The sequence below is a fragment of the Cyclopterus lumpus genome, chromosome 3 (assembly GCF_009769545.1).
Source record: "Cyclopterus lumpus isolate fCycLum1 chromosome 3, fCycLum1.pri, whole genome shotgun sequence".
Lineage (NCBI taxonomy): Eukaryota > Metazoa > Chordata > Actinopteri > Perciformes > Cyclopteridae > Cyclopterus > Cyclopterus lumpus.
The window spans coordinates 23,959,324-24,024,333 of NC_046968.1; the positions used below are offsets into that span (position 1 = coordinate 23,959,324).

Consider the following 65,010-nt stretch of genomic DNA (forward strand, 5'->3'; position numbering starts at 1 on the left):
CTGTCTCTGTGTCTCTGTGTCTCCCTGTCTCTCCGTCTCCCTGTCTCTGTGTCTCCCTGTCTCTCTGTCTCCCTGTCTCTCTGTCTCCCTCTCCCTGTGTCTCTGTCTCTCTTTGTCTCCCTCTGTCTCTCTGCCTCTGTGTCTCTTTGTCTCCCTCCGTCTCTCTGTCTCTGTGTCTCTGTGTCTCTTTGTCTCTCTGTCTCCCTCCGTCTCTCTGTATCTGTGTCTCTTTGTCTCCCTGTCTCTCTGCCTCTGTGTCTCTTTGTCTCTCTTTGTCTCCCTCTGTCTCTGTGTCTCTGTGTCTCTCCCTGTCTCTCCACTGTTTCTTCTCTCTACCTCCCTGTCTCCCTGTCCCTGTGTCTCTCTGTCTCTGTGTCTCTCTGTCTCCCCCTGTCTCTCTCCCACTGTCTATCTGTCTCTCTCTCTACCTCCCTGTCTCCCTGTCCCTGTGTCTCTCTGTCTCTCTGTCTCTCTGTCTCTCTGTCGCTCTGTCTTTCTGCCTCTCTCTTTCCAGCTCTGTCATTAGAACCACAAAAAGCGAGCAGGCTAAGAAACCAGAATTAGTGAGGTGTTCTCTCTATCCGTTCCGCTCCAGTATACCAACCACGTCTTAAGTGGGAGTGGGTGAAGGTGACCAATATCTTTTGGCTCATATAAAGTAGACGTCTTTTATTGATTCATTAAACTATTGAGTCAGACTCCAGAAGTGACCCGGGCCGAGGCCTCCCTGGCCTCCCTCCACAGAATTTCCCACTGCTTCACTGTCGCTCTGTTAATTACGTCATCTTGTTGCGCCTTCCTTCCTCTGCAATGGTTTAATGGCACCTGAATGGAGGATGAGCATCTTCAGCAGTTTGCCTCCATGAACACACTGGATGGAGAAGCTCATTCATTCATTCTCATTTTCTTTTACCAATTATATGGAAATTCTGTTCTAATTTACTCCACATTTGTATGAAAACCGGGCTCATGAATTCACACGGAGGAATTATACATTTAAAAAGATAACATGTTGAAGATACCCACTTGACATGTGGGACTCAGATGGCTGAAGCCTCCAATTAGCTTCAGCTGAACTTTGGAGGTCGTTTTTACACAGAAAAATGAAATGTTGTCCCCATTACTCGCATTGAAATCAGCAGATTCATTTATGACCCGTATCGACAGGAGGAAGTTTAAAAAAAAAAAAAAAACAGTATCAATGTAAATATGAGCATGTGAGTCTTGTTTCAAGACAGACTCGGCACAAAATAAATGTGCACCAATTCTTTTAAAAATAGGGTCAAAATAAAAAATAATAATAAGCGTCTACCTGTAAACTGAACTAATTCGTGAGGGTGTTGTGTGTGTGTGTGTGTGTGTGTGTTTGTCTGCATGTTCTCACTGATGGACTCGTTCCTCCCCAGAAGCTCACGACGCCCTTCACCATTTCTCCTGCAAGATGCTCACTCCTCGTCAGTGTACCGGAGCCTGCACCTTCAAACCGCCGCTGCTGCCTCCCTAGCGCCCGGCCACGACCCTGCACCTGACCCCAGCACAGCCAAAAAAAAAACCTCATACTTATACAACAACACAACCCCCCCCCCCCCCCCCCCCCCCCCCCACCCCCCCCCCCCACCCCCACCACCTGTAAGGATTACCAACCTGCTGTAGATACACCACTGATTTTAGCACTTGAGTGAAGACTCTGAGACTGTTTTGATAGCAACCCCCCCCCCACACACACACACACACACACACACACAAAACCTGAACTTTTGAGTTAAGAGATCTTATAATTTTGTGTTGGATTGTTGATCTGAAGCTACGAAGCTCAAACCAAGGAGTCTCTCCGAATCAAAGCCGTCTGCTGAAAAGAAAAAAAACAATACTATATACTTATACATATATATATATAAATATATATATATATATATATATCACGTGACGATGTGCAATGGCTCGTATAAATGTGATATTAGGTTCAAAATGTATCTCATTATTTAGCTTTTGTTGCTTGTTTGAATGAGTTTTTACATATATTTGTTATTTATCTTGTCTTTGGTTTCATTTATGGTTTAGATTATTCGTAAACACTGTATATGCTGTTCGCACTTTAAATGGGCAACCTTTTTGAATTTGACCATGCCGTCCGATACCAAATTCGAAATAGAGTTAATTATTATGAGCACTTACTTCCACAGGTTTGACATCGAACAATGAAAGATTTTCTGTCACACAAACTTTGAAGAGATAATAAAAAAAAAATAAAAAAAACATTTGAGCCATTTATAGATATTATGTACAGTTCAGACTGAGTATTTTAACACAATTTGATCCCATGACTTTCTCTGTTTCAGGGTTCTTTCTATCATTACATGCATCTGTCACAACAGACAAAACCAAAACCTTTTCCCATCATCGGATGGTGTTTTTATAAGAAAAAGACACTGTTTGTATGAAGTGTGTGTAATCTGCCACTCACACAAGCTGCATTTGATTTTTTTTCTTATTTGTTGTTTTCTAACACTGATCGACCACCCATAACTTTCCCATTTATGTATGTACTCATGTCAATATTAATAAAATGTGAAAGCCACTTTCTGCTTTATACCCGGACTGTTTTGTGTTTCTTCGGCTGGTGTGAGCCTGACACCTGCTGGCCTCCACACAGAAGAGCTCCTCGTGAGACGGATCATATTTCCTCTTATTGTATTTGAGTTCAACATGATCTCTTTCATTAGGCGGCTACATCGGTGCATGACATGTCCAGTCAACTTATGATGTTTGACGTGGAGTCGGGGGAGCAGGCTGATCTAATAGTGAAATCTAATTCTTCTGATGGGAGGACTAATAGATATTGATTACACGGCCCTCGTCCCTGGATGCTTCATACGGAGACAGATACTCTCATAATGTCACTGACACACAATGAATGTTAATTTCCTGTGCACGTAATTGCCCTCCGTGGCAAAGTCGGTTCCCTCTGAATACTAACAAGGCCTGCGAAGATGAACAGAACTGAGCCGCCGTGGGAATGATTGGCTGCTGGAATTTATTTTTATTTAGCCGTTCATAATTAAGAAAGAAATCTGATTAAAGGTGATGATGAGGTGACAAGCATAGATGGATTATGTGACAATGGGACTCGTAAAAGACCCCCCTTTTTAGTTGTTTGGCATCTTTTTGTGGTGGCTGTGCTACACCCCTTTTATCATTTTGCTTCTCTCTGTGGTTGTTTGTGTCTCTTTCAGTTGTGGACCTCTTTTGAGTTGTCGTATGTCTCTTTGCGGTCGTTTCGTGTCTCTTTGTGGTCATTTTGTGTCTCTTTGTGGCTGTTTTGTGTCTCTTTGTGGCTGTTTTGTGTCTCTTTCAGTTGTCCACCTCTTTTGAGTTGTCGTATGTCTCTTTGTGGTCGTTTCGTGTCTCTTTGTGGGTGGTTTTACTCTCTTTTTAGTTGTTTCTCTTTGGGGTCCTTTTACATCTTTGTGTGACCGTTTGGCTTCTATTTGAGGTTGAAGATGTTTGTGGTCATGTTGTGTCCCTTCTTGAATGTTTTGTATTGATTTGTGGTTATTCCGTGTCTCTTTAGTCATTTTGCGCCTCTTTATATTCATTATATGTCTCTTTGTGGCTCTTTGGTGTCTCTTTTTAGCACCTCTTTCTAGCATTATTTTGTGGTCATGTTGCATCTTTTTGGTTGTTTTGCGTCTTGTGAGTTCATTTTGCGCCTCTTTTGAATCATTTTGCTGCACTTTGTAGTCGTTTAGCATTTTTCTGCGGTCACTTTGTATCTCCTCATGACTGTTTAACATCTATTTGTTGTTGTTGCGCACCTCTTTTGAGTCGTTCTGTATCTCTTTTGAGTTGTTTTGTGTCTCTTTGGGGGCTCAGTAGCCCCTGATCCCCGGTAGGCCCGTTCAGTAATCTCCTTAGCAAGGTGATTTCAGGCTTTTATAAAGTTGAAATGTAACTGAGGATAGAAAGCCTGAAAGCTACTGACTACTGGCATAATACATTATTTAATGATAATTTCATAATTATGCATTTTTTTAATTTTAAGTAGGACTTAAGGCGCTCATTCAAAGTGTGCCCCATGTTCCCACATTGCTCCATGGTGCATGTATAGGAGGCATTGGCAATAAACTAAACCAATTAAAATACACAGTTTACACTTTATGACACTTTATGACATCATGTTATTTGTTTACTTGTTGAATACGAGGGTTTAATCCACACATATAAGAAAAAATCTATAATTGTCAAAATAAATAAGTAATAAAAAAAGTAACAACCATACAAAAAACTTTATTTGTCGTACATTTAACTGTCTAAAGTACTCTAAAGTAGGGGTAACATTCAAGCATTCAAAATTGTATTAAAAGGAGAGAAGTATCGACAACAAAATGTACTTAAAGTATCACAAGTAAAAGTACTTTTTATGTAGAATGGGGGGAGGTTCATCATTATTGATGCATAAACCACATCATCAGCATATTCATTTTAAAAGCTCTAAAAACATTGTACATTGTTTGCGTTGTTCAGTCGTTAACAACGTATTTTATAATCTGCTCATGCGTTTTGAATGAAGAAACATAATCTAAAAAGTAACTAGTAACTTTAGCTGTGAAATAAATGTACTGGAGTACAATTGTTAAGGTAGAAGAAAATAGAAATATGCAAGTAAAAAAACCTAAAATGAATACTTAAGAACAGATACTCTTCATTTCTTCACTGGGATTGGCCACTTCATTATCAATAAGGTATATCCATAAGCATTTTCTCAGATGATTGCTATAGACAGTCTATAGATATACCACAATAGAATTATACAGGACTGTAATAGAGGGTTTTTATCCATATTGTGTTGTTTTAAATGTTTTTAAAGTAATCAGCTGTTGTTTTTTTCCTGCAGCTCCACATTAAGCGTATTTACACATGAAATCAAACATTTCTAAAGAAGAATTCTGTTTTATCTTGCAGGCATATTGTCTCTCACAGTATTTGCGGTCCGTATCGCTGACATTTGCTTTGTATAAACATGTGTGGCCAGCGGACACCTGTCTCCTCACTGGCCATGAACAATACAACAGATGGCAGCGATACATAATGATATGATAAAACCTCTGCGATTCTCTCTTGTGCGAAAACAGCAGCAGAACTTTGTCAATCGATTCTTTGTGTGAAAGAGCATTTTTTCTCATAATGGATTTGGAGATGAAGCCTAATGTGTTTGGAGTGATATTTAATTTGGGTTCAGTGTAAAAACCACTAAGCAAAGATGTCATTGCTTGGGAATAAATAGGCTGTACGGGCTGTGACACAGTGAGGGGGAACTGGGAATGAGAGTTCACTTCATGTTATGTGGATTCATCTTCATTTGAAATGATAGGGCGCCACCTGCTGGCGTTCTCGGTGCATAATATTTTCTCTGGCTTTGAGTTTCTCATGCTACAATGTGGACTGTGTACATCTTTGTATGATGTCTGGTTTCTCTGAAAGCTCATTATATAGAGAAGGCAGTGGCATCTAATTCAGTCCCCAAGAAACCAGTGTCTTCAATTTCTTTCAGAGTTTTAGAGCGAGAATTCTACAAATCCAAGTTCCCCTTCAACAAATCTCACTATTACTTTACCCTCCAGCAACAGAAAAGCCGTAGCAATTTCAGATGTGTATGTATTCAGCTAAATTGGTTCTTATAATACCCCCCCAAGTTAGTTTGCAAATTGTAAAAAGGTACTGCAAGGCACCATATAAAGACACGGCCTTAGTGCCTGTCCTGGTTTTGTTCCGTTTTCTGCACTTTTGTGGGGTCTCAAAAAAAGTGATGATGAAGTCAATATTAAAAGTATTAATGTTCAAGTCCTGATCAAAGGGCACATCACCAAAGCACAGTACTTGATTGTATTACTGGTTTGTATTTATACTTCCAGTTTAAGGTGCACTCCATTCATTTATTATTTACCTTCCACGTGTTGCTAATAAGGACAAGACTCCAGAATTCAGAATTTCGGACGTGTGAATGTGTATTTTATTTTACTGCTTGACATCCTATATGATAATAATGGGGTGGGGTCTTTCTCTTTGTATTTATGAGGACAATCGTGGTTGAGTTGCTCAAATGATGAATGCTGTTTGTGTCATTTTGAAAATCCCAACGGTTAAAAAAACATTTATTAAAATCATCCTTTTTAGTCGCTAGATCACACACCAGGAACTCTGGATGCTACACATAAGAAGAAAGAAAAAACAATAAAAATGCACTCACAATAGCACAATACTTTTAGGGGTCATGGACTTTTCCAATGGGCAGCACAGCAGACAGTTCAGCTCCCCATAAATATTTATGAAATAATTTATTTGTATATAATCATCTTGGTTATTTTGGAACTTTCCTTTGCAGCTTTCTCTGCTTTTCTGCCGATTCATCTTGGAATAAAATCTATGTAAATATATGGAAATGTTGTTTTTGAAAGAGTCATCATTACAGCAATGCGTATGATTGGCTGATCTACTCCCCTAGTTTTTCTTTTGGGAATATTTTAATGATTAATATACACAATCCAAGTTAATAATACAGTGGAGTCAGCTGTTACACAGAAATATGATCAGTGCTCAAATCATGCTGATACTGTACGTGTGATACACTGGTTGCCGTTTCTTGGACATTCTTCTCTGATCTTTCGGAGGGTCAAAGGTCAGGGTCGCTTGAGCAGGTCTACTAACACCTGACTTTGGAGTTTGAAGCTTGTTCTTTCCATAAATACCAGATTAATCACTCTGCATGTCATTATTCTCCCAAACTCATATTGCATTTGTCAGAAAATAGCTTTAATGTGAGATGACAGGCGAATTCATTATACCCTGCATACCTCTGACAAGACCAGATGGGCATGCAGGGATGGTTATGCATTTTGGAGATTCACATGAATCTAACATGCAGTATTTGATGTGATACCAATGAATCCATACTATGACAGAACAATGTATTTCAGTTTGTTGAAATGTGCTCAAAATCTAAATATAGCCTCTAGATGTGCCTTTGATATATTGAGTTTCCAAACATGTTTACGGTTCCAAGGGAAAGTTTTTATAAATACAAAAGATTAAGTGTGATAATTGAAAGAAAATAATTACTTAAACAAAATGAAAATACACAAGGCAACGGTTCCGCACTCAGAGCCACCAATTGTGTGAATACCCAGGTCTCTCCACTGTAAGAATCCATTATCACGCTTTGATTGTAGGAATGACGGATTCAAATCTATGAGGAACAAGACAGAGAGCGAACTAATGAGTCCATTTTTAATACAAGCCGAAGACAAATGCATTATTTATGTGCATTATTTATATAGTCTTTTTTTCCATTAGAACAAAGGGAAGAAGAGTGGATCTACTGCAATTTGTCAGACTTATTCTAATCATCCAGACGGTGATAACTGATTGCCAGTAGTTGCATAGGCTGGATGGAAGAATAGATTTAAATTGTTGTTGGTGAAGAATGATTCAACCCACATGCAGACTGATCTGGGCCAGATTTGTGTCCAACTTGGCACTGCAGGCCTTTAGTCAGCACTGGAATATAGAATATGAGCCGGGGCTGTTGAGGTGTGGCGCTGATAGCACCGTTTTTTAAAGATGGCAAACAAGATAAAGGTATTTTATTGATACAGACTGTTTGGCCCAGAGAGATGTCAGAGAGGATTTTTTATTGTCATTGTAAAAAAATACATCGAAATACTGCTTGTAGTTTATTTTTCACAGTGCTTTTGATATAATCATTTCTTAATGGAGAGTTTCAAAATAATGTAATGGCTGCTTTTGTAATAGATGCTGACAAAAAGGTGATGGAAACTGAGTTTTAGAGATAAGTTATGAGGAAAAGAAAATTGCATGAACATTAATAAAAAATGTAACCAACATTTGGTTATGGTCAAATGTTGACCATAACCAAATAAGTTAGGACTCAAGAAACCAAATGTGAGTACATTGCATCAATAACATCATTAATATCATTATTAACATTGTGAATTTATTTTCCTCCCTTTATTTGTGTTCCTGAACGCCTCCCTGTGGCTGTGTGCACGTTCACGAAGCAGCTCTGCGCGTCCCAGTCATGTGACAGCACCTCACCACGCATGCGCAAAAAAAAGAATACAAGATGGCGGAGAGTGCGGAACTGAAGGTAAGGCGCAGCCTGAAATCATTATAATTTTACTTGCCTACCGAGCGTCTGATTGTCAAGTCACACGGCGCCGCCGTGATTTTAAGCCCCGGGAGGCTGAGACGTTGTCAGAATTTAACGTTTATCCTTCAAACGCAACGGCAACTTAATTGAATCCGCGAGCGCCAAAGCTCGCGCGAGCATGTTTATGTTGATATTGAGACGCGCTGCTTTGGCTGAACGGGACCGTTTCCACGGCGGCAGCTGGCGGGGCGGCTTTCACTTTAAAAAAAAAAAAAAGAAAAACGTCCTCTGTGTGGTGTTTCACCGCGGAAGACAGCGGCTCATCGCTGTCTCACTCCGGTGTGTTTTGATTTATACTTTCAGGAGAGAAATACCGTCTTGCTCTCCCGGAGAGAGCACTTTGTCGCGCGGACAGCGGTCCGGACTGTCTTTTGAATGTGACAGCGGGCGGCTTGGCGTTTGAACAAAACTAGCACACATGCACGGTATTATTCCTCCTGTTGATGAATGAGTGTGAAGTTGATGCCGCCTGACCCGGAGGCCGAGTCGGTGTGCGGCTGGAGTGACGCTACCTGTTCGTTAATACCTGTGTGACGCACTTTACCTGTTGATAGGTGGCGTAATAAACGCGTAACGGTGCGCCGGCTAACCGTTATGTCAGCCAGGTGGCCAGGTGGTCTCGCTCTCAGAGGGTCGCAGTGCTGGAGGATCAGATCCTTTACTCAATATAAGTAATACAACCACACATGTACACGTCCTGTATTAAAACAACTTCATTTATTAGAAGATTATATTAGTTGTTGTTTTGGGCTAATTTGATCTTGGCCTACTTTATTATTATTACCCTCATATTGTTGGGCAGTCTAATCTACAGCGATGCATCATATTCTACAAAATCATCATAAGTCGATCGCTTTTTCATCTCTAAAAAGTCAATTTATCATGAGCTCAGGAAGCCCTGTTTTCAGCTTTGAGAGGAGGCATTCTCCAGCTCATCCAAGAGGTTTTTTTTTCTAAGAGTTTATTCAGATTAAGAAGTGGGAGAATGTTCTCGACACATAAAAAGGAACATGTCATCCGGAGATGCATGGTTTTCACAGGAAGGCAAGGGTATTAAAAAAAAAAAAGTGGAGTGGAGTAAAAGGTCATTTATTTCCCGCTGAGGTGCATAAAATGTAAATTCTAAGTACAAGTATAGCTCAAATTTGAACTTAAGTACTTGAGTTTTTCTTTCCACTTCCCATTCTTCATCACAAGGGCACCTTGCCTTTTTTTTTTTTTTTACCTCCCGGTGTTTGCTCCGGAGCTGCACTGAAACACTGTTTTAATTCACCTTTTTATAAAGCAGGGTTGGAACATATCTAGCAGTTATTGATCAGAGTCTTTGGCTATTTTTAGACTTTTCCACAGCCTGTGGATCTATACGTGCTCCTTTGTGCCAGCTGCTGTTCAGCTGCTTTACAGACTGTAATGAAGCTACACCCTGCACCTCCTTTGAAAAGCCAGATGTGGTCTTGCTATAGTTTATCAAAGGCTTCCCCCCCCCCATTAATGAAAGTGCAGTTCTTTGTGGAGGGGGTGGTTTCAGCGCCTTAAACCTCTCATCTTCATAATGTAAGCTAAATGTTTGGGGGCATGCTGCAACCGTCAATTATTTTGAATGTCAGTTAATCAGTAAATTATCTTCTATATCTATAAAATGTAAGACGAGTAATTTACTGAATCTCAAAGTGTCTCCAAATGCTTCTTTTTTCTAGACCAACAGTCAGACATTCTTAGTTATATTCAGTTTATTATGCACATACGAATGAGAAAAGCATCAAATCCTCCATTTTTTAAATATATAATCAAAATAGTTGGCGGTTGATTTTCTGATGGTTTCAATCCAACTTGGGAGTTTTTGGACAGCAGGTCAAAACGAAAAGAAATTTTCATTTTTGAGCTCTAGTAAGGTGTGATGGACATTTGTCCTTATTTATTTAGTGTAGATGAATTTAAAGATGCTCATCGATAGTTTACGTAATTGTCGCGGCTCTAGTTTGATTGATGATAGAGGCGTTCTTTGCGGCATGCTGCTCCTGGTAAAATAAAAAATTACGTGGTGTCTCAATTCTGTTCTTTTTTTTTTTGCATTCATCGCAGACAAAAAATGCAGTCGTAACTGATCAGATTTAGTTAGTATCTATTTTTTAACTCCATGACTCACAGTTTGTGCCATTAAATGTGTTTACACCAGTAACACTGGATGCAAAGGGAAATGTTCATGTTGTAATGTTACAGTAATCCCAATGATCCATTTCCCATTATGTCTCTTTTTGCTGTGTGAATTTATTTCCACATTATAGGATGCAAAAAGATTAAATATTCAAAATGACCCCCCTCGTAGTTTTGACACATCAGGTCATTGCGCCGCTGTTTCACACCTGAGATAGAGGCTCTTCTGTTCTCATGCACCATTAGGGTAGAGAGAGGTAAACTGGCTGGGATGTTGCACTGGGCCGGCCTCGCTCTCGCTTCTCCAAACACACAACAGTGACAGTGTGAGGCCGGAGTCCACCAGAAAGAGACGGAGAGAGATCAGCGGGGGATGCAGAGAATATTAATGAAAAGGGAAGTTTTATCCACTGATCTGCTGTTTAGTTTCTCCCTTAATAGATGCATATTTTGTTTCTATAGACTGAAACTGGGAAACAATCATCACATGTTTCCAGATCCTGAAGTGATGCCTTCAAATAGTTCTGTATTGTCAAAACATTAAAAAGAATCGGCACATTTTTACATATTGAAACCAGAAAATTGTCTGTATTTTTGTGTGAAAGAAACGATTGTAAGGATAAATTGATTATGAAAGTATGGTTGCTGATTGTGGTCCAGTTAGAACTGATTCAGCATAACGTTTGGTCTGCTTTATTGTTTTGATTTTAGTATAAAAAAATGTAAACGTTTGTCCTCCAGAAGTGTAGGTATCGGTAAAATGATCTAATTAAGTCCAAAAAATACAAGTAATCATTTGGCCTGTTAAATACTTTCCTAAAAACCCAAGGTGATGTATTCAAATTGATTTTCTTATCTGACAAACTGTTACAAAAAACAAAGAAATTCAGTTTACTAAAGCAGCAAATATTCACATCGGAGAGGCTAAAACAAGGAAATGTTTTGTTTAAAAAAAAAAATCTACTGGTTTGCAATCACTGTTGCCAGATTGGGCTGGTTTTTGCCCAATTTGGGCTAACACCGTTGGACTGGTAGATCAAATTTGGGCTGTTAAGTCAATGTTCAGAAGTTTTTTTTTTTATATATATATTTTTAATATTGTGACAGCAATATTACCAATTAAGCTGTCATTTTACTGTCAAAAATACACATCCAGAGTTCTTTGAGATTATGGACTCATTTTGTTTGAGAAATTGAGTTTTCGTGAGTCGTTGCTACAACAGAGGACCTACTTTCCTCTGATGTCCTCCTCATAGACATGTGAATGTTGTGCCAATTGATCGAACGTGTCATCTTCCGTTGTTTGATGCAGATTGCATGCTTCTGTAAACCCGTGATGTGCTTCCCGGCGAGGATTTGGACTGGTTTTTAAACTGTCAATCTGATCTGGCGACACCGTTTGCGCTGCTGCACTTTCTTTGCTCGCGGTTTGCCTTTTGGCGTTTTTGTTACTATAGCTTATACTCGCCGAATTGGTGCATAGATCGGAGATGCATTCTTCTTAGACAAAAAACCGTTGCGTGCGAAAAGCCTCTGATGTTTGCCAGGCCCCCCCCCCCCCCCCCACCCCCAAATGTGTCCTCGTTGAATCTCATTTTGTTTCACAGGAGTCTCGATCCGTCTGAGCTTCTTTGAACTGTCTTCTCTCTTCTCCGGAGCTGCCGCAGCAGCAACCTGGCAATACAAATAACTGTCTGTGCGCTGGCGGCTTATAGGTGGAGACAGTCTATTTGTAGAGCCTGTGGCGAGGTTAATCCCTAATGATACAGGGCCTCGTCTCGCTGCTCCCCTACATCCTTTCAACACCTGCCTATTGCTCTGTTTGTCATTGTCATTATCGCTGCAGTTAATTTTCACTTTAAAGAGAATTAGACGTCACCGGAGTGAATGATAACTGTATTTAAAGCTTTAAAGCTATTTAAAGGGTGGTGGTGAAGAAATCTGATTTATGTGAGAAGGATGTGTCGCTGTTCACGATGTGAAACATGATGCAGATGTTGCACGTCTCGTCTGCCACGGAGATGTCGGAGGTCTCTCGCGTTGAACCGGCTGTTGGAAAGAGTTTATTGCCTTTTCCCTTGTTCTCTGCAGTTGGGGGCAGTTTATCAGAAAGGCTGCCGGAGAAAGATATCAAACATGCGTTTGCGCGTCACGCTGCGTTACATATATAAATATTCTACATTGTCAGCCGGGTCAAACCAGCATTTCGGCTCTTATTGTTGTCGGATATCTGGCCTCCGCGAAAGCACATCTTGTGGCCACCGACTTCTGTTCGGCTTTTGGCGAGATGGAGCTTGTTCTTAACTCCTGTGGCGATTTTGTTACACAGTCCCGTTGCCGTGGAAACCTGTCACATTTGAGACAGACATGGGTAGGCAAGCAGTTTGAAGCTCGACTGTTTCCAACCGGAGGAAGAGAGAGAGAGAAAGAGAGAGACGGGCTTCAGATTTTGTTTATTTGTTTAAATGTTTAAATATCAGAGAGACTTTAGTGTGAATCCAGAGGGATGCAGTCATAAAAATAAATGTCTCGTGAAAAGCCTGTCATCGGGTTACTTTATGCTTGTGCGGGCTTTAGTAGTCTGGTGTGTTTGTCAGACCCTCACCTTGAAGTCCATAAATACCAGAGTTTAGTCACACTGTCTCTTTTGTAATTCTCGACTCGTAACTCACTTGTAATGTGGCAGATATACATTTTTGTATGACATGCATCAGGATTAGCTGTCGTTTTCCAATAAATCTATTTTCTATGTGCAGTATGTACCACGTTGTGTTGTTGGGTAGCAGCGACTCTGCAGGTTACCCAAGTAGGAAAAAGGAAAAAAATGATTTAAAGGGACACCTTGCTGCATATATTTGCGAGTTAATGGGGAAGACTTTGCCCAGTTTCTGTATGGAAGTATGAAACATTTTCTAATTTACAGTAACTTAATGTACATTTAATGCCTGGCTTGCATAACTGGTGAGGCATTCTGGGGTGTTTTGTCCAGATGTAACTTTCACCTTCATGTAAACATCTCAAGGATTAAAGAGAGATACCGTCTTATTTTGATAAACACATACAATTTTGAAGATGAATGAAAAATACATTTAACGTCAGGCTGTCATCAAAATAAAAGAAGGACGCTTGTACTCTTCCTTTTAAGTGGTTTCCTCTCTGTTTAACATCGTATCGCGACACCTGCAGCGCGACTGGTAAAGAGTCCCGAACAGCGAGCTGAAAGGGTTAATACCTAATAATAGAAGTGAGTGCATGCCAGTGACCTGTGACCTGAGGGATGGCAGCTTAAGCCACTGATTCACCAAACACTCTCTACTCTTTAGGAAATAGCCTGCTTCGAGCGGAGAAATCCCTCTGCGTTTTTAAGCAAACAGTGCTGTATGTTTTACCCTGAAGGATAAAATAAAATGTATGGTTGGTTCTGCATTCAGGAGTGTTTTTAATGCAATAAACACTTGTATGTGAAGTTGTCTGCTCTGTGTGATACTGGCAGATGACTGTAGGAAAACAATCTACGAATGCCCATTTTTCACAATAGTGCCTGTGATAATAATTAATTAACATTAACATTTTGTTAAAAGAAGGAATAGTCTTGTCTAAAATATGCTCGTATTACAATACCCAGCTCTAACTGACAGTGTTACTCGCAGTGCCACGAGACATGAAACCGTTATCAGTGAATGCTATCAGACCTAGTCAGATATTTATATATTTATATGCAGTATTTAGATATTTATATGCAGATATTTATACGCAAAGTATTTCCAGAAATGAGTTGTGCAGTTTTAAGTAGAGCTGGCAAAACTATTTCAGGCCGTGCAGAAGCCATACAGTTTATTACCATTGACACCAACAGTAACGACCCAAGAGAGAGCAGTAACTGAGCCTGACGCGAACCCGACAGGCGTCGGAGCGGCAGAGTGCACAAGCGCCATGAATGTGTGTGACGAATAATCAAAATGGCAAAAATGCCAACCATATTTTCAGTTCCGGCAACCACGTTTATAAAAAAAAAAAAAAAAAAAAAAAAAGTTATTGTTAAGCACCCGATGGGGGTGGAAAAGCATCGAGGCGCAATGTATCATGAGCATCTATTGTTCTCGTTTGCTGTGTTTAATTTGAGTAATTCGAATTAGCTTGAAATAATTTTCTCCGCGTCACAGATATGATTTCAGCACAAACTAATTACGGTGTGTTTTCCTCCCATCGTGCAGCTGTAGTGAGATGTGAAGCAGAGTGGAAATTGACGGGTGCACAGACCGGCCCCGGTGCACCCGTCTAGGTTTGCTGTCTTTTCTCTTAATGAAGCTCGGGACTAGACCCCAGTAAAGCAATTGCGGTTCCCCCGACGTGTAGCTCAACATCAGAGAGGCCACTCTCCTGACAAAAGGGGATCTGTGCTCTTCACTCGATACCCGCAACATGACAGGCTACTCTCTCTTCCAGGCTACTCTCTCTTCCAGGCTAGTGTCTCTTCCAGTCTCTACTCCGCTTTGTCTCGATGTCTCTGGACAACAAACAACCCTGCAGGTTAAAAAAGGGTGCAGAGGCCAAGTGACTGGGTGCCTCCCTACTCTCCGTCATTTTCTCACCCAACCAGTGCAGTGAGATATTAGTGTCCAATGTCTTTGGTTCTCAACAGGTGTTTCGTGCCCACTCAATTGTTTGTGCCACTTCTCTGGGTTGTTTGGTTGCTACCAGCAGTGTGTACCTGCACTGTTTTTTGGCACCAGATTACAAACCTCCACTCTCATCACATCTTTTGTGGACGCTTGGCATCGAAAGGGGACGGGTTTCAGATTCACCATCTGCCTGTGGCAAGCTGGGACTAGACCGCCGAAGCCTCGGGTGTGATGGCACAGCATTTAACGTGCTAATGATTCAAAGAGAAATCATTCTGAACTCGGTCCAGCCGGGGGTTGCATTGACTGATCCTGCTCAGGGGGAGGAATGGCTCGATCCATGTTTAAGTCCCCGAACGCCGTCTTGTGTTTGATCCACAATGCGCAACCATGATTTTGATGCCACAGAGGCAGGAGGGAGAGAAAACAACAGGCGGAGGTATTTCAGAGTTTAGCCTGAGTCAGAGTAGCTGGAAGGCTAAGAGGTGGGGGGGATGGGAGGACAGAGAGGGGAGGAGGATGGGGAGGGAGTTGGCGCTCACTACAGAGCCCTCTAGCCGAGAGTGGGAGCTTTATATAATGGCCAGGTAGTGTGCAACACCCCCCCACACCTCAATCTGCCTACACATCCTCCGCACAAACACACACATCCTGCAGAACCTTTGCAGAAACTACTTGGCACATCATTATTAGCCTCACCATCTCCCAGTCTCCTGGGACTGCATTACTGTTCACCTCCTTATAACCACGTAAAGTGCAGCAGACATTTTAGCTCTGCTTGCAAATGTGGAGCGCAAAGTGGAACAATGTCGGTTGCTTGAAGACGCTAGCGGAGGTTTTTAGACTTTTACTAGAACCCATTCAGCCGGACGCTGTCACAGGGTTAAACACACGTTGGCATTTGATCCGAATGTGTCAACTCTCGTCAGCTGATGTTTGCTTGTGACTCTTGTATACTGGGTTGAACTCAGGTGGGACTCCGGTAAGCAGTCGGTCAACGGGGTTTCTCTGTCGTCGATGAAAATTCCATTGAATCATATTGACTTTGACGCGTGAGAGAGAGAGCAAGAGAAACAGATGTGAGCTCCTCTGTTGCTGGTTGTCTCGTATGCATCCGTGGCCAAGTGTTTTCCCCCATGAGCATGGTTCGGCCCGCTTGAGCCACACCGTGCCAAACCAATTGCCTGCTGTGGTCCTGCTTGTTAGCGGGGCCGACATCACCGGCCCACAACGGTCTCCTCCCTCTCTGTGCAGATGTGTGGCCGTGGCCAGTCTCGGTGTTCAACTCGCAGCACTTTTGTAGCTTCTACCCGAATCTCCGTGGTTACGCAGTGCTACGTTCCTGTCTGGTTCCTGTACTCTCATGTAGTACTGTGGTATTATCTGAAATCTCTTATCACAGTATTTTTATGAAGATTCTTGCGTTTTCTTACAGCATATGTTGGTATTATTGTGATTTTTGGGCGACTTGATTGTTTATATAGGTCAGTCAGGAGTAAATAGAATATGAGAAACATTTTAACGTCACACTGAAGGCTTTGATTACAGCGGGCTTTGCTTTGCCCCACAGAATTATATAGTATACGAAGAAATCAGATGCATAAAACAGTTGCAAAGAGGAAAGTTTGTTATTGTGCAACTGTGTGCCATGTTGTTTTAAACTGGTCAAAGAAAGGTAATTAGGTTAGCACGGCTACTCTACATTGTGTCTGTGATGTATTTTAAACCTCACATGATAATTAAAACCACTTGTAGTGGAACTACGGCCACGGTTGGTCGTTATTGGTGATCGTTTGCCGTTCGAGCCCTGCAAACCATCAGCAGCATCCTCAATCGGTAAAGGTTTCAGGTGCACCTTGAGACGACTGCCAGTGTTTTGTCAACGTTTTTAATTGTACAATCACGATGTAGCTGAATGCTGCGGGTCGGAGTCAGGATCAAGGTGTGGTCTCGAGACTCCCGTTTCACTGCATTACTTCTCAGTGTCGTCATGAGGGGAGGAAAATATTTATGATGGACTTTGTTGCCTCAGGCAATGTGGAAAAAAACTAAAAGCCTGCCTAAATTCGTCTTCCTATGCCGGCACAATTTGTCCTAGGACTTTATTTTCTGAGGTGAGGTGAAAGTTACTCATTATCAAACATACTTTTTAAAAATCTTCATCAGCGCTGTAGAAAGGAAGACTTTGAGCTACTCAGATTAATTTGCATACACATGCAGACGTTTTCATCGTGTGCATTTCATATGATAGTTATGTCACTGAACGGGCCATTTGAGGTATTTGCACACACACACACGGCGCGCACACACACACGCACACGCACGCACGCACACACCAGCCATTTGGCCAGGGTTAAAGATCTTCGCGTGTCGTGCGTGGGTCCTGGTGCTTTGTGTGCGTTCGTGAACATGTTCTCCCCTGCAAGCCAACTCTTTGTGGCATGCAGGCAGCGTCTTTGTGACTGTCCTGTGCGTGTGAAGCACCTCTCATGATAACCGTGAAGTCTGGATGTTGAATATATCGGCCACTTTGTTAGTGTGTGTGTGCGTGTGGCACATTTGGGAGTTTGCCGTTTCCCCCTAATTAGATTAATTAAGATGAACACACGGATAAAAAAAAATTATAGAGCTTTTTCACTGCAGACATTTGACATTTCACAGTTTGGAGGCGTAAACACGCAGCCGGGTGCTTATTCCCAATTTGTTGTTTACCTAACAATTTACTTCCTTGATATCGGCAGGGGGGAAATAATGTTGATCTTATCGTCTATTGGCGTGCGAGAGTTGGTGTGCATGTTGCAGTAAGCTTGTGTGTGTGTGTGTGAGTGTGTGTATACGAGTGTTTTAGTGCCATCTATAAGCCTCTGACAGATGCAGTAGTGTCACTCTGAATCTGTCTGACACATTAGACATGGAAACAAGCTTCCTTCAGTTTAGTGCTCGTCTTAAAATATTACTGTCATAGAGATTAGAGGTGGTTGTTATTTTAGGCGTCCTGCAAGTCCTGTTAATTTTATGCTTAGGCAATGTTAGAAGTGAACTACCACTCCCACAGTGCATTCGGTTAAGAGACATTCAATTAATGGCAGAAAAATATGGCCCTGTAACAGAAAGTAGAGGCTCAAGATTATACTTTCTAGAGACAATTAGTTAATTAATCAATCATCAGAAGAAAAATCCCTGGTTTTAGATTTTCATTTGATTTGATTTTGTTTTGTGTTATATAATTATAAACCGGATATGTTTGGTTGTTGGTCAGACAGAACAAGGCGATTGAAGATCTCAATATTTTCAATGGGTCAAACTATTAATCTAGAGAACCATGGTTCTTAATCCATTTTGGATGATTTTGGCAACTAAAGGGAGGTATTTTGGTCCCAATTGCATTGCCGAAGCCTTACCTGTGTTTAGGGAATACACTGAGGTCATTGTTTTAGGTGTCAGGCAACATCAAGCTGGACTTAAACATTGCTTTACTAACTTTGTAATCAAAATGTATCAAATAAAAGCAGATATTTAAATTGTTATCTATCAAAAATAATGGTTTCTGGTACCGGATCCATCAAGCTATTTGAGTTTATATCGGGCCGATATCAGTATCGGTGCATCTCTCGTTGGTACAGCTATGATTCGTGCATCTGCCCGGTTTCTTCTCCATAGCAACGGTGGACAAGGCTCTCGGGTATCTCACGTACAGTAAAGCCACCAGCCATACCGAAGGGATGGCAAAAACTGGAGCCGTGGAGAATTTCATTTGGTTTAGAGGCTCAGCTGCTTTCTCTCCGTCCCCCATCCCCCTTCCTTTTATCCCTCCATCAGTCATTCTCAACAGCTCTGGACAAAGCAAATTATCACCCCGCACACCACCTCCCTCCAGTCTGACGAGAATCTACCAAACACCCTGAGAGAGATGAGACTAGTTACCATTGTTTAAGTCAAAGCTCAAAGCGAACGCCAAGACGATGTCCGCAGTTAACCGGCTAATTGGGGGGGGGGGGGGGGGGGGGGGGGAGAAAACAAGAAAGAAACATGAAATAGTGCCAAAAGGCTACCATTTTGTGAAGATGTTTGAAACGCCACAATTACAGGATATGGGGGAATATCTTGCTCCGGTTTCTCTTTGCACCACTATGGAATAGTGCTTTGATCATGAAGCATAAGCAGTACTTGGGATTGGCGATATAAAATGAGGTCCATACAGACCTGGCCACATCTGAGCCCTACAAGAGGTTTACCTTTTTGGTAAAGCTCTGTTAACTTGCTCACCCGAAAAGGTCTGTTTGGTTTTACTCACCCGTTTCATTTTTACGTGACGGACGGACACAACTGTGAGGTAGAAGATGCATCTTTAGATCTTTAGATGGATGTCGGCTTGAAATATTCAGTTTAACAAAAAAAAAAAGGTTGTCAGAAAACTGATACCCTGTTGTTGTTGTTTGTGTCTATCCCAAAGTGGTGCTGCATCCCGCCGAGCTTCTTCTTCTAATGTGCTGTGGTTCTTCTGTGAAGGATCAACAGAGATGGAGCTCTAACTGTGAGAGCTCCTTTGACGTCAGGCGGTGTTAGTTTGTAATCGGGGGCCCAACAATGTTTTCTCAAAGTTGGACGCAGTGAGCTACAGATGTTTTTCCAAAAAGGGAAGCAAACAAGTCTCAGCGAGCACGAGAAAGAAACGGCGTGAGGCACAAACAAAACATCTGGACTTAGTCCAAAAGTCAGAGCGGATATGTGACTTATGAACCGGAGACACAAAAGATGTGACGTTTATGTTCAGTCAGTTTGTCTTGAGCGTTGTAATGTTTACCGCTCTGCCAGCGGAGTCAAACATTTTTTATTTATTTTTCTATCCTATTCCATCTGTTCCGGCTTTGCTCCAAAACTTTCTGTGAAGCTTAGTTGTGTTGACATTTGGGAAGAAATCCAACAAGCCGTCATCCCGTCACGGCCGCTCGTCGTTTCTTCTGCAGGTAGCGTGGTTACCAGAGTTACTAAGTAATATTGTTTATTTACAATACAATTAAGTGCTTGCTTGCAGTCAGAATGACTCATATGGCTTGGATTACATCACTCAGACAAACTCCACCTGTCATCAAAAAGCACAACCTCAGGAGGGACTTTTTCGGTGGACCAAGTAACAACGGCCAGGAAACGGTTGGAAAAGCAGATCAAACTCCTGAGTTCCCCAAAGGGCTGATGTTAAAGTAGAATTAGGTGTGTGTGTGTGTGTAGAGCTTTCGTTTTCCAAAGAATTATATTGATCATTCAAGTAAATTAAAATGTGCTTCCGTAACTTTGACTGTGGAAATCATTTGATGTCTTTAATCACTTTACGATCATGCAAGGTGTGAAATGTGATGCTGTCGTATCATATTGTCCAGTTATTGTCGTCCACCTCCGGTATTATGGAGTTTTCTTCTTCTACAGCTAAAGGACGGTAGCTCTGCAGTGACCTTTCTTTGCACAGCTCCAGTAGTGTGTTGCTCTTTCTAAATTAATGTTGGTGCAGCGGTTAACTTGCCTGAGGGAAATGTCATCATTCTTGGGTTTTGTGGGTTCAAGTTTTGGCGTCATGTGTTGGTCAAAATGTTGTTTTATGGTCCGTTCCAGTCTGTCAACAATATCTTGGTGGTGGACTCAGTGAGTCCTCATCATTTCTTTGGAAACCAAAATGTCACAGGCCGGTAAAGTTAAGGCAGAAACTTCCTCTTTAAATCCACAGTGTGTGTGTGTGTGTGTGTGTGTGTGTGTGCGTGTGTGTGTGTGTGTGTAGAAACTCCCTTGTTACCACCAGCTATTCTCTTTGTGTTGTATCCTCTCTCTCTCTCCCTCTTTCACCCTCCTTCCTTTGTTGCAGCTTCCCTTTGCACCTACATGTCAAGTTGGTTCAGTAAAACAGCACAATAGAGCACATTCACACACAAACATGCTTTGTTCAAACCCGACTTTTCACTGCGCTCAAATCGCTGACAGCGTGATTTAAAAAAAAATGTGAATTAAGCCAAAAGGTACATTTTAAGTAATTCAGTTCAGAGGATTTTTCTTTTCTTTTAATGTCGTCAAGAGATCAGTAAGCGAGTTGTTTCACTACTTCCAATGCTTCACGAGGTGCAGAAGGATTTGCTGTAAAAGCGCAGCTACATATTTCACCCCAAATTACAGTTTTAATAATTGATTGTAGTCATTTTCAAGTCGAAAGCCATTCCAATTCCACCGTCTCAAAATGTGAGGATTTGCAGCTTTTCTTTGTCTTATATCTCAGTAAATTGAATATATCTCTTGTGTTTGAACTGTTGAGCTCAAATTTGTAATGTCTTGCCGAATAATTGAATAGCTCCTCCTCCTCCTCCTCCTCCTCCTCCTCCTCCTCCTCCTGTTGACCGGGATGATGGTGTTTAGGGGGCCACCTGTCCTGGGAAGGAGAATGATTGGCTGATGGACGGGAGCGCAGAAGAATGGAGATAGTGAGAGCCGTTCATCTGTCTCTCCCCCCCCCCACCCCCCCCCCACACTTCTCCCCCCCCCCCCCCCCCCTTTATTTTTTATTAAGCCAGAGGAATGTTACACATCTGCAGTGTGCGGAAAGCGTGTGTGTGCTTTTTGTGTATGTCTCGTATTTGAGCCAGTGTGTGTGTATTTATCTCTCTTTAGTGTGTTTGCTTTGTAGTGAGAGGGAGGGGGGACTGTGTGTGTGTGTGTGTGTGTGTGTGTGTGTGTGTGTGTGTGTGTGTGTGTGTGTGTGTGTGTGTGTGTGTGTGTGTGTGTGTGTGTGTGTGTGTGTGTGTGTGTGTGTGTGTGTGTGTGTGTGTGTATACACACATGTGAAATGGTGGGCAGCCAGTGTCATCATTTTTTTCACACCCTCTCCCCTACAGCATGCATTTTTCATTAAACTGGTCGCTTATGTCGCCAGCAGGAGAGTTTTCGTGGCCCAACCAAAACTAAATACCATTGAATTATTTAAACAATTGTTCTTTTTTATAAAGAATCCGTGAATGTTGAAAGTCCACAGACACACAGCTGCACCTGTGATTGAGCGTCCTGCTGTCTGTGTTTGAGTGATGAGTTTTTATTACTGCAGTGTGCTTCAGCCCAAAGGCATCCAAATGACTTTCTTTATTCTTTTCCCTCGATGAATGTGCCTTTTAATGTAAGTTTGTAGCGACACAGGACAAGGACAGGTCGCTGTCCTGACTGGTAAATAGGTCTGGATGTTCAATATATTGTGTGTGTGTGTGTGTGTGTGTGTGTGTGTGTGTGTGTGTGTGTGTGTGTGTGTGTGTGTGTGTGTGTGTGTGTGTGTGTGTGTGTGTGTGTGTGTGTGTGTGTGTGTGTGTGTGTGTGTGTGTGTGTGTGTGTGTGTGTGTGTGTGTGTGTGAGTGTGTGTGTGTGTGTGTGTGTGTGTGTGTGTGTGTGTGTGACAGCTGTACACAAGATGCAGTGTTTGATGTGCAAACAGCAGCCTCTGTTTCACCAAGTATGAATATTCGGTGGACCTTTTGTACCTCTTTGAGTGACCAGTATTTTGTTTATCTTTTGACATAATAAAGACCAAGGCATGAATAGATTGATCAACAATATTTCACAACCATTAGTTGCCACCCTTACTTGTGAGGCTTTGGTACTCGGTTCCATCTTGAGTCTCCACTGTAATAAGCCCATGTTTGTTTAAAAAGGGGCTTATTATCTTAATGTGCTAGTGAAGTAAGTGATGGCACCATAGACATGAATGGAAGAAGTGGTGCTGATAGGTGTTTTATTTGGATACTTATTTACAATAATGTAAAAATGAGAACGGTTTAAAAAGGTGGCCCGACCGGCGTCCAACGCCTCGTAGTTGCACGTACCATAATCCTTCATTTCTTTCAGTCATCTGTCTGAAAGTAGATGGAAACTTGCATTCACAGTGGACATGAACGCCACATATGTTAACAATAGCTATGTTTTGTTCAGTTCCTGCAGTGGAAAAGGGCTAAACGACGTCTTTATCCTCGATCACCACGGGACAGCCTCCTCTGGCTGATGTTCATGTAATTATCTGAAGCTTAAAACATTTGCCTGATTAAGTGTCAGTGAGCAAGAATTAGAGTTGTTGTACGTTTTGTCACCAGCAATCTAATCATACCTGTTGGTAATTCATCTCTCACGTCTCCTGGAAAACGTATTTCCAAGTCTCTAATTTCAGCGCTCGATTAATGAAGATGAATAGGTATCGGCATCCAAAGCATTTTATCCGCCAGGAAACGTTGCGGATGACTTATTATGTTTCAAGTGTTGTTCAACTTGAAGCACGTATTGGTTTGCCGCGAGCTGCAGACACTGAAAGCTAGATGTGCAGACACTGAAAGCTAGATATGCAAAAGTTACAGTAACGTGCAACAACTTTGAGGTTTCAGTTCCTTTCAACAGAACCGGCGCTCATACGTCAGTTTTTAGTGAAACAGCATTTCTGTGGTGGGACGAGAGTGAGAGAGAGAGAGAGAGGTCTTATTTACACCTGCTGGAAATGAAAGTAGTGTTGGACCCCTGTAAGATGTTTTGGTTACATTTGTGCATTTCCATGATACTCATAGCAAAGTAGGACAGCAGTAGAATAAGGTTCACATTGCAAGTAACATATTGACGTGGCTCTATTCCTTTTAATAAAGTAAAAAAACATTATCTGAAATGCCTCCGATACGGCCTAAATGCCAGTCTATCCACGGATCCGATACCACGTCATCATGTAATTTATCAGCTCATTTGTGTTTCACAGGAACGATGGCAGCACGAGTCTCGCTACGCTAGTTTACGAGCTAGCTTCCGAGCTAGCTTCCGTTATCTGTTAGCGAACCGGTGGGCAGCACAGTCCCGACGCTTTACGTTAACGGAGATCATGTTTGGAGATTACGTGATGATGCGTTCAAGCTCCATTTAGGTCGATTGAGTGTTAAGCGACAGTACATTTTAACGTTATTATGGTGTGTTCAAACGTGATCTTGTAACAGGTAGTTACTTAGTTAGGTAGAAACTTGAATAAATACAGTTGAGATGTTTTCACAGCAACATACAATAGTTATTAGAGAGGAAAATGTACTTTTATTAAGCCACTTTTTTTTCGTTTTTTAACACACTGGTATCGGATTGGTAGACATTGGTAGACAATTCGCCACTTCAGGTATCGGTATCTGGAAGGAAAGAATAGTATCAAAACATCTCTCGTGCATCTTTGTGTTTCCGTTTTTAGAGTCTAAAAAGTAGCTGCTATGTTTAGGCCAAAGAAAGCTGCCTACAGCGCTCATATATGTCATTTTAAATGTCAATGAAATGCAAGTCTCCAGTGTCGCCAAAGAGGAATTGGCCTCATTATAAAAAAGAAAACAGTGAGAAAATATCATTGGCTTAAAGGTTTAATCCTTTGTATGGACACCACTGCACCCATATGCTGTACATAACAATTATAACTGTGGACATATAATTGATTATTATTATTGACCGGTATGCTTTGTCATTTGAGGGGCGTGTGTTTGTGTGCGTCTGTGCTTTTTCCATCCCTGCTCTGTCATTAAAGGAGATGAGGGGAGGATGTTTGTCCAAGGCGTTCTTACAGGCTACTCAGTGTGTGTGTTGTGAAGATTTATTTACTTTACGGTCTGCCTCATAGCTATGATTTGCCACCGTACCGTCCACGTGGTTAATGAATGTTTATGATGCCTGCTCGTTAACGAGCTGAGGTTTCTTGTTTACGACCCTCCTCCACCTTAAGACGAGGCGCTCATGCGTTGCTCTTTTTTTAATTTGTCCTGTTTCCATTTGCTCCGTATCTTTGTTCTAATCAAAGGAAGGATTTACGAAAGGAGGGTTTATTTTTTTTTCATAGTTTGTGTAACAAGCGCGTGTCACCGCGGGTGGTATCCCCCTAGCACAGAGACACTAGAGACAGGGACTTGTTAGTGTTTTTTATTAATTCCAGGCGGATGCGGTCTCCGTCGTGCTTTCCGCTGAGGTCCGGCGTTCTGCCGCATCCCAGCACCCTGATCCTTTGTCCACCTGCACTTATAATGGGGAGCAATCATCATTAGACCCAGGTGAGGCCAATTAGGCCTCCACCTGGTAACGTTCCCTGAGCGTACTCCCCCACTCCCCTCTGCAGATGAGCTTAACCACACCCAGCCACCACAGTTTGTTTGATACGTGAAGCCTCGAACGCGCTGAGACTGAAATGACTGTCGGCAGCCGGTTATTCTCAATCTCGACTATTTCATTTCAAGGCACATGTGCTTCCTTTGGCTGCTTTGGCTTTTCACGATTAAATTCTGGTGACATTTTAGGGCGATTGAATGGTCTTAAAATAACATTTCCTCTTTTAGGCCAGTAACTGGTTTTTTTGTGTTTTTGAGGTCAGGTTTTGAGTGCATTAGAACTTAAAAGTAATTAAAATCCACACCTATCCTCAGTCAATTGGAGCAAACCATTAGAGCCTTGCTCAAGGGCACGCCTTTAATAGTAATGAATGTAGTAACGATACATGCAGCTGCTGTCTTTCTTTATATAAATCCAAGCGGGCCTGTGTTTGTTATTTTTATTTCCTGAGCTGAGTAATGGAATTTCAGCATTTGGTGCAGCGGCGTCCTATGATAATTAATCATGGCCTTTACATTTAAACTGGTGCAGGAAGTGCTGAGTCGTAACATTCACTGAGGGTAGAACTTACTTTTGCTGTTTTTTGTTAAGTTTTACCTGAAGCTAGTGGGACGGTCCTCGACCAAAGAAATCCTTTTTGTCAACAAATCAATTAGTTTAATTAAATTAATCGACAGAATCACACACAAAAGCACCACTTTGAATCTGGTGCTGACCAGAGATTATTGGAAATAATATTAATGTTCAGCATTGAAACGATCCTTTGTAGTTACCTGCTGCATCGAGTGTCTCTATTATCCAAACAGGTGAAGATCCAGCTGACGGCTTACACATGTCAGGACATTAACCTGTTCTTAGACTTTTATGGTATGCATCGTAGTGCAATGAAATGCTTTTCTGCCAGAAGGAAAACTCTAAAGTGTGTGTGTGTGTAGTTTTCTTTTCTTCTTTTTTTTCTCCCCCCTCAAACATCTGTGAGGCAAACCGCCAGCTGTGACGTGCTGAGTATCTCAACGTAGGGAGAGAATCAGCGCAGACTTTGGCATCGCTCTGAGGCAACATACCAGCATTGAGCCAGATGAAGACACAGAATATTGATCCAAATCATCCCAATTATGCCTTTTTTCTTCTTTTTAAAAAAAAATTCCATCCATCCATTTATTATTCGTACCTGGTCACGCAGGAGGAATAGCAGAGCAGCCAGATGTCTTCTTCCACGGCAACTTCTGAAGCTTTTCCCCGGGAGGGGCTCCGAGACTCACGAAGAGCAACGCCGCATTCACACAAAGTAGTCGTCGGCCTCTGGCTGCTCGTGAATCTGCAGCTCTGTGGGTGTGTTGCGTTGAACACATCATTCACGCTAATTTACATGCAGGACTCCGCTCGGACCGGCCGGTTGTTTTCTGTTAATTTCCTGTCGCACAGTTTGTTTTCCGGAGTGCAGAATAGTTTTGTTTTTCTGTCTGTTTTAAACTTTTTGCTCTCCTCGGGTTTTCACTGGCTTCGCGTCAGAGGCGAGGTCCCGTTCACAATCAGTGTCAGAAGTCAAGGGAGTGCTCCAAGAAATCTCAAAATGCTATTCATCCTAAGCCATCGTTTTATTTTGCATTTAATTTCTATCTCCGTCTGCAACACATTATATTGAGTGCACATGTTTTTAACTGTAACTTTACCTTGTTTATTTATTTGATTCTGTTTTTATACTTCACTCTATTTATCTCTTTTATTTTATTATCTACTCAGCATGTTAGTTATCCTGTATTTTTACTTTTAGCTTTCATACATTTATTTATTGCCAGCTCTTTTACTTTGCAAGGATTGTTTTATACCACCATTGTAAAAAGTGAAACCTCATCAATGGTCTTTCAATACTATTATATATTAAGAGCAATATAAAAGCCTCACTAGTTAGTCTTCTGCCTTCTCTCACATTGCACACACACACCACAATATGCTTTGTATTTACTCACGTTGGCACAGGGTGGTGATTACTGTATGCATTTTAATCTCGGCTCATTTCACATTAAAAAACAGAGCTGCCATGTAATTAGTCGACTAATTGATTCAAATAAATTGCCAAGTACCTTAATTGTAAAAGTGATTGGTGCTTAATATCAGTTTAGCCTCCGTCATGAAGTTGATTTCTCCTCCTCCGTCATATCGCAGCAAATGGTGATGAGCCTGCGGGTGTCGGAGCTGCAGGTGCTGCTGGGCTACGCCGGGCGCAACAAGCACGGACGCAAGCACGAGCTGCTGTCCAAGGCGCTGCACCTGCTGAAGGCCGGCAGCAGCCCCGCCGTGTCCATGAAGGTCAAAGAGCTCTACCGACGACGCTTCCCCGCCAAAATGGTTTCCCACTCGGAGCTGGCCATGCCCGGGCCGCACCACCCGGCCACGGCCGGCGTGGTCGGGGGAGGGGGCGCCGCGCTGCCCGCCGGCCTGACGCAGCTGGCGTACGAGGGCCACGGCGGAGCCCCGTCGCCCGCCGCCTTATTGCCCCTCTCGCTGCTCGGCCCCGGGAAGCACGAGTTAACCGGGCTGACGCACCACCTGTCCGGCTCGGCCACGCTGCACCCGGTCCACCCGGACGTCAAGCTGCAGAGGCTGCCCTTCTACGACATGCTGGACGAGCTCATCAAGCCAACCAGTCTAGGTGAGGGCACGCGTGAGTGGGAGTGAGAGGTGGCTTGAAAGGGAATGATGGTAGACGGACACATGTCATCACTGTGCATGCACATTATATATACACATCATAACACTGCAGGGTAAAATAAACGAGTACATGCTTTGAATGGTGTGGCAGATTAGCTAGTAGCAAGAATTTGGTATTTGAGTACTCAATGTGTCACTTTTCAACAGAATAAAACAATTTAATAATTACGGTTTGCTGTTAAAAGAAAATAAAGTGTATGACAAAGATGTGTTTTGTCTTTTCACAAAGCCAGAATTTACACGGCTGCTTAAAATGACAAATTGTCTCTAAACGCAAGAAGACATGACACACACACACAGTAACTGCAAAACTGAGAAGCAACATTAGTGCACGTCATCCCTCTTTCTCCATATGTTTCCTGTCGGTATCTTCGCTGTCAGACTGAATCCACCGAATGTGAAAGCGCCGGAAAAAAAAAAAAAATCTGCAAGGTTGTGGATATTTATGTCAGTGTGACATTCCCATAATAATCATGGCAGCAGTCGCAGAAAAACATTGACATTTGTGTTTCCGCTGTGGCGGAGAAGGCTCCCTGCCAGCGCTGCCTGCTAATGCGTTGACACGCCTTTCCGAAATGTTACTGCAAAAATATATAATTTGCAGATTCCCCCACGAGAATTCAGAGTAGACCAGAGGCCAGTGTTGGTTCACGAGAGGTGTTGCTGAAAATATTTATGAATAAAGGATGAAGAGTTTCCTTCTCAGATTGGCTTGTACTGCTACTGTATACTAGCTGTATATTACTATTAATGAGCAAGAGAACCTAAGTTAAGTTGTGACTCAAACATGGGACGGAGGTCGGTCACAATCGGGCCGATCTATTTAATTCAATCAACTATGTACATTAAATAATGGAATTTTGGTTGACCAATTTGGTGCTGCGTTAAAAAGTTTTACACCTGAATTGTAATTCTTTATTGATTTTGAAGTTTTTTTTTAACCAAATTGCTGGTGTCCGATTTCAATTTTTTAATAACTAACAATTCAATAAAGTTATATCCATGTATTTATTTGTTAGATTCAGTTTGAAGAAGTTAGAAAATAATGTTTAAGTCGAGCCAGACGGTGTCTCACACATAACAGAATGATCCCAGTCTCTTCCACACAGCTAATCAATGAAACACTGGTATCGGCCCAGGTATCCCTACTTTAGTCACAAGCATTAAAAATGTTATCATGCATATAGTTTTCATTCATTTGTGGATCTGAAGGTCATTTTGAGAGTGACATTTAGCCACTGGACGTTATAGGGGAATAATGGCTCTCATTTGGATATTATGACAGATGTTGACATTACTGCATTTCTGTACACTAAATCACATCTCCTAGGAAACTCGGTTAAGTTAAGTAATGAGGGCCGAGACTTTTATGACGAGGGGAAGAAAAACTCTGCTGATGAAACTGATGTTCTGCATAACGACATCGACTTTGTTCCCATGAAGTGACGCACAGCTGTGCATAATAAGTTTTAAATAAAATAAATAGGATTTAGTCTCTCGTTTCGCACGGCGCTCGATTCACGATACAAAAGTAGTTTATACTCTGAAACATATTTATGTCAGGTAACAAGTGCAAGAATAGCTTCAAGAGTCAGAGAAACCTGCACATAAAAATAAAAAATGTTCATGTAAAATAACTATAACTGTTCCAACTTTTCCAGAAAATAGTGTGTTCATTTAAGACCCCATTACTGTAATAAGTACAAATATCTGCCCTTTAATTCACTTCTTAGGAGACTTTTAATCTTTGTCTTGGTCAGATTTATCATTATATTAAGTCTGCATCCAGCACCCAGAATGCATTTAGCATAATAACAATCTTTGGGCTCAGGGATGTATTGCAAATATATGGAAATGACTGGATTTTTCCCACATTTGCATTTTAATGGAGTAAGAGAGCATCTCATGATTAATTTGCCTGCGGATGCATGTACAAACACAGTGCCTGCAGCTCTATCATCACACCATCTTTCCCCTCTTCCCCCGCCCTCTCTCACTCTATCCATTTCCTGCACATGTCCCATCCCTCTCGGCTTCCCCTATCCCCCCCCCCCCCCTCCCTCTCTCTCTCTCTCTCTCTCTCCCTCTCTCTCTCTCCGCCCCCACCACTCCGTCTTCCATTCTTACTCCGTCTCCGCGGCCATCATCAGTTAAAATTTGCATGCAAAGTGATGAAATCATACAGACGTACACCTGTGCCCGCAGAACACACCCCTCCCTTCATTTGAATCTGAATCGCACGTTCACATCATTCTCACACACACACACACACACACACGTATGCATATACAGTACTTTCAAAACACAAACGTACTCTCCAATAAATAATGCATGCTGATTGTATTGTTCTCGGAGCCGCCGAGAGCGCAAAGAGATGAATGAAAGGAGGATGAAGCTCTTAGAGGAAGATGATGCACATCATCTCACAAAGCTGAACATTTTTAATTTGCTTAAAAAAAAATGACCCTCTTTATCCTTATAATAATGGAGGGCAGTAGTGAAAGCACTTGATTAATTGGAAGTCGCCCCTCACAGGCGGAATAGAGGATGGTCTCCTGTTGCTTTAAGACTGCTGTAGTCTCCTCTCCTTGATCACACCCTTTCACATACTCTTCTTCTCTTCTCTGCTTGTTTACTTCTCTCTGATCTTCTGATTACTGCTCAATCCATCTCTCTGTCTACCCCCCCCCACCCCCCTCCATTGTTGTTGCCTCTACTGTTGCCTTGCCTCCAGTTCCTCTCTCCCTCGCTCGCTCCCTTCCCCCACTCGCTCTCTCTCTTTTTTCTTTTTTTTTTTTTGCTGGTGGAAGCTGGTTTTGTTGGCCATGAATGTGCTTAACTGGGATTCTGACAGGGCTTTTACAAGTGCTGTGAAAGGAAAGATTATGACTTGTTTGGTGCGTCCTCGCATCTAAAATTGGACCAAAATAAGTCTGTGTAAGTCTTTTTTTTTTTCCACGGCTGAACTGCAGGCTATTTGTGAAATTCAGAAAATAGTTTCTAGCCTGTCCACAATCAATTTGGAAAGTAAAAATAAACTAATAACGGCAAAATAAACAGTACAGCATAGCATAAAGGTTGGTTCATGCCAGATGCATATTATCCCCATATTTAATTGTTTGAATAGAACGACACAGTCTGTCCTGGAAGGAAAAGTGACAGAAATAATGATATCAATAAGAATTAAATAAGAGAGTGCCTGAAGGGAGAAGTTCAAACCCCAGACGTTGTTGTGTACATTATGCTGCTACACGTTTTCAGTTCCTCAGCGCACACACGCAACGGATCCATAAAGTCATCCCTTCAACTGAGATATAAGGATCTTTGCACATTAGTTCTGACCTTTTGTTTCTTCAACATGCAGATTTATCTCCTGTTGGCTTGCAGGCAGCAAATTCGTTTTTGACTTTATGCATAATCTGTACTATTTTAAGACTTACCAAGACACGAGATTTTAGCTTTTTGATAGAATGCGGTGTGGCTTTGTTTGTTTTTTGATGAGTAGTTTTGTCTACAATTCTTTTGGCTCTTGATTCATATTTATTTCCTATGCATTTCCCAACACTTCACACAGTAAGAAGTGTATGTTAGCATACTATCGGACAACAATGCATGGTGTACGGTAACCGAGTAAATTGCGACCCATGTAAAGGTGTTTTCAGATGTCCTGCCATACCCCGATCCCTCATAGTAACCTTGTTTCTTTAGTGCATGTAATCGTGGTTATTATCTCTCTCACACCATCCTCCCTCCCTCCCTCCCTCCCTCCCTCCCTCCCATGCAGTTTTTTTGCTCTCTGCTGAGTCTTATCAGTTTTTGGGATAAAGGTTAGTCAGGCCAGAGTTCATCCCTCCCATTCAAAACTGGTCAGTGGTCTGGGCTGCACCAGCTACTCCTTTATTACCATGGCGACCTCACTGGATGAACTCTCCATCATTATCCGTTCTCCATGGAGAACGATGCCTCTGTGCTCATTATGGATATCATTGTGGCGCACATGCATTATACATGATTTAATCACCATATCTTCGGGAAAAAGGATGCAGGCCCATTTCGCATTTGATGAGCGTTTCGTGCGTAATGGATTCTTACACGAGAAGATTGCTGTGATATTCACACAAAGGAGGAAAATTGTGTGGTTAAAAAAAAAAAAAAGAAGAAGTCTAATCAAGTGTTTGGAACAAAGATGAGTCGTTCCATGATTTCATCTTTGAAAACTTGACGTCAAGGTTTCATTGCTAATAATGGTTTTTTGGCCCGTCCATTTAGGCAAGTACAAGGTCACTGTTATATTGTAGAGACCCAGGGAAGAAAAGGAAGCCATCTTCAGCTCTTCTACAGTTTGGTGGCAGCGGGACATGAAGCATGGTGCCATCTGCCTGTCAGTTCCCCTGTGAACACAATAACATATTAACTCATAATACCTGATACACGCTATATGCTGACAAAACAGGCTGTCCCTCTACAGCGGAGGATTTGATTAGATTTTGGAGTGAAGGAACAACCATTACGTGTTTTCCGTTATCAGATTATTTTCTGGATTGATTGATTAATAATTGTGCTTTCACTTCGCTCGTTTTATTTAACTAATGGTTCCTGAAACGAACTAATGGAGCTGGTTCCGGGCGTGCGTTCACAAGTGCAAAACTCAAAAGGTCCAGAAATGGTAAAAATGCGTTATGTGGTGCACAGCCAAAAATAATAATTTGACTGAAACGTTCTTAATCATTTTAATCAGGAAAACAGAAGAACACTGGAGAATGCTGCCGTGGGGATCTTGTCCTGGATCTCTAGAGCTCATATGTTCTGTTATGAATCCAGTTTTCTCTTTAAGCGACTGACCCAACTCAACGAGTGTGACGCGAAGGCGCCGTAAAACACGAGTGTATTCAGTCGGCTACCACGTATGACTCATAATATGAAAGGCAGTATTCAGATGTGATATTTTAGGTTGTACTTGAAATATGATTGAAGCAATTCATAGATTTTCAAAAATAGTTGCAGATTAATTTTCTGTCTGCAATCGATCGCTCAACTAATTGTTGAGATCTATTTTGTTGTCCGTCTTTCATAGAATCTTTCTAGAAGGAAATCATCAACACAATCGTGAGATATAAAGTTCACGTTAAGTAAAATACTGTATGTTAGCTTTTGTCATTTCTGTGTGTAGCCGGTATTAACGTAACATAGAGTTAAACCAGTGAGACGTTATATATTTGTTTTTTGGCACCTCCGCCATTCATTTTCTATATTCTAATATTTCAGACATGTAATGCCTGTCTCTAAGGTTGCTGGGTAAACACAACGCAATAATGTCAATAAGTCCAGAACTTAATCACTTTGTCCCAGACAAAGCATGTTGAGTTTTATCTAAAGTCGTCATGAAACCAAAAAGACAACAAGGGGAAAATAACTGGGCCTTTTTTTTTTTTTTTTTTTAAAGACATGCTGGCAGTAAAGACGAGCCTTCATCTCTAATTGTAATACATTTGATTATATTCGTCTAAGGACCCTCTCTGTTTTCTCTCTTTCGCTGTGCTAATTGGCTCGTTCTGCTGTTTCACAGAGAAACCCTTCCAGTGGCTCAGACTTCGCATGGAGTGCATTGTTATTGCGAAACAGTCTGTTGGAACCGCTGCGATTTAATTTCCTGCAGCTTCATGACAAGGAAGACGTAAAGTACAATCAACGAAACTGTAAATAGCGTTTGATATCCGGCTCATTACGTGAGATGTTACTGTTCAATTAATCGATCTAATCAACCCCATCCGAGGGGTAACTAGGCAACAGGCCCATTTCACTTTTGTTTTTATCATTTTATTTAATCGCGGGGCACCAGAACAGACTTATCCAGAACAGACTCCCGGTGACAGCAGTTATCCTCCCTGCTGGAGCGTCCTTGAGCAAGCACATCGAGTTGCTCGGCCCCTCTTGTTTTGCCCTTGGACCTACAAGCGAATACATGTCACACACAAAGTATGTCTCCTTCCTGAATCAGTGAAGATATCATATCGGCGACGTGCAACAGGTTGTGGTGGTGGTGTTCCTAAACAGCCGGAGCACAGAAACCAATAAAGCACCTCGTCACGCGACGTCGAACCGCCAGCTGAGATTTACCAGCGGTCGCTCCGACCGCCCCGTGATCCCGAGCAAAATCTTTATCTCTCTGTAAACAACTCGGCCGTCTCACAACAAATGAGCATCAACAAGGGAGCTCTGGCTGCTCCCAACTGTAAACAACGCTGAACAAAATGGCTTCTCTCTCTCTCTCTCGGAGGGCGGGACATTGTTTTCTTCTAAGTCGGCGCACCGTCATCATCATCATCCCTGATTGGACGGACGCGAGCCCTGATTGTAACTCTAAACATTTCTCCACTCTTTTATCTCAAACATAAGCAACGTTGTCTTTTTTTCTTCTTCTCCATTTAACGTTATTGTGAAATGATTTCCCGAAGCCGGGCTTTACAGACATTGTGAACCGCCTGCTGTCGTATATATACATTGATAGGGAGAGCGAGGTCCAGCTGCCAGGCGGAGAACTTGTAATTCCAGCCTCAGCAACCCTGTGAGCACACTGGAATGCCTAAATGAGCGCTGTCAATATATAACTGCACACCCTTATGCATATAATAAAGGATAATTGCTGCTGTTGCGCGTGCTGGGGGTGGGGGTGGGGGGGGGGGGGGGGAGTAACACTTCTGGAAAGTTTTCTATTGACAGTGTGTGGGTGTGGGTGTGACATCCAGATCTGTCCTTTTTGTTTTTGGAACCTTCTAGCATTGTAGTGTAGAATTTGAGTGATGCTGAAAGGACTTTGTTTTGTGTGCGTGCGTGCATATGTGTGTGTGTGTGTGTGTGTGTGTGTGTGTGTGTGTGTGCGTCTGCGTGGTGCAGTAAACAGAGAAAAAAAGTAGCACAGCCACTAACAAGTTAACAAACTCCAGCTGGGTTTTGTTGAGCTGAAGACGGCTTCGGAGCTGAGCACATTCTCTGTAGCTTAGCTCACATCTTCTCTTCAAACCAGAACTAAACCCGGCACTGAGGGTTTTCTAAGTTTTTACTTACTGTAGGGTCACAATCACCACTGTCAGACTATTCATATTCATCATTGGCCCAAGCTGGAACATAAAACCTAGTTTGGACATACATGTGCAAAGTCTTGTTATATTTCTCAGGTTACCGATATATATATTTTTTCTGTGGAGAGAATTTTTGTTGGACCTAAAAATGTAAATGACAAGCATTTAGTTCCCTTCCTCCCAGTGTGACCAGTAATGGTAGTCTCCAGCATGTGGTGGAGGAAGTACTCTTCTGCAGCACCGCTCTGTGAAAGCACTCGACTGCAAGTCAAAGTGCAAACATCAAAACATTACATCAGAAAAGAGATATTTGCATATTTACTTAGTATGAATAGTAAAAGTACTCATTGTGGAGTAAAGCTAATTTGAACTTCTTCATATACTATTGGGTAGTTTAATCAACAGTGATTCATCTCATTCTATAAGATCATCAGCCATCTTTTTTAAAAGGAGGATGGTTTTCTTAAGCAGCAGTTGCATGAAATAGAAATACAGTATTAAAATATGGACATGGTGCGTTCCACTACTCGTCTTCCGTTTTGCATTCATTCATCACCAAAGTGTCGTTATTTGTAATTGTTCCCACGGTGTCTCTTCAAGTGCTATAAATAAGTACGCCGGCAGTGAAGGAGACTTTTCTGACATTGCTTAAGTTAAGCAAATGTTTAATTAAAGGTGTGCCAATGTGCCTCAATTTCACTTGGTCAAACGTACGCTGCGATAAATCCTTCATGACGGTTGTAATGTTCAGTCTTTAGAAAGTTGTTTACTCTACTATATGATACGTTTAGATGTTTGTGAGGCTGTACTGACTGGTGTTTCTATTATTTTGTCCACCCTAGTTATAGCAGTGAGATTAGATATTAGAAGCACTAAACACAATGCAACTCACCAGCACTACAAACGAGGGCTTCAACTCGCCATTATTTTAATTATTGATTAACTTATTAATTATTTTCTCTAATTGACGAAATAAAAGAAACCTCTCAGACGATAGTTTCAGACACCAAAACCTAAATAAATAGCGACTAACTATGTTGTGTGTGCTCCCCGGTTTCTGGTTTATTTCCTCTTCACTGTAAACATCCACCCGTTGGAGATCATTTTCCCATCTGTCACTCTGCCCACCGCCATCTGTCTCTCCATCACATACGTTTCATATTATTAAACAAAGTGTGTGTGTGTGTGTGTGTGTGTGTGTGTGTGTGTGTGCGTGTGCGTGTGCGTGTGCGTGTGTAGGGGGGGGGGGGCCAGAACGTGCACCACGAAGGGCGGAGAGTCTGCAGGTGCTCATGTCACACAGTGCGCTCGCTCGTGTCCATGACGACACGTTTAACATCCCCGCGTGAGATCTGCGCCGCTGACAGAAGCTCCCGATTTTGTTTATTGTTGCAACGACGCGTCTCAAAGTGAACGTCCCGGTGAAATGTTCACGTTCTAATAAGCAGCACGAAGCAGAAATAAGATTACCTGCAGGGACAGAAATGGGGCTCCGTAACAGTGATTACAGTTCAGTTTATGGCGTTGTCTGTCTTCTCTCAGCGAGGTTAAGTAGAGACTTCATTCATTAAGAAACGCATTCTGTATTTATCGTCGTCGACAAGTAAGTTTCTGCCTCGATTTGAACGTGATGAAATCCAATGTAGCGTCCGGCGTGTTCTATTCATCAAATGAGCCAAAGTCACACATGCAGTTCACAAATAAACTTTCCTTCGTCTCCATGGTTTATATTTTCATGTTTCATATTTGAGCTTCTATCAGGTTATCAGAATAAGATAATTCATGTTTGAAGCCTGCTTTCATTCACATAACCTTTGGTTTGCACGAGCAGAAGATGGATTTGCTGATAGATTTCAGTCATTTTTCGTTTTTCTAAAACTGACTCAGTTAATCTACCTCACACAGACAAAACTTGTTTGTCCCCATGTGATAATATTTTCAGTTTTTACTCAGGCTGGGTATGGTTTTATATCTTTTAATACAATAATATAATGATAGTTCTGAAGAAACCTCGACATAAGAAGCCAAACGTCTCAAATTTAACTCCCCAGTAAAATTGCAACTTGCCTCTACTTTGGTTGTTGTGCGGATTAAACAAACAAGATTTAGTGTGCTAATTAATCAGCTTTAGAGAAGCTGGTAAGAAGGGCTTTCCCTCGGTTTCCAGTCATTATTCCAAGCTAAGCTAGCCGGCTGCTGGATATGGCTTCATATTTAAATGCATTAGCAGCCATACAATAACTTTGCTTTATATACAGGATAAATGTGGCAAAATGATGATTTAACTCAGAAGTATAATCTGAGCGTTTGATGCCGGGTCGCAGCACTTGACAGTTAAATAGATCTGCACCAGAAAAGTATTACAGTCTGATATCAAGCCTTAGTTTTAATATCACAATGTGTCAGACGAATATAAACACTGTGTATGCATGTTAAATCACTGGATTTAAAGAAGCGTGTGCGTGTGCGTGTGTGTGTGCGTGTGTGTGTGTGTGGGTCGGGGTAAATGTAAGTGTGTGTGTTAGTGTGAGAGAATAAGAAAGCGAGAGAGAGGGAGGAAGACATCCATCAAAACTCATTTCAACCCTTCTCGTATCTCTCCCAACCACACGCATTGAAACACCAGAGAGAAAAAAAAATCCGCTGCCAGAGAGAGAGTGAGTTATAGAGCGATGGAGAGATGATGGGGGAGAGAGAGAGAGAGAGAGAGAGAGAGAGAGAGAGAGAGAGCAAGCGCAAGAGAGGACAGAGTGAGAGAGCACTTTCTATTTATAGCCCGTGTGCCCGGAGTGGAGGAAGACGGTAGTTCGAAAGCACACTTGGTGCGTATGATTTTGTTCTGCAGTGCACAGGCTGCCGCTCCGAAGATGCGGGAGCAGAAAGAAGATCTCATTAAAAAAGAAACACGCCGTATAAATGATATATACCATAATGGTGGTGAGATTGTGTCGTGATGGCTGTGAACATGAACGGCTGTCTGAAAGGCAGATGAAAGGAGGAACATGATTGGTCCAGTAATCATCCACTTTGTTGTTCCCTACGAGGAAAGGAAATGACCAACTGTGTGTGTGTGTGTGTGTGTGTGTCCCCGCATTATTTGAGGTAATTAAAGCAACGATCATGATTCAACTCTCTAACTTATCTTCCCCCCTCACTTACGCAGCCTTCAGGCCAAAAGGTTCCCGCTGAGATTCAGCATGTCACTCAAAATACGACAGACACACAAAAGGGGTTCTGTTATTACAAATGAAAAAAGAAAAAAAGGTCACACTGGTCTGTAATGCTAACTCGTTCGTCTGTTAATGTGTACAGATTGACAGAAACGGTGCACGACGTGTTAATAAGTGACTTTCAGCAGTGTGTGTGTGTGTGTGTGTGTGTGTTTCATTAGCTTTGGACAGAGCCACACTAGCTGTTTCCCCTCGATTGTAGTCTTTATGCTAAGCTAAGCTAATCGCCGCCCACCTCCTATCTCACAGCACACACACCAGAGTGGCTTCTTTTCATCCAGAACCCTCAGAGCTCCTTGTTTCATGCTAACCTCTTTCTAACATGTACACACTCACACACTTGTCTTGCCTTTGCCAACTTTCTGTCTCTTTGATAAAGGTGGGGTTAGTAGCACCGGTTATTTCCAGCACCTCTCCGTGGGCCTATAAATAGAACACACACACACACACACACACACGCATATTTTCTTCCTCTTCTTCATCTCTGTGTGAGGCAGACTGGTTTTGAAGCCCAGGTATTCTTTAGCTTTTGCTAATTTCACACCAACAAGATACAGCCAATAATGCTAATTATACGGGAGACGGCCACTGATGCATCGCAGTGCACACACTCCTTCTCCGTTTTCCTTTTGTTTCGTGCTCGTCTGTAGATTAAAAACTTTACTTTACTGTCACACTTGGTCTTATTTATCTCACTGTCTTGGGATCACTGACATTTATTCGCCGTTTGAAACTGTGTGTAACTTTCCTGGTGATATTATTATTTATTTTTTTGTCCCCCTGCCTCCGCAGCCTCAGACAACAGCCAGCGGTTTCAGGAGACGTGTTTCGCCTTCGCATTAACGCCACAACAAGTCCAGCAGATCAGCAGCTCGATGTAAGATCACCGCCCGCCCTGTCGGCGTGGGGACGCCGTTTTGTGAATTATTCATCGAGTACATGATTTCTACGTCTATGTGGTGATCCGTTTTTGTTTCTGCCCTCAAAGGGACATCTCGGGGACCAAGTGTGATTTCTCAGTTCAAGTCCAGCTGCGGTTTTGCCTGTCGGAGACCAGCTGTCCTCAGGAAGACCATTTCCCACCCAATCTGTGTGTGAAAGTCAACGGGAAGCCGTGTAACCTGCCGGTAAAGAGCTCCGCGTTCGTCAGATAAACAACCATCGAAACACGGCTTATTTGTTCTTTAACTACTTTTAACTGATTGAACACTCACAGCCTTTTTATTTCACTTGTTCAACCTCTTCTGCCTTGTGCCTCGAGTTTTCATCTTAATTTTTTATAATATTCACAAACAAAAAGGCTAATTATCATTCTTCCCCCCCCTCTTGATATTCATGTCGGACATCTAGGGTTATCTTCCTCCAACCAAAAACGGCGTAGAGCCCAAGCGGCCCAGCCGGCCCATCAACATTACCTCACTGGTCAGATTGTCCACCACTGTCCCCAACACCATCGTGGTGTCGTGGACCGCTGAGATCGGAAGGGTAAGAACCGGTTTCTAACAAGGGGGGCCCTCTTTAATAATCAATGCTTTGATAAGTAATAACGTCATCAAGTAATGTTACTAAACATTCGCTGATTCAAGCCCCACCCGCAGCATCACATACAGCAGTGAAACTGAACGCCGACCCCAGGTTCACTCTTGTTTTAGAGCCAGCCTGTTCCGCTCGGCGTGGCACCTCCCTATATTTCTGTGTTTTTGGCACTGTGAACTTGACAAAAACAGATTTTAAAGTATCCGTGTGCACATTATTGATCACGGTACGTCTTCATGCGTGTTCACAGAGTTACTCCATGGCGGTGTACTTGGTGAAGCAGCAGTCGTCCACCGTGTTGCTACAGAGACTACGAGCCAAAGGCATCAGAAACCCGGACCACTCCAGAGCCCTCAGTAAGGACGGTCCACCTCTGCACTGATCCAGTATATAAAGGCTGATATTGACATTATGTATAAGCACATTAAATACAGTTTTATTTCTAAATTAATTGGGGGTTTTTTAAGCACATCTCTGGCTTCTTGTTATTCGCCATAAAAACCTTGATTTTTTCGCAGTCTGAAATGAGAAGCTGTTTGTTTCTCTCTCACTCTTGTGTGTGTGTGTGTGTGTGTGTGTGTGTGTGTGTCTGTGTGTGTTTTACTTCACCTCCTGCAGTCAAAGAGAAGCTCACAGCCGACCCCGACAGTGAAATAGCCACGACCAGCCTTCGCGTGTCGCTGCTCTGCCCGGTAAACAGCCCGCTCTTCATGAATCTTGAGCCCGTGTTTAGGGATTCAGTCATGCCGAGACGTGTCCGTCCATTCTTTTCTTTGCACGCGTCTCAACATGCCCCTCAGTTCGGGTTGTGTACACGCTCCGTCCATCAAAATTGTCTCCTCAACACCTGTCAAGCACCTTTTCCATGTGGGTTTTGGCATGTCTGTGACATTTTGTGTGTGTGTGTGTGTGTGTGTGTGTGTGTGTGTGCGCAGCTGGGGAAGATGCGGCTGATGATTCCATGCCGGGCGCTGACATGCTCCCACCTGCAGTGCTTCGACGCCACACTGTACATCCAGATGAACGAGAAGAAGCCCACATGGGTGTGTCCTGTGTGTGACAAGAAGGCCCCCTTCGAACACCTCATCATCGACGGGTAAGGCCCCCGTACCGTCCCACAGAGGACCTGTCAGGAAATAGTGCACACTTTAACTGTAACAATAACTTTATTGTTATGCAACAAAACGTCACGTGTGTGTGTGTGTGTGTGTGTGTGTGTGTGTGTGTGTGTGCGAGTCTGCTTTGCAATGCACGTGATTCTGATTCTGAAATTAGCCGTTGAGAATAAAGGTTCATTCTTGGCCATGGAATCAGTAATAGTGTTAAACTCCCTTATCCAAACCGATGCCTGTCTTTCACTTTGAATGCAGATCAACTTTTACTCATAGTGACGACAACTTTTACTACTGCATTAACTTATGACTACCACAGAGTTCAAAATACTGCTCTCATACATTGTGATTTATATAAACTCGTATCAAAATCAAGAGCTTCACAGAAGCACTTTCCACCACTTGTTTATATGATTCATTTAAATCATAATGTGAGGCCTTTTTAAAGGGTTGGGCATCCTGTAGGCTTGAAAGTTGCTCTGAAAAGTGACCTTTCCTCTTTTTGGAGGACAGCAGCTACATATACAGTGAGTTTAGAGGTCAATTGAAACGTGTTCGTTACTGCTTTTCAAAGCACCCTTACGGCATCATCAAATTTCCTGTCATTGATATTCAGGATGTTAAAAACTCTCACTCAAAGATTGAGGTATTCCTTCACTGAATCACAGTGTTGACGCAAGTCTGTTTAGAGCAGATTTATTGTCTTTGGAGGGCGGAAGGTCTTTTCCACTACAATCAGTTTTTTTGTTTGAAATCAATCTGTGTGTGTTTGTGTACATTTCTGGGGGATGGGTTCGTCTGTGACGTGTTTGTTTGTTCTCAGGCTTTTCGTGGAGATCCTCAACAGCTGCATGGACTGTGATGAGATCCAGTTCAAGGAGGATGGCAGCTGGGCCCCCATGAGGTCTAAGAGGGAAGTGCAGGAGGTCTCCTCTGCTTCCTATAACGGACTGGATGGTGAGACATGTTACGAGGGATGCACACCCACAGGGTGGGTCAGAAACAGAAAGGCTGTGTCTATATGAAGGCGAAACCCAGAAGTAATTAAAATAGGATTACAGAGAAGTCTTTGTTTATGCGTTGTCAGTTTTAATTTGTTAAAGCATCAATCATGATGCAACTGAGCAAAGTGCTTGTCTCCATAGTAACAACCATACTGTATTTCATATGAGAGAAAGGGGATTTCTTTTTTGTATGTGTGCATTTTAGCACAAGCGTTGCTTTGATTTTTATTTTATCTTACTTTTGCAGCCTCAGAGAATCCTGAACATGAGCACACAAACGCAAACTTAATATTTTGTTGCTGCTCTGCAGGTTCATGTCGGACGTCCGCAGGCTCGGACCAGCGGAGCTCCTCGTCCTCCAGCCACGGGGGCAGCGACAGCAGCAACGGCAAGAAAGTGGAGGTGATCGACTTGACACTGGACAGCTCCTCGGAAGACGAAGGACAGGACTCGCCGCCGCCTCCGCAGCCGCTCCCGCTGCCTCCTCACCCCCAACGGGCGTGTCCCTCCATGTCGCCGACCTCGCCGCCCGTCATCAACAAAGGGTCAGACACACAAACCCCGTCCAAGGCCGTCGGATTTCATCTCCACGTTTTGCCTTTTTCATTAAATGTAGAAACGGGGCTCATTTTAGCTGCTCAGACGATTAGTTATGCATCTAGATTTTAAATGATTCACGAGTTTTGCACTCGACACACACGTTTCTGTTACCGTCTCACATCTCCGGCACTCGCCCGAAGAAAGCAGAGAGTGCTGACTGAGAGATTCTTAACTCCTTTACATTGGATGTGTAGATCTAAAATCTGACCGTGACCTCTGAAACTCTCACAGCTACGTGTTATGAACAAATTCCAATTCATTATGTGCATCTGCGCGCTGCTTCATTTGAACCTGTGACTGTTCAGAGGTTTGTGTTTCGAGGTCAGAGGAAGTGACTTACCAAATAAAAATGACATGAAAGAAAAGCCCAATTATAGATGAAGCGTCCTCTTTAACGCCTCATCTCTAAACCTCTTCCTCTGTATCTGCCTTCAGAGTGTTGAACCTGCACCACCAGGCCTCCCCTGTGAGCCGCACGCCCAGCATGCCCGCCGTGGACACCAGCTACATCCCTCCCATCCCCCCACTCATCCAGGACTACCGACCCTACTACCACACCCCCAACGACCTGTCGGGTAAAGACCAACACGCGCCACACACATCTAATAAACTTATTAGAACCTATTTACTTTTACACGTATCCTTACCAAGCAAGCAATTCAATGTGCTTATATAGCCATACGAATTAGTGACTTCATAAAGAGTCAAAACGAGCAGATAAACAATATTTGATTAAGTCATTTTCTAATGAACTCCTGGGGGAATTTAACAGGAAAAACAAACATTTCAGATGTCAAAGAGACTTTTGTTCTTATTTTGTTTTCTATAAAATGTCTAATGCCATTTTTTATTTTATTTGAATGCCTCTGGTTGAGAGAACCATTCGATCCCTCTCGCTGTATAACATGCACTTTAAAACACATTATGTATTTGCGTCTGGGATACAGATGTTGCTTGATATTCTGCATTCACTCGGCCTGTGCTTGATTTCCAGAGTTGAACTTCTTCTCTTTCCTTCAAGGTGACAATCATCAGGTACGTCAACCGTGCACCGCTGAATTTTGTCCTTGAAGACTGTGACTACGGTTCATTTTAGAATAATGAAATGTGTAACGACTCTCCGTGGAACCAAATATTATAGTTGTACTCACAAAAAACAACTTTCACTCCGCTGATATTAGGGTTGGTTCTCCCAAAATTAACCCCAAAGTTTGCAATTTGAGCAAAGTCTCCGTAAGCCAGCTCAGATTCTGGAGGGTCCACGCCGGTCATATCCTCCCCTCTGCATTGTAAACATCCTCGTCCGTCTCGTTTCCGCTGCACGTAATGCAACTAGTTTGCAAAACAAGCAAAGAGGACATGAACTAAAGGAGCAATCTGCGACACACAGAACATCGTCCTCATGTTGGCAGTGTCATAGTTTTTTTTTTTTCACAGTTTGAAGAAGTAATTCTACATATCGCATCAATTTTACCCAGTAAATATCTGATGTATTCATTTAATTATAGCAGTTGGTGAGTATTTAATGTACACTTAAGGAACTGGCTAACAAATTGGGTTCTGAACAGAAAACGTTGGGTTTGATGAAAAACTATTAACACCGCCATTAGTGAGCCGAGTAGAATCTAATTAGCTCGGACTCCATCATAATACGCTCTTAAAAGTTCATTAATGTTGTAAATTGATTTGTGAACCACTCTGAGACTAAAAACACACCCTAGACCTTCAGTAGTTTATCCAAACTTCTTTTTGTCTGGTTTCGTGAATAACTTTGGCTCACTTCCTCCTCTCAGCATTACAACATGGTGATGGCAGCCGCGGCCGCCGCCTCAGCCTCAGACGACCACGAGCTGCTCCTCAACCGCTTCCTGCCCTACAGCACCTCCTCCTCCTCACAGCTGTTCCTCGACCAATCGGGAGCCTCCTCGGCCGCGTCGCTGAGTGCGCCCACCAACGGGGCGAGCAACTCGGGCAGCAGCAGCAGCCTGGTGTCGTCCAGCAGCCTCCGCGACACTCACTCCACGCACTCGTCTTCGCACTCCTCGCACTCCTCGCACACGCACCCCGGGGTGGTGGCCAGCCGGAGCAGCGCTGAAGCGGCGGTGGCGGCTATTTACGGCGGGATACCCGACGTTATATCGTTGGACTGACTGGAGAAGGGTCAAGACTACCCTTTGGGTCCAGCTGAGATCCAGTGACAAACCTTTTTTTTAGACTGCAGGGTAAAGTTTTGATCCAGAAAATAGACCGCACCCCTCCCAAGTCATCAAACGGTGGATTGTGGAGTCTCAAGAAGAGCACTAATATGATGAGTGGGTTCTGACCTGAGAACAGTAAAGCGTCATCACTCAGAGGGGTCAGTTGTGGACATTCCGTTTGTATACTGACTTCAGATCAGGCACCTGTCCCGCATGTGAACCCACGTTAACTGGTACCAACCCGGCACAAACAGCAAAAACACAAAAGGAGGAAGGCTCTTTTTTCTTTTCTTTTTTTACTACAGCGAGGAGTGGCACCGTGTACAGAGAACAAAATATATTTTCCTCTTTTACTTTTGTATGTTGAATCGGGACATTTTCAGTCTAGTGAGCTGCTGCGATCGCTGTTTTTAAGTGGAGGACTGAGGTTGTTTTGGTTGTTTTCTTTCTCTCTCTCACAAAAGCTTGTACATACGCCGGTTCTTCTCTTTTATTCTGCTTACATGTGGTTTTATTTGCATTTCTATAATATATACTTCAATTCTCTTTCTCTTTTTCTCACTTGCTCGAGTTCATTTTTAAATTCATGGTGTATTATTTCTCTGTCCAAGAACACTGAATTTACATTTCATGTACTAATTTTATTATGCTTTTAAGTTATGTATATTTAAACAGTTACATATATATATATATATATATATATATATATATATATATATATATATATATATGCATTCCCTTTCACCTTCAGGTTAATGCTGTGCGGAGTGTGTAGGTGGAAATTAGCCATTTCTGGTTTTTAATTTTCACTCGATTTCCAACTCCTCACAAAGACTCTGCCAGCATACAGCATTAAGAAATAGAGACTTTTAGACTATTTATACCTGTCAATGTAGAGTTCTGAGCTGGAAGAGTTTAGTATTGTTTCCTTTTCTTTCTATTTGTTTTTGCACAATGCCAAAAATAAGATACGGTACCTATGAAAATTCTTACAGTAATCAGAGTGCAGTTGAGTGTGTGTGTGTGTGTGTGTGTGTGTGTGTGTGTGTGTGTGTGTGTGTGTGTGTGTGTGTGTGTGTGTGTGTGTGTGTGTGTGTGTGTGTGTGTGTGTGTGTGTGTGTGTGTGTGTGTGTGTGTGTGTGTGTGTGTGTGTGTGCCACAGTGTTTCCAGCCCGCGGGGTCCACTTCTTCCATTTCAGCTGGTCGTTCTTCAGAAAACCTCAAATGTCGTTCGGTTCCATCGTCTTCTTGCTCGACGGAGGGGAAATCGCGACGACGGTCGAGCTGTTGTAGCAGCCTTTCGAAGAGACGGGCGTCCGTGGCGTGGGGACCGAGTTTTTAAACGAGTGCCTGTTTGTGCGCACGCTTCACGATCGTGTCTGGGAGAGTTGAATGTCTTAAAGGGTCGCCCAACGACCTCTGTCGAAGAAGACTTGGCGTAGATGTGATCTGGGGAGTCGTCTTTGGGGGAAACTGCTTGTGGAAAAGCATGCAAGGAGTGCCACGGGGAGGGAGACATCTCCGCATGCCAACTTGGACCGGGCACAAAGCCAGCTGGTTTAGGGATGCACGACCCGTCTGTGATCTTAAAAAAAAAAAAAAACGACGAGCTCGTCGGGGTGCGATGGGGAAGTGTCAAAGCGAGCCGGAGGACCTCCATTCTGAGGTTCGCTCACGAATGTATTGTAGAATTGTAAGAGTGCTTCAGTTTCAGTTATTAAATAGAGGTTGCAGAAGGTCACATTACCAGTGGCATACACTGGTACCCGCCCAGTAAGCCCAGTCCTCCTCCCGTCTGTGTGACCTTGAAACTTTCCTGTCTCTCCAGTTTCTTCTCGATTGTCCACTTCTGGACGTCTGAGGCAGGCAGCTCCCTTCAAAGCCTAATTATGAGATAATCACCTCTGACAGCATCACCTGACATCCTGTCCTGTCCTTCAGCTAACTGGGAGACTCACCCAGAGGGACCTCTCTCCTTCCCTCCCTCCATCCCTCTCTCCTTCCCTCCCTTCCTCCCTTCCTTCCTTGCTGTCTCTTGGCATCTTTTATTTCATTCCCTGTTCTCCTCCTGGGAACCGACCTCCGGCTCTCCCACTGAACCGGAACCAGTCTTGTGTATTTCCTGTTGTTCAGTATTTTATTTATTTTGTATTCTTATTTCTACATATTATATTTTGTACACATCGTTTTGATTTCCAAGGGTGAGCGTGTGAGTCACTGGCACTCGGAAGCTTTTTTTATTTTTTTTTTATATTTTATTGCTTTTTATTTAATATGTATTTTGTTATTTCTGTTTGTCAGCAGAGCAGGTTTTCTCAGAAAGGTACGGTTTAGTTATTCGTCGCGGAAAGGCTTCTGTGTATTCTCTCGGGAGCCGACAACGTATAATAAGGATAATAAGTGCACGGAGCGCATGTTTATTGTGCACGACTCGTGAGGGGTTTCATTATAAATTAACTCAAGATGTATTATGTTGCTCACCACGTCACTGCGAGTTCATGTGTAACGCTTAATGGATTATCAATGAATGATCACCTCAAAGACTTCACGCATGAATTAATATGACACCCAAATGATCTGGAATCCAGTTACATAGAAAAATAGCAGTATTGGTTATTATAGAAATATGAAGCTGCTTTTTTTTGTTTTGTTTTATCAAACTTTTTGTAAGTAATATTGTTGTCCCAGTCCAAAACAAACCCTGTGTTTTATTCCTCCTGTTACCGTTATGGGTTTAGAGAAATCTCCTCTTTATTACGCTAAAGAAGCCACTTAATAACCAATTTCATTAGCTGAAAATGCACTATAAAGTTTTTCTTTGCTCATCGAAGGTGTTTGAGTAAAAGTGGGATCCTTTTTTAGGGAGAGTGAGGTTACTGGATTCCAGCTGATTCAGGGCATATGAATTAATGTATGGAGTAACTTTGAGTTCATTAATATTCATTCAGCGTTAACTTGTCCCAGAATTCATGTGGATTCATGCATCAAATCAGTGTGTGTGCGTGTGTGCGTGTGTGTGTGTGTGTGTGTACCTTTTTTATTACGAAGACGTTGAGTATTGACAAGGTGGTCACAGCTAATGCCATTTAATTGATTTAAACTTTCCTCGCGCTTCTCGGTGCAGCTGATGACGCACGTGCAGCGAGACAGCGGACGGTGTTGATTGTGCGCGGCTCCACCACGCATGCGCAGTTGCTGGGTATCTGAGGGAGAAACTGTCATTATTGAGCTGGGGGAGTTGTGTTTTCTGCAGCTTATGTGTGAGGACACTGGGAATAAGGCCACTATTGTTATTATTAGTTACTCGTTAGAAGTGTTTTTCACACTCTCCAGAGGCGACCGGTGCCGAGCAGCTCAACTGTGTGGTTGCCATGACGTCTCGCCGTGAGATAAAAGGGAAAAAAGTTGACCGTGTGTATTTGGGGTCTGTACGGAAAGCCGAAGGTTCAGATCCAAACGTGGGTGTTTGATGTCCGTTTGTATGCTTTTTTTTTGGTGTCAATTCAGAGCGAGAGAATAAATTAATTTATATATTTTTTAGAAGATGACAGCTGTACTATTATAAAAATAAAAAAAGGGACTGTGGCCAATAAAGAGTCTTTACACAGCAGAAATGATCTCGAAGTCCGACTTAAGTCGACATCTGCACTCACTGCCTTAAAAACATGCACAGGTTCTGTGTCACGGCTCTAATCCGAGAAAAATCCTTTAAAAAAAGGCTTTTCGAGGAGGGCAAAGGAGAAGACGGTGTACAGTAGACCCTTGTCAGTTTGTACAAATATACCAAGTGAAAAAAAAACAAATATTTATTACCTGCATTGAAGAAATTGTTTACTTATTGAATGTTACCTGTTTATGTAGAAAAGTTTAGATGTAATAAAAATGCATTCTGTAAATTCTTTGTGTTCTCCCTTATTTTTCAACGATGGGATGTATCCATTTTCTGGAGGATTTCTTTAAACAGCCTGTCGCACTCACGAGTCGACACTGGGTGGCAGCAGAGAGACGTTTTCAGCAACACGTCCCCTCCGCAGCGATGGCACGAAACCAATTACGCACGCGTTGTCAACTCCAGCCGATGCCTCCCAGGCTCCGATAAATATGTGTAACTATTAATAAAGATGTTTAACTTTTGATTAAAAGTGATTGGGAAGCCTCGTGCTACGAGGAGACTGCGTTACGCACGAGACTGATGGACGTGTCAAACCTTTAATGTTCGCCAGGAGACAACTCAAACACGCCATTCCTGCCGCGCTATCGGAGTTGGGAACGGGGGTGTTGGATGACTGCGCGTCAGGAGAGATGGGGACATAATGGGAGAGGAGGGTGGGGGTCAGATATAGACGGAGGATGTGGGCTAATGTGTCACTCTCAGATCCAGGGCACACTTGTTTGATCCATCTTCAATACAGACTGCTGAGTGTGAGCTGCTGACAATATGGAGGAAAACGAGAGCGTGTGTTTGAACAGTTCACTAGTTGAGGTTGACTGCTTCAGCAACCTGGAGGACATCGACGTGTCGGCCGACGGGAGCCTGATTCTGAGGCTCCTCATCTGCCTCGTGTATTCTGTGGTGTGCGCGGCGGGTCTGATCGGCAACGTGCTGGTCCTCTTCTTCATCAGGGTCAAACCAGAGCGGAAGAAGTCCACGGTGAACTTCTTCGTGCTCAACTTGGCGGTGACGGACCTCCAGTTCGTGCTCACTCTGCCCTTCTGGGCCGTGGACACCGTGCTGGACTTCAGCTGGCCGTTTGGAGACGCCATGTGCAAAATCATCCTCTCGGTCACCGTGATGAACATGTACGCCAGCGTGTTTTTTCTCACCGCCATGAGCGTGACCCGCTACTGGTCGGTGGCCTCGGCGCTGAAGAACAGCACCGCGCGCAAGACCTGTTCCGCCAAATGGACCTGCGCAATCATTTGGACACTGGCGACTCTGGCGACTGCGCCGACGTCGATTTTCTCAACTCTCAGCAACGTAACCGGAGAAAAGCTCTGTTTGCTGAGGTTCCCCGGTGGGCAGTACTGGTTGGCAGTCTATCACATACAGAAGATACTCGTAGGTTTCGTTTTGCCCATGTCCATCGTGTCCATCAGCTACATCATGCTGCTGCGTTTCGTCAGCCATCGGAGTATGAAGACCAGCAACCCCAAACGGAGGTCCAAAGTTACAAGATCCATCACCATCGTCGTGTTGTCCTTCTTCCTGTGCTGGATGCCGAACCAGGCCATCACCTTGTGGAGTGTGCTGGTCAAACTGAACGTGGCGAACTGGGACAAAGCGTATTACGTCGTCCACACGTATGTGTTCCCTCTGACCGTCTGTCTGGCTCACACCAACAGCTGCCTGAACCCGGTTATCTACTGCCTCATGAGGAAGGAGTTCCGGGATAAACTGAGGAGTCTCATACACAGAGGGTGATGGTTCTGCTGGAGCTTTGTGAACGAGTTAACATATTGACTAACAGTAACTGAGATCAACTGTCAGAGAGCAACGAGAACCAGCAACGTTATGAATGATTACGACTATTTACTCCATTCTGCTTCTACAACAATGCAACTTTCATCCACGCTTCTTGTTTTTAAAGGCCTGCGTAATGTGGCTATTTGTTCTTATATATTTATATATAGCTGGTTTTGGGGCTTTACGCATACAAATGCACATGTTTCAGTATTACACGTGTATGTCCACTGTTGCATTACTTGTTAAATATCCACTACAAGTGGTGTGTCTAGTGAGTCAATAGTGCGTAATTGAAAATGATAATTAACAGCTTTATTTGTAGCTGAACAGGCACATTATCGCTTAACGTCTTAACGTCTTAATAATGTAACCAGTGCAGTAAAACCAAAGCGAAAGTGACTTAAACTTGCATTCTTTCTACTTACCAGCAGGGGGCGACCCCTCTGGTTGCAAAAAAGTAGTCCGATTGATCCTACTTCTCACTATTAACGTTGTAAATATGATTGTATGGACTCAATTGCTAGTTTCATGTCTTCTCCACTACAGTTTGAAGTTCATTTAGTAAATTAATGTCCCATTTAGAGTCAAATAGAAAGCAGGGTTTGCCTTAAGGCGTGGCTACCTTGTGATGGATCCTCTGATCTACCACAGCTTCACAGTCCAAATATGGTTATTGCCATTCACTGGTTGCAAAAAAAAGTAAGAAAGGCAAAGACAGATGGTCAAAAGGCTGAACTTGAGGCATCATAATCGCTGTCCACAAACTGTTGGGTAACTCCACCACAGTGAAGCCTCAAGTTTGGCATTTGGGGAATTGCCATCTTGGTTTTTGCAACCAGAAGTGAAACAAGAGGGTTGAGTACAAGAAATCTTTTAGGCAACCAAAAAAGTAACAATGTACTTGTTACCAGACGAAAACAAGGACGACTTTCAGACGGGACAACGAGTGAAAGCAACCTGTCAATCACAAGATGGCCCCTCCTTAAAGCCGGCCCTGCTTTATCATCTATTTTACTCTAAATGGCACCAACACCACGCTGTGTTGAACAACCCGAACAGCTGTCTACTGGGCCAAAGTCCTGTGTGTGTCCTGTGTCTGCTTTGTCTACGTCAGTTGTCTAATAAGGATGCAGGTGGGTTTGCATTGGAGTATCAGACACAGAGGAACACTGATCAGGTTAGTTACAGGTTATGTATTAAGTTATGAAACTACAACATGCCAAAATCAATGTAGTTTGGGAACAAATGAATGTCAAATAATGTGTAAAATATGATTGTTGTAAATGCACAAAAAAGAAACTATCCACAATGTGTGATAATAAAAAATTTACCCAAGTTAACTCACATTTTTAATTAGTTTTTCTCTATGATATTATCTGAGTGTGTTCACAAGTCAAATGAACAGGTGGAGACGATGTTATGAGTCTTAATAACAGTGAATGTTATGACAGAAAACAAAAGAAATGGATCCATATGCATATCTGAGGGTTTTGTCCATGAGTTGTTAGCTCGTGCAACAAAGAAACATTTACCCTCGTAACTTTTCAGGTGGTTTCTTTTAAAGTTGAGTATTAATATAGAAGTAAAATAATCTTTGCTATATGTGAAGATTCAGTCGAGTAATGTTCACCGGAGTCAAGCCCCCAGGAAGAGCAGATAACAAAGCAGAAATTAAAAAAATAATATGTATTTTCTTCATAAATGTTCCTTTCCTTGTTGTTACGTTTACTTAAATAAAAGTAAGTGAGTAAATGATCCACCTGAACACCGACAGCTGGACAGCGTATCTATCTTATGTCTCAGTCGGATGAACAAGCAGGAGAAGCACCAGAGGGATGTTGTGTATCTCTCAGAAGACTTATATTGACCAGAAGCTGCGTATATACTCTGGTACTTTAGTGTCACATGACTGCCTCTCTCGTCTGGCTCTTCAATCATGGTGCACTGTTGGTCTCGTAAAGGTGAGCGTCATGGCACTTAGTGGAAATGACGACGTTTTGAAAGAAAGCACCTATCAAATATATTCTCTCACGACAATAAAATTGCTCACAGTAAGAAACTAATTTCCATGGATGTAAAACTATCCCTCTAATTTACCCCAATCATTCCCACCAGTTATGGACACATAGAGAGAATTGCTCTTGCTCGGCACAGTGTGAGTGCTTTTTGCCATTTTTGCTCCTCCCATTGAATTCGCCGCTTGTTATTGCTGCAATAAACATGGACTAGGAGGAAAAAACTCAAAAAGGAACGTGACCAAAGAAAAAGGCAACCAGCAGCCTGTACTCATCCCAGCAGAGTTCAAATACATTTAAAATCCTTTATGAATGTTTCATTTTTGGGATAGGAATGCACTGCTATTTTAAGTGCTATTAGCTAATTGGCAGATCATTAACAACAATTTCAAAGACGTTGAAATCCATTATTTATATTGAAGAACGATCTAAAAATAGTGCACGACAGATATTAGTCATGTCTTTAATATTCTACATGAATAGAACGTTTTTCAGCAAAAGGTACAAAACGCTCTGCAGAAAAATGTCAATATTAATGCGTCTATCTGTGAGCAGCATCTTGTATCTGGTCAAGATGGAGCTACTTTATATACAGTTTTCTAGTCGGGTTGTGGAATTAATGGTATTATTAGGAATATTGTTAAATCTTCAGATTGTAATTACATATTTGGTAATTGTACCTCTCTGGGCCTCCATACCCTTATTTTAATTAAAACAATGTACAAATCCCTCTTGATCACTCATTCGGCTGTTTTCCCATTTCACTAACTGTTTCTATTATATTATGCCAGAACAATATTTAGTAGGAGTTTTATGTCCTAAAAGTTGTAAAATGCACTAATAATCCAGAGTTATTTTTCTTATTTATCTTAGGCAAGGTTAAAGGAAACGCTAGTGTTTCTCTTTTAATCTCTTTTTGATAGAATTTTACTGACTTAGATTCTTTAAAACTAATCACAAACAAACCAAGGTTTAAAAGTCAAAGTCAGCTTTATTTGTCATTTCTTCGATGTGCAAACATACAAAGATCTGAAATTGTGTTTCTCCCCTTGTCCAACATAAAGTGATAAAAGTGATAATAATAATAATAATAATGATAATAAAGTGCAAAACAGATAACAACAAAGAACATGTAGACAACATATAAGTTAAGATACACTTATTTTACTATATTAGTTTATGTTTATGTTTATTCTTATCACTTTTATTGTTACTTATTTATTTACTTGATGTAAACTTATATGATGTTTTTTTGCTCAATACATCTCTATGAATCTAAGTGTTTGCTAATATTGTTCTGTTTCTTTCCAATTTGTGCAATGCAAAAATCACCAAGCCCCTCATATAGGGGGATACTGACACATTATGACACATTATGGTTAAACTGTGTAACATATTAAAATAATCATGATTGCACACACACATATATATATATATATATATATATATATATATATATATATAAAACAAACAAAAAAAAAATATATATATATATATATATATTTCTTTTTTAAATATATATATATACTATTTTTTTTTTTAAGCCAAAAACTGCTGTATTTGTATGTATTGAACACCATAAGTAATATACAAGTGAAATATATGGTTTGGTACATGAGAAAATTCAAATGGCACAAATGCCAAAATGAGCCCAAATGCCCATTTTGGAGACCTGGCCTGAACTCTCTGTACTAAACCCTCTCTAAGTTTGTTCACTTTATCAAAGTCAAACTTTGCAGAGACACTGTTCACATATTGTGTTATGATCTGGATGAGGTTTAGACCTTTCAGCTGCATCATTCCAAAGACATAATCATCCTGAAAGTGCTTTTCTTTCGTAGACAAAACTGAATTTTTGCTGTGTTTAATCATTATCTACTCTTAACCAGTAACATATATACTAATATTTACACTTCTGAACGAAGGCTCACATTGGTTGCCTTTTTTATAACACCAACATTATTGAAATAGCCCTTGTGGTTGCAGAGATGCACCCTTTTTAGTTTGGGTATGTTATTTTGAGCGGAGGCCTACAAAATACGTTGTTTTTTAAAATGAAACACTTCTGCAGTGTTTTTTTTTAGGAGCAAAATGAGAGCAAGTCATTCATTAAAGGGTCATGGGTTTCTCATAAACTTTATTGGACAGTTCCTAAATAGTTTAGAGATTTTTTTCTGCCTCCCTTGAGTCCTTTTGACATTGTATAATGATTCTTCGCCTTTTCTCACAAAGTCCTTTATCATTAATCTCTACAGGATAATTTAATAAAGTGTAGTATTTTAACTTGACTTTCCCCAGAAACAGATATACATTATTTGAACTGTTGAAAAGATGTTTATTGGTCCCAGACGGGGACTTAATAATGACACTGTAGTCCGTATTAACTGCTATAGGGACTCAGAGGGTTTTATCTTGCACAAATACAACAACAGTTCATCGCATGAGATTGAACATATATCTCCGAGCTTCATTCTGACTACACATCTTGGTATTCCCACTTGCCTTTGCTTAATTTGTCATACAATGGCAACACGTGAAAAAAGTGACAAATATATCCGTGCGTGGATCTTAAATTGGATTGAATATTGCAGAGACTTACAAACGTGAGTTTAAGACTACATATGGTGTCTACTTAAATTATTTGAGCCATTTGATGGTCTATCAGTGCAATTAAAAATACAACACAGAAGTATGTCATATCCAATTCACACAATGAGAAAACTCTCAAAGTTCAAAGTTCATGAGAAAAAAGCTTTGCCAAAAAAAAACAACCACGTTCACAGGCCAGAAAAGGCTGAGAAACACTGGTGTGGTGGGTCCACAAAAATGTCATCTTTATTTAATTCTGTTTCTCAACTACCTAGCTAAGTTTTCTCAGGCTAAAAGGGGATTGTGGAAACATTTGGAAATAATATCTGACACTCACTCAATTTCATATTAAAAAAAAACAAAAGTACAAAGGCTCACACTATTAAAAATAGAAATAATATGCAATAAACAGAGATAATACTCAAACAAGTTGTGCGTTAAAGTACCATGTATAGAGATGTTAAGACATCTCTATAGATGTTAAGACATCTCTATACACCGCCTGGCACGCTGCAGCCAAGGACTCCTCGGCCTTTTTTATTTACTTCTAACAGAATATTTTCACACTGTCATATTAGTACTTTTACTGGAAGGATCGGTGCTCCATTAATGAAAATACAATTGATTCAATTGAAATAAAATAAAAATAACAATAAAATAAAAATAAAAATGTTTAAAATTGGGGATAAAATACGTTTTCTTTGTATGTTTGGGTGTAAATACCACCAACTAAGTTCTGTGAAGTCTTTGGTCTGATATTTAGTTGTTTTTTTTCCGAGTTCCAGCAGGAGCCCCCTGAACGCACCACGGTCTCCCGGGTGGTCATGTGACCCAGCGGCGGGCGGGCCATTTCTCAGCTTCTCCTTCGCTCTTGGCACCAATGTCGGAGGTTTTTGTGCCTGGAAGAAATGGACTCTGGAAATGCAGGAATCTGATCGTTCAGAGATCCGACCAGTTGAGTCTGTGAATGGCGCCGAAACAGGACCCTAAACCTAAATTTCAAGAAGGTGGGTAACGTCACGGAGGAGGGTAACGGTTGATGGTCGCCTGGAGGGGGGCGGGTTTGTTGTTGTTGTTGTTGCTGCTGCTGCTGCTGCTGCTGGTCTTGCTCGACAACAGTGGTCTCCAGGGGGGGACACGGAGCCCACATGGCCTTTATTATCCTCCCTCGATATGGAGCGTGTTTTTAAACACACTCTAACTCCACTTGTGTCAAAGCTTCTCGCCTCGAAACGAAGCTGTCGGTGTCAAACGGTCGCGCGCGTGAAGCTAACGGGCAGCTAGCTCGTTGTTTATGCTAATCCTTCATCCAGCTGACAGCTATGGTCGCCGAAACGATGTCAGTCCCGGTTTACGTCAGTTTAAAATGTGTCGAAAGATCCCAGTGGGGCCGAACCAAGTGCTTATACTTGAATATATGTTGTGGTGTGTTGTTTTTAACAATGTTCTCATGTGTTTTCAGGTGAAAGAGTCCTGTGCTTTCATGGGCCATTGCTCTATGAGGCAAAGGTTTGTTTCCACACTAACTTGTATTTTATTACTGGATTAATAACTGCAAAACAAATGTTTATTAATGAGGCAACGAGTGACGCGGACCTGTGTGTGTATGTGTGTGTTTTCTTGTTTTGCTTGTGTTTTAACAGTGTGTAAAGATCAACATAAAGGAGAAACTGATTAAATACTTCATTCATTACAGCGGATGGAACAAAAAGTGAGCATCTTGGTTTGGATATCATTTTGATTTGCTTGCTTTACTAAAGATCCTCTCATGTGAAAATACCATTTGTTTATTCCCACCGTGATGGGAGGTTTCAAGCGTTGGTGTCTCTTTTTGCAGCTGGGATGAATGGGTTCCTGAAAGCAGAGTTCTCAAATATGTGGACAGCAACCTTGCGAAACAAAAAGAGCTTCAAAAGGCCAATCAGTAAGTTTCCCCTTTCTGTGTGCACAAAAGGAGTGAGATGAGAAAAATCACTTCCTGGTGTTTAATATTTTGTAATTCTTCCCTAAATGGCGTCAATATTAACAACATAGCAACATAATTTGCGCTTGTCAATTCAATAGTCAACGCGGATTTAGTAGTAGTTGCTCTACGAGTAGAAATATAGTGCTCTTGACATTATAGTATATGGACAAATGTTAGTAATCGTTTATTTTATCCTCACAAATGATTTTTTTTCTTCCCCAGGGACCATTATGTCGAGGGAAAGATGAGGGGTTTAGCACCAAGCAAGAAGATTGCTGCTGTGCAGCAGAAAAATGTTGATCTGTAAGTGTGCACCTTTGTTTTCCATCTCCTATCACTCAACATATTGTAAACACACACATATATATATATATATATATATATATATATATATATATATATATATATATATATATATTGAATGAAGTATAAAGTACGCGTGTATGTACTGAACATAGTCACTAGAATACATCTGTCACATCACAGCATCCTTATTCACTCACTTCCTCTTTTTTTTCTTGCATCCTAGGAAAGTGAAAAAGGCAAAGCAGAAGAGTGAGTATAACGTTTCTGCACCACATGTTCTGCAAAGGACGTTTTTTCTTTTACTCATCAAAACGATATCAAACAAAGTAGGACAATGAAATGTTCTCAGCCGGTTTGAAATTGCAAAGATGTCCCATTAGTTGTTATTCGAGGATGTTTGTGCGTTACAGCGAGCATTGTGAGTGTTATCTCTAAGAGCCTCCCTCTGATAATGGGAGAAAAACAGGGGGAAAAGTATTTTTGTACTTGGTGACATCAGGTAATACATTTATGATGATGCTACATAAAGCACATTTTCAGAGCGTTAAGTAATTTGTAGGCACGCTGTGAAAACCACCAGGAGGAGTTCTTAGTTTTCAACTTGACGTTGTTTACCTGCTTATCCATCGTGTCTCAGAGCACTCTCCTGTGTTGGGAACTTGTTATGAATCTGCAACAACCTGCCCGACCGTCATTTCTTCATAATCTCCAAGCCGTAATGGGTGTTTTTGTTTTTAGCCCCAGGGCCGGGTGAAGGCACCAGCAGCGGAGAAACGCCGCAGGGACCCCGGAAGAAGAGGGCTCGGGTTGATCCCACTGTGGAGAGTGTACGTATCATCAGTTATTGAGAACCTTGTGGACACACATGACTGATTATACAGATTAAACATAGCATGGCATTTTGTTTATGTATACAGCTTCCACAGGTGTTAACGTATTGGAAACGGAGTGGAAACGTATTGAGAAGTTAGGGTTAAAATGCACTTTTTTATTTGATATTTAGAAAATTTGACCAATGTCCCCTATGGGTCACTGCAGGTACTTATTGTGAGTCTTTGACCACTGAGATAAATATAGTTCGCCACAGAGAGCAAGAAATAGCCCCATGCAGTCAGCTTAAAGATAAGATATTAAAGATAAGACCTGCTGGCAATTTCCAGCAGCAGGAAAGAAGTTTTGGCATACTGGGATATTAGAGTTGATAATAAAACACAACTTATTTATACAAACACCATTTTGCATTCACTAATATCCGTTGCACCTGTATCTTTTTATAGTCCCAAGATCTTGATATAATTAAGTTATGTTAAAATAAATATAATAATGAAAATATATTAAAATATTAGTATGAAGAAGAAGAAAAAATGAATACCTGCATTTGACATTTTTTGGTGTGACAGAAATGCGAAAGGAGACGCTTTCCTGCTCCCAAACACCCGTCATTATTAATAATCGATAATCAACAATGTGTGTCCAGGAGGAGATGTTCACCAACCGCGTGGAGGTGAAGGTGAAGATTCCTGAAGAGCTGAAACCCTGGCTGGTGGACGACTGGGACCTCATCACCCGACAGAAACAGGTGGGGGTGAAAACACACACAAAAAAAAAAAAAGTTAATGTTTGATTTACCTCAGCGATGACGAGCTGGGGAGGTTCGACATTTTGCTCCGCAGCAAAGAAAACGTCTACAAATTGTTACAGACATCCTGCTTTTAAAATCCACCTGTGACAAAACAAATTCAATGATATGAATCCTTAAATAACAAACATGTGTATACTTAATGATCTTGGACCACTGTGTCAAAATCAGTATCAATCCTGAACCCTTTTATCAAGACAAATGCTTAAATCCTCTCAGAAGGCAGACTGAATCCTTTTCTCATATGATTTGTAGAATAAAATCTGTTGTTGATATGAAATTGGACAAAAAGAAAAAATGGACATTACTGACCAAAATCCTGCCATGAAAACTCTCTTCAATAGGTGGTAGAATCAGATCTGTGCCATGTGGCACAGACGGGACATTTAATTGAGAGTGATATGCTTGAAATGACCTTGAACTTGAGGAACACTGATACTTCCTCAACGCTTGTGACTAAATGAAGGTTTTCTGTCGCTTCCAGTTGTTTCATCTGCCTGCTAAGAAGAATATAGAGACTGTTTTGGAGGATTATGCAAACTATAAGAAATCAAAAGGAAACTCGGACAACAAGTAAGAACAAACACTCTGACTTTCTTCAAATGATGTTCATGTAGTCCTCCCCATCGATGTCCTTCAAGTTTAACTTTGGACCCCAGTGTTCCGTGTTCTTGTGTCTAAGGGACCAATCGGGGACAACAATTGGTCCGGTATTGTGTGAGAGCGCTGCTGCAGGTCCTAGTCCTAGATTAATACTTGGTTAGAAACAATAACAAACAAGCGAAAGGTACAAATAAATGCATTTTATTTTTCTGTAGTGTCCTTTCCATCATGTTGTGGGACTAATAATAACAATCTCAGCCTGTCTGTTGCAGAAATAAGCACTCAGTGGACGCAAAATGACTTGGAAGAATTGCCCGATTACTTTGCCACCTTCGGTTTATACAATTGTTGTCCCTATTATTCACTTTTATTCACAAAAACATTGGAAAATTCGGTTGAAAGTTTTTCTTTACAACTGAATTTTTTTTTTTTAATAACTTATTATCATATTTGCTCAAACGGTCACAATATCCTGAAAGTAGTGCACGAGGCAGCTGCCTCCGCCTCCTCTCGGTGCTCCTAATGTCATTGGTCAGATTCCTCTGCGCCTGGAGACAAACAACCAATCAGAGCAGAGGAGTCTTGTCGATCACTGCTCAAACTGTCAAACTGGGCATCGCTGATTTTAAATATGAATCAATATTCTGTTACTGTATAACCTATTTCCTGCCTCAAATATTTTCAGAAGCATATTTAGAGTACCGTTTAGCATTAAAATGAGAGACTGTGACGCGGACAGTACTTAGTTTGGGCTCGACTGTCACAAATGTTCTCTTTTTCCAGCTAAACAGTCTTTTTAATTCCATAAGGGGCACAAAAAGGATGCAGAGGAAACCGATGTTCTCACAAATGAAACGCCTCGTGTACCGTCGGCTTGAACTTCCTTCCACGAAATGAATAAAAGACAGTTTTGACTCAATCTGGTGCAATTTAACCAGCATGGCACCACTTAAGCACATTATGAACAGTTGCCTCAGACATGATTGGACGAGATATATATTTTAATGGCCATAATTTAAAGTTGTTTTAGCCCATTTACAGCAACTCATACATGCTGTTGGCCATTTTCCTCAGCATGCAACGTTTTTGTAGAAATGTCTTTTCTTCTTCTGGACTACTATTTTATTCATTTCAGTAAGTTAATAGAAAATCGACTTTCTACGGTTGGATTCTTGCTTTAAACACAAAAGCATGCAATGAAAAGCACATCCAGTTTAAGCTGGAAAACAGACAGAAGTGAAAATATTAGTGCATTCAAGTGCTCTCTAACAAATCAGGGGAACTTTTCTTCTCTTTTGTTTTGACTAGTTTTCATAGAGGGAATGAAATTAAATCACATTATTATTATTTTTTCCACAGCACAAAAACCTAACGTTGAAATAAATGCACCCGAGCACGATGCCAGCTTCGATTTGATTTCCTATCTCAAGAACGTTTTTTGAAAACCTGGAAGTCTCCGTTGGAAACCTGTGACTTCCTTCTCTCCCCTCCACTCAGGGAGCACGCGGTGAACGAGGTTGTGTCGGGGATTCGGGAGTACTTCAACGTCATGCTGGGCACTCAGCTGCTTTACAAGTTCGAGAGGCCGCAGTATGCTGAGATCCTGGCTGAACACCCAGACATGCCCATGTCGCAGGTGTACGGAGCGCCACACTTGCTGCGTCTCTTTGGTAGGGGGCCTTGACACACACACACACACACACACACACACACACACACACACACAGGTGAACACTGAACCAACGCAGTGAATTGAGTGAGTGATGGATCGTTTTTCTAACATTGTACAGAGAGTCGAGCACCGACCTCCACGATTAGAAGTGCTTTCAAGTGACCGAATTGGATTCGGCCGTGGCGGTGAATTAAACGTTGACGTTCTTTTAGTTCTCGTCTGTGAAAATGTTCTGCGCAGAACACTGTTCAGGCTTAAACAGACACACACACACACACACACACACACACACAGCCGACTGCCGTTGTTCAGCACTCAGAGTAGATATTGTATTGTTTGACAAATTTATAGAAGCTTTATGCTACTTCCTCTCTAATAGATAAATAAGACTTTTATTTTGAAAAGGTAAAAAGGAACGGTGGTGATAGTTTACAAGTTTTAAAGAATGTATTGTGAACCAAAGCAAAAAAATAAAGGAGTAATTTCACCAGCAGTAAGTTTCATGCGACTTCATATACGGGGATCTGTTACAGCGTTGCTCCACACACGTCTCCTTATGCGTTGCTCCTCACACATTCTCCTATAGCGTTGCTCCTCACACGTCTCCTTATGCGTTGCTCCTCACACATTCTCCTACAGCGTTGCTCCATACACGTCTCCTTATGCGTTGCTCCTCACACATTCTCCTACAGCGTTGCTCCACACACGTCTCCTTATGCGTTGCTCCACACACGTCTCCTTATGCGTTGCTCCTCACACATTCTCCTACAGCGTTGCTCCATACACGTCTCCTTATGCGTTGCTCCTCACACATTCTCCTACAGCGTTGCTCCATACACGTCTCCTTATGCATTGCTCCTCACACATTCTCCTACAGCGTTGCTCCACACACGTCTCCTTATGCGTTGCTCCTCACACATTCTCCTACAGCGTTGCTCCATACATGTCTCCTTATGCGTTGCTCCTCACACATTCTCCTACAGCGTTGCTCCATACACGTCTCCTTATGCGTTGCTCCTCACACATTCTCCTACAGCGTTGCTCCATACACGTCTCCTTATGCGTTGCTCCTCACACATTCTCCTATAGCGTTGCTCCATACACGTCTCCTTATGCGTTGCTCCTCACACATTCTCCTACAGCGTTGCTCCACACACGTCTCCTTATGCGTTGCTCCTCACACATTCTCCTACAGCGTTGCTCCATACATGTCTCCTTATGCGTTGCTCCTCACACATTCTCCTACAGCGTTGCTCCACACATGTCTCCTTATGCGTTGCTCCTCACACATTCTCCTACAGCGTTGCTCCATACATGTCTCCTTATGCGTTGCTCCTCACACATTCTCCTACAGCGTTGCTCCATACATGTCTCCTTATGCGTTGCTCCTCACACATTCTCCTACAGCGTTGCTCCACACATGTCTCCTTATGCGTTACTCCTCACACATTCTCCTACAGCGTTGCTCCATACATGTCTCCTTATGCGTTGCTCCTCACACATTCTCCTACAGCGTTGCTCCATACATGTCTCCTTATGCGTTACTCTCTGGCCAGCGTTTCTGAGATTGGAGTGAGACGAGGAGAAAAGGTGATAAAACATCTTTGATGTTTCGAGTCTTGCAGAAAAGACTCAAGGAGAAGGCTCATCATCATTATTATTATTATTATTATTAATAATAATGAAGTTTGTTTAATAAAATCAAACTGCTCCTCACACGCGTCTCCTTCTGCTCCCCAACAGTTCGCATTGGAGCCATGCTGGCCTACACTCCACTGGACGAGAAGAGTCTGGCTCTGCTGCTCAATTACCTCCAAGATTTCCTCAAGTAAGGTTCAACTCCCACCTCAGCGACTCCATGTCATGTTCAGAAATGTTACATCCACGTTCATATTAGTGCAGCCAGCTGGTTGAAAATGCTCAAAGCATGAAATCAAGTTGTTGTTGTTTTTCACCCTAAAAGTTATTTATTTATAGCTTCAACTGACGTACAGCTCTACAGTTTGGGTTGCTTTTTATTGATTGTGGTTTCACAGATGATGTTCTGTGCATTGTTTTAATTTAGATGTGACATCATTTATCAAAAACACTGCAGACATATATTTACAACAGCATGTAAGAATTGTGCATATTTAAGTCTGTTTTACTCATTCAGGCTAATTGCTTAATTATCTTGAGATTGAGATTTCTTTCACATTCATCTGAAGCACCAGACAAGTAAATTGATTGATGAACACATTATTTTCTTCAATAATTACACTGACGACTTTACTTTACTCAAACCACTTTAATCAATACTGTTAGACCAGAGAGACCACATCAAACATTTGTAGAGAGCCGTGTTAATTCAGTCTGCTCTCCAGGCTGGAATTCACCAAGCTGCATTCATAGTTTATTAAACATTGAGCAAGGCTATCTTGTTATAATGTCTCTAGACACACTGCTGACTAAATATAGTGTGGGGAAAAAGAGTTACCATAGCAATTTTAAGCAAACACAAATAATGTCACTCAACCCCCCACCTAGCCACAGAATAGTCATTTATATGATTTTCTACAGGTTTGTTATTCCATTGAAAAGTAAAAGAAACACACAATTATATGTGTTTCTGTCTCTGTTTTCTAATTGCCCACTCCCCAGTGGATAACTTTGAGTCCTGCAAACTGAATCGTAATTTAATGAGAAACGTGTGTATCTTGTGTTTATCCAGACAAAAGCTCATATTCAACAGAACAAGACTCCTCTCGGGACTCTTAATTTGACAGGTTGGAGGGTTGAGTGATAATCTTCCCTTCTTTTAACGCCTGTTCATCTAAATCCCCTTTGGAGGCCGACAGCCTCACGATCATATCTCATCTAAAGCTTATTTAGTATATTTTAGAGACTTGTTTTGCACATGACAACTGTTGAGGGACAAATATTGCTTCAACTTTTAGCAATAACTAAATGATGTCCCCGCTCCACAATGACAATCAATTTTGACATTTTCTCCAGGTACCTGGTAAAGAATTCATCCACCCTCCTGAGTGCCACTGATTACGAGGTCGCGCCCCCAGAGTACCACCGCAAGGCCGTGTGAAGCCATTCTCCCACCACATGTAAAATAAACATTACTTTTTTCCCCTTCAACTGATCCGCTTCTTCCACAAAGGTCTCAGGAGCTTGTCACAGTTAAGTAAAAAATATAAAGTATTTTTTTGTTGAATCTTTCTCCTATTTTCTCTCTCTTATTTTAAAAAGTCACATACATTTTTATTTTATTTTTTAAATGTCTGTGGACAAGTTACTGTTTCCACAAGCAGCTCTTAGGTGTTTTGTGCATTCCACCCGATAGATATTTGTTACTGTTGCATGTCTGTATTTATTAGTGTTCGTTCTGCCACACGAGGTGCAACTTATTGCTGGATCACATGGTCATCACTCAACAGTTGATGTTTTTGTATCTGTATCTTGTTCATTTGTATCAATTTGTAAAAAAAAAATAATAATGTTTCTACACAATTGACATGGTTTGCTGTGTTTTTCTTATCATAAAATATCTTCTTATATTATAAATATAAATGATTTGTTGTCGTTGTCATCACTGTTCTTCAAGAAGCATTTCGTAAAGAATCACAACTGACGGGGGGGGGGGGTACTTGTTTACCTTTACCAGTAAACAATAGTACACCTTCAGTCGCAAACTAAAAACACATCTTTTTCGACTACCTTGAATAGGGAAGGTAGAGCCGTAGTAGCACTTTGGTAGCACTTAAATGGCTCTTACTGATAGCACTTTGTAGTTTAACTTTATTGAAGAAATTGTACTCGCTTCATTCTTGTTCTGAGTTTGGACTCATGGTTTAATGCACTTATTGTAAGTCGCTTTGGATAAAAGTTTCAGCTAAATGACATGTAATGTAATGTAATTTTACTTAAACAAAGGTTCTCAATACCCGGTGGCTGAAGAATCGCCTGCAGCCTACTGTGAGGGAACAGCAGCTGTGGCAGTGTCTCCATGGTAACGCTGTTGCCATGGAGACAAGGCCAAAAACATAGAGGCAACAAATCCAAATATTTGACTGATTTAAGTAAAATATATATATATATATTCAAACACTAGTGTTAATATGTTTGTTGTATTACCACTTATATGGTAATGTGGCAATTTTCATTAAAACAAA

General features: G+C 41.8%; 4 protein-coding genes across 5 annotated transcripts in view; all 4 read left to right on the plus strand.

Annotated features, from left to right (window-relative positions):
- skor1a (SKI family transcriptional corepressor 1a) overlaps positions 1-1,504 on the plus strand; it is an 8,044-nt gene extending 6,540 nt beyond the window's left edge. The window contains exon 8 of the mRNA XM_034529384.1: positions 1,407-1,504. Within this exon, the coding sequence (XP_034385275.1) occupies positions 1,407-1,504 (98 nt within the window). The remainder of the gene's footprint in view (positions 1-1,406) is intronic.
- Positions 1,505-8,141: 6,637 nt separating this feature from the next.
- On the plus strand, positions 8,142-45,308 carry LOC117728631 (E3 SUMO-protein ligase PIAS1-like). 2 transcript variants are annotated; one of them, XM_034529385.1, is made up of 13 exons: positions 8,142-8,164; positions 27,289-27,775; positions 38,936-39,020; positions 39,132-39,270; positions 39,494-39,628; positions 39,930-40,035; positions 40,298-40,371; positions 40,615-40,775; positions 41,615-41,748; positions 42,106-42,340; positions 42,831-42,970; positions 43,390-43,430; positions 44,189-45,308. In XM_034529385.1, the coding sequence occupies exons 2-13, from the start codon at positions 27,292-27,294 to the stop codon at positions 44,543-44,545; spliced, it is 2,091 nt and encodes a 696-aa protein (XP_034385276.1). In that variant the 5' UTR covers positions 8,142-8,164; positions 27,289-27,291; the 3' UTR covers positions 44,546-45,308. The 2 variants fall into 2 exon arrangements, with proteins under 2 accessions (XP_034385276.1, XP_034385277.1); XM_034529386.1 differs by having other exon boundaries at positions 41,615-41,782; positions 44,189-44,299.
- Positions 45,309-49,031: 3,723 nt separating this feature from the next.
- On the plus strand, positions 49,032-50,015 carry LOC117725167 (relaxin-3 receptor 1-like). The gene has a single exon (XM_034525181.1). The coding sequence runs from the start codon at positions 49,032-49,034 to the stop codon at positions 50,013-50,015; it is 984 nt and encodes a 327-aa protein (XP_034381072.1).
- A 5,452-nt stretch (positions 50,016-55,467) lies between these two features.
- On the plus strand, positions 55,468-64,352 carry LOC117728636 (mortality factor 4-like protein 1). Its single transcript, XM_034529394.1, has 12 exons — positions 55,468-55,668; positions 56,124-56,170; positions 56,305-56,372; positions 56,499-56,585; positions 56,850-56,930; positions 57,157-57,182; positions 57,672-57,760; positions 58,411-58,512; positions 59,057-59,145; positions 60,673-60,845; positions 62,591-62,675; positions 63,842-64,352. Exons 1-12 carry the CDS (start codon positions 55,629-55,631, stop codon positions 63,924-63,926), a joined length of 972 nt encoding a protein of 323 aa, XP_034385285.1. The 5' UTR covers positions 55,468-55,628; the 3' UTR covers positions 63,927-64,352.
- Positions 64,353-65,010: the final 658 nt, after the last annotated feature.

Bases quoted from the DNA above. Each gene is read 5' to 3' on its own strand.
- LOC117728636 (XM_034529394.1), top strand. From the start codon at position 55,629: ATGGCGCCGAAACAGGACCCTAAACCTAAATTTCAAGAAG. The intron at 57,761-58,410 runs GTACGTATCATC...ATGTGTGTCCAG, and splicing joins TTGATCCCACTGTGGAGAGT to GAGGAGATGTTCACCAACCG. The intron at 62,676-63,841 runs GTAAGGTTCAAC...CATTTTCTCCAG, and splicing joins TACCTCCAAGATTTCCTCAA to GTACCTGGTAAAGAATTCAT.
- LOC117725167 (XM_034525181.1), top strand. From the start codon at position 49,032: ATGGAGGAAAACGAGAGCGTGTGTTTGAACAGTTCACTAGTTGAGGTT.
- LOC117728631 (XM_034529385.1), top strand. From the start codon at position 27,292: ATGGTGATGAGCCTGCGGGTGTCGGAGCTGCAGGTGCTGCTGGGCTAC. The intron at 39,021-39,131 runs GTAAGATCACCG...CTGCCCTCAAAG, and splicing joins CAGCAGATCAGCAGCTCGAT to GGACATCTCGGGGACCAAGT. The intron at 40,036-40,297 runs GTAAGGACGGTC...CACCTCCTGCAG, and splicing joins GGACCACTCCAGAGCCCTCA to TCAAAGAGAAGCTCACAGCC.